The sequence below is a fragment of the Biomphalaria glabrata genome, chromosome 2, assembly GCF_947242115.1.
Source record: "Biomphalaria glabrata chromosome 2, xgBioGlab47.1, whole genome shotgun sequence".
NCBI classification, from domain to species: Eukaryota; Metazoa; Mollusca; class Gastropoda; family Planorbidae; genus Biomphalaria; species Biomphalaria glabrata.
The window spans coordinates 6,673,133-6,745,221 of record NC_074712.1 but is presented as its reverse complement, the minus strand read 5'-3'; the positions used below and the strand labels follow the sequence as shown (position 1 = coordinate 6,745,221).

General features: G+C 36.4%; 2 protein-coding genes across 3 annotated transcripts in view; both read right to left on the bottom strand.

The window, feature by feature from the left end:
• Positions 1-5,306, bottom strand: part of LOC129924384 (adhesion G protein-coupled receptor E2-like) — a 6,031-nt gene extending 725 nt beyond the window's left edge. Inside the window, exons 1-2 of the mRNA XM_056018596.1 lie at positions 4,750-5,306; positions 3,094-3,389 (exon numbers count right to left, since the gene is read on the bottom strand). Of these exons, the coding sequence (XP_055874571.1) occupies positions 3,094-3,389; positions 4,750-5,306 (853 nt within the window). The remainder of the gene's footprint in view (positions 1-3,093; positions 3,390-4,749) is intronic.
• Positions 5,307-42,589: 37,283 nt separating this feature from the next.
• On the bottom strand, positions 42,590-71,714 carry LOC106050197 (latrophilin receptor-like protein A). 2 transcript variants are annotated; one of them, XM_056018894.1, is made up of 8 exons: positions 71,592-71,714; positions 70,923-71,073; positions 66,302-66,475; positions 59,835-60,020; positions 55,343-55,598; positions 52,018-52,313; positions 47,082-47,304; positions 42,590-42,806 (listed from the first exon to the last, which is right to left on the bottom strand). In XM_056018894.1, the coding sequence occupies exons 5-8, from the start codon at positions 55,588-55,590 to the stop codon at positions 42,692-42,694; spliced, it is 882 nt and encodes a 293-aa protein (XP_055874869.1). In that variant the 5' UTR covers positions 55,591-55,598; positions 59,835-60,020; positions 66,302-66,475; positions 70,923-71,073; positions 71,592-71,714; the 3' UTR covers positions 42,590-42,691. The 2 variants fall into 2 exon arrangements, with proteins under 2 accessions (XP_055874869.1, XP_013060598.2); XM_013205144.2 differs by lacking the exons at positions 59,835-60,020; positions 66,302-66,475; positions 70,923-71,073; positions 71,592-71,714 and having other exon boundaries at positions 55,343-56,165.
• Between the last annotated feature and the right edge of the window lie 375 nt (positions 71,715-72,089).

Sequence of the window (72,089 nt, the reverse complement as noted above, 5' to 3'; positions counted from 1 at the left end):
CAAAGTTATCACAAACAATGGAGTAGCTACAGTGAGTCCTGGAAGGAAGAAAGAAGGAGACATTGATCAAAGTTATCACAAACAATGGAGCAGCTACAGTGAGTCCTGGAAGGAAGAAAGAAGGAGACGTTGATCAAAGTTATCACAAACAATGGAGCAGCTACAGTGAGTCCTGGAAGGAAGAAAGATGGAGACATTGATCAAAGTTATCACAAACAATGGAGTAGCTACAGTGAGTCCTGGAAGGAAGAAAGAAGGAGACGTTGATCAAAGTTATCACAAACAATGGAGCAGCTACAGTGAGTCCTGGAAGGAAGAAAGAAGGAGACGTTGATCAAAGTTATCACAAACAATGGAGCAGCTACAGTGAGTCCTGGAAGGAAGAAAGATGGAGACATTGATCAAAGTTATCACAAACAATGGAGTAGCTACAGTGAGTCCTGGAAGGAAGAAAGAAGGAGACGTTGATCAAAGTTATCACAAACAATGGAGTAGCTACAGTGAGTCCTGGAAGGAAGAAAGAAGGAGATGTTGATCAAAGTTATCACAAACAATGGAGTAGCTACAGTAAGTCCTGGAAGGAAGAAAGAAGGAGACATTGATCAAAGTTATTACAAACAATGGAGTAGCTACAGTGAGTCCTGGAAGGAAGAAAGAAGGAGACGTTGATCAAAGTTATCACAAACAATGGAGCAGCTACAGTGAGTCCTGGAAGGAAGAAAGAAGGAGACGTTGATCAAAGTTATCACAAACAATAGAGCAGCTACAGTGAGTCCTGGAAGGAAGAAAGAAGGAGACGTTGATCAAAGTTATCACAAACAATGGAGCAGCTACAGTGAGTCCTGGAAGGAAGAAAGAAGGAGACGTTGATCAAAGTTATCACAAACAATGGAGCAGCTACAGTGAGTCCTGGAAGGAAGAAAGATGGAGACATTGATCAAAGTTATCACAAACAATGGAGTAGCTACAGTGAGTCCTGGAAGGAAGAAAGAAGGAGACGTTGATCAAAGTTATCACAAACAATGGAGTAGCTACAGTGAGTCCTGGAAGGAAGAAAGAAGGAGATGTTGATCAAAGTTATCACAAACAATGGAGTAGCTACAGTGAGTCCTGGAAGGAAGAAAGAAGGAGACATTGATCAAAGTTATTACAAACAATGGAGTAGCTACAGTGAGTCCTGGAAGGAAGAAAGAAGGAGACGTTGATCAAAGTTATCACAAACAATGGAGCAGCTACAGTGAGTCCTTGAAGGAAGAAAGAAGGAGACATTGATCAAAGTTATCACAAACAATGGAGCAGCTACAGTGAGTCCTGGAAGGAAGAAAGAAGGAGACGTTGATCAAAGTTATCACAAACAATGGAGCAGCTACAGTGAGTCCTTGAAGGAAGAAAGAAGGAGACATTGATCAAAGTTATCACAAACAATGGAGCAGCTACAGTGAGTCCTGGAAGGAAGAAAGAAGGAGACGTTGATCAAAGTTATCACAAACAATGGAGCAGCTACAGTGAGTCCTGGAAGGAAGAAAGAAGGAGACGTTGATCAAAGTTATCACAAACAATGGAGTTTTAAACCCCCTACAGAGGTTTTTGCAGTTAAATCGCCCTTTTCTATAAAACAAAACAAAAAAAGGAAACGAAAATCCACAAATTCCAACAGCAGAGTTAAGGAAAATTTTGATTTTAAAACCCCCTCCAAAATTTACGATAAACCCCCTCTTCAATATAAAAAAAAGCAAATTACACACTAAAAGGTCTATGAGCGTAGCCAAAGGGGTTTTGAGTTTAATTCCCCCCCCCCTTTCCAGTTGGGGTTTGAAGCTAAAAAGTACCTATTCAATATAAAAAAAAGCAAATTACACACTATAAAATCTATGAGCGTAGTTTAAAACCCCTCAACAGATGATTTTGACGAAAAAAACTTTCCTTTTCGATATAAAATCTAAAGCGAAATACAGGCATGTAATTCCAGGAGCGTAGTCAATAAAGGTTACAAATTTCTACCAGTGGCTTGGGCCCCATTAATAAAGTGTGAATAGTCTTCTGCCGAAATTGAAAAACACTTAATGTGGCTCAACAAAGATGGCTAAGACAGATTTTAGGAGTCAGTCATAGAGATCGGGACTAAATCAAAGAAATCCTATGCCGAACTGGGAGTCGACCCCTTAGTAAGGTTGTGACAGAGCGTCGCATGAGGTTTTGCGGGACATGAATTACGCAAAATAAAAGTTGTGGAAACAGCTTGCCAGAAAATGCGCCGAACGGCGCGAGAGGGTCTAAGTCAGTAAGAATAGCACATTAGGTTTTTGAAATAAAACTTTTTAATAGCAGGTAAATGCTCTGTAGATACCTCAGAATATGCATTTTTTTGGCTTTCAAGACCAGAAATAGTGCTCGGCGGCGGGGCTTCGCCCCGCGCTGGGGGAGCACTGCGAGCTCCCCCAGACCCCTTTGCTAGCAAGGGCAGGTAGTCTACACGTTTCCCACTAACTCCGAGAAGAATCTATTCTAGGGCACATTAAACGTCTTCCGAAAGGGTCAGAATGTAATAAAGATTAATTATGTACACACACACACATATTTTTTTCCCAATCCCCCCCCCTCGAAAAAAAATCCTGGCTACGCCCATGACATATATATATATATATATATTTGGCGGGGGGGGGAGGAGAGAAAAAATCGCCGCTGAAAAAAAGTCTTGACTATGCCCATGATATAATATACATATATAAATATATTATATATATATATATATATATATATATATATATATATATATATATATATATATATATATACTCTAATTAATATTAATTTGTCTTATTTTACCATTCTATAATCTAATATCTAGGTTCATCAACTTATAGCAAAAATTTTTTTTTTCAAACTCTGACTTATGTCATTGTCTTTATTTTCCTTCCTTTTTTATACCATTTTACCGGTTCAACATTTCTCTGTATAGTTTTCTCCTTTTTATTCTTTTTCACTCTATTTTAGTGCTAAAAGAAATATGATTTTAAAAAAAGTTAACGAAGAGCATATTCTACGATTAAAATAATTAAATCTGTTTTATTATTTTTTTTTTATCTTACTTACCAATTAATAAAGGAGAGTCTATATAACACTGTTCATTACCATAACCGAATTCTCTTCCTTGTGATGTGAAATGGTTATATGTTAAAACTGCACTGACAACTAAGACAGGTAAAATGAATGAACCACTCAACCATTTCCAGGTACCATGAGTCATATCTCGTTGATTGTTCATTCCCATACTGACAGTAAAAACTCGAACCATGTTAAAACTGCAGATGAAGTTCCATGAGAAGTTCCACAACCACAGGAAGTGCGTCATAACACCAATGAGTTTACATAGAATACTGGGAGCAGAACTAGAAATAAAAATAAAGTTTCAGTAATTTGCATAATCTTAATACAAATATTTTATAATTTTTTTTTCATTTGAGAAATAAACATCTTTTTCCTGTTTTGAGATTATTTATTTTTAAGATATACATTTTCAACATGTATTTGCAAGTTGTCTAATCTCAAAGCAATCGCTATCAACCCATACCTCATTTAAAAAAAATATATATATTGATGTCAAAATAATTTGTATTGAACATTTTTCAAGAAGTATTGAATTAGGGATAATCACTAGTGCTTTCCAAATTATTATACTGGGGAGATTTGTTCTTTTTAACCAAAGTAACAATGTACATCTGTAATGTTCTTATCGAGTTAATTGTTATAGTAGGCCTGATAACCGACCTGCAACGTCACAACATGTGGGCAGTTTAGAACAATAGCTAGTTGGAACAGGTCTGTAAGACTTGGCTACGAGCTATTCGTCTAAATTGGTGGTGTATTTTTATGAACAATCTGCTTGCATAGTTAATTTTTTAAATTAAATGTTTTACTTTCAAAAAAGAAAAAAAGTAGCTATTGCATCAGAATTTTGAAAGGTCTAAAATTTCAAGATGTCTTAATTTCAAGATGTCTTATTTTAATTTGCTTTTCAAGTTTCTAAGCTCTAAATAGGATGGGTGGAAAGAAAGACCGCATATAACCAATAGCGGATATTCCCATTAGTCAAGTAATTACTGGTAAATTAATACTTTAGTATCAAGAAATAAAACAAAATACGTTTAAGTTTTGTCCCCTTAGATAGTTGTGCCTCTTTGTTCTCCCAAACCTTTTCTCGGATCAACTTTACATTTTCCACATTTATTTACTGTACCGGATTAACAATCAATGACTAGTTTTGTAATCATTCAATATTAGTAATAGATAAGCTCTTTTTTTTTAAGTTTGTAAATTTTGCATGCTTTATATTAGGAGGATCCTAGCAATGGAATCGAGATGCTACAGAAGGTTCCTTGGTATTACATTTAAAGACCGCATCCCAAACCAAGAGATTAGAGACAGGGTTACTGCAGTGATCGGAGCCCATGATGACCTGCTAACTATCGTAAAAAAAATAATCGCAAGCTAAAAATCTATGGCCATATTACAAGGTCTTCGGTGCTCGCAAAGACCTTCCTTCAGAGAACAGTATCAGGAAAAAAAGAAGAGACAGACAGAAAAAGCGATGGGAAGACAACGTACAAGAATGGACGGGCCTGTCATTGAAAGAGGTTCTAACTAAGGCAAAACACAGAGAGGAAAGGATAAAGACGGTCGACAAATCTAGAATGGTGGCCCAACAGATAAGGGATAGGTAAAGGTAAATATTGTTTAAATTAAACTTACGTGTAAGCGCTAATCATCAGAGAGACTTGTGCCGAGAGAAGACTAAAGCTGAGAAACATGTTGTTTACACCAGCATTTGTTCTCAAGACCGGAAACATGCAGTATGTCAACAAGGTCAGTAGTAGACATACAATTGAGATGAGAAAACAGAGCAAGGTTAAGATGTTTTCAACCATACAAAGAGTTTCCTTGCAATGGTCTGCAAGTCTCGCAGTGTCTTTCACTTCTTTTAATTTCCTATCCAACAGGGCAACGCACACATCAAGATTTTCATTTGTATCCACATTCACCATGATCAAATCTCTATTCTCTGTTATTTTTATCTTAGTGACTTTAAAGTCTATTGTTATTGTTACGTTAGGGGGAACTGCTTTCTCGTCAACAACCACCTGATATTGTGTTGTGTTCAAACGCACATAACTGCATGACGTTAGCTCGTTTATGTAAACTATATTCTTCATGTCACTCTCAAAACAAGTCACAATATCTACATTAGTAAAGTTTTCAGTGCACAGATTTTCAGTATCCACAAAAGTTGTAAAGTTAAAAATCGTCATAGTATTCTCAAAACATGTCAATCTCATTATAACAAAAGGTTTTAATGTTATATTTATATAGGTACCCTCTAAAAGTAATTCTTTTAGTAATATTTCAGTAATAAAATGTGATTCGAATTGCCTTCTTAGAAAGTTCGTTGCATTAATGATTTGGACAATCATTCTGACCGAAAATATATATGGAGTGTCTTCAAATTTAGAAATGTTCTTTGCAAGACCAACATGTACACAGTGTTGCATAATGCTATTATAGAAACTTTGTAGTTTGACTATCAGCTGAAAATATATCAAGTATAATAAAGCAACTTTTCTTGTTTGATGAAATGATCAATTATTTAAAAAAAACATAGTTAGTTGTTACATATAATAAAACATATTATTAATGTATTTTTAAAACAGGCTTTTGCTAGTCGGATCCGATAAGATATACAGGTTTCGATAATGTAAGCATAAATATCAGAAAAAAAAAGCAAAGTTCCCATTTCAGACCATGCAATGTGTAGAGCAGATGATGTTAAGGTCATCTGTTTATTTGGCCAATGGCTAACGGGTAGTTTGTCAAGAAAGATACTTTGGTGAAGAAAGGTACATTAGTGAAGAAAAAAACATTGGTGAAGAAAGATACTTTGGTGAAGAAAGATACTTTGGTGAAGAAAGATACTTTGGTGAAGAAAGATACTTTGGTGAAGAAAGATTCATTGGTGAAGAAAGATACATTGGTGAAGAAAGATACTTTGGTGAAGAAGGATACATTGCACCTCACATCGTAAGCTTTGATCACATGAAGCTTGTCAGCCTAGTAAGTTCGTATACATGAAAGGTAGTTCTACGTAATCACCTACCACCTGACTTTATTAATGCTTCTGGGAGAGAAAATTATACGTTATTTTCAAATGTAAATTCTTCTGAGCCACAAGCTACTGACAATGTAGTTGAAGGCTCTTTTATCTCACGGCCATTCAAATCCCATACTAAAAGATGAAATTTACATTGTTTGTAATGATATGACATATAATTACTTGAATAAAATGTCCAACTATTACACTTCAAATAAAATACAACATTAAAATAGACCCCCGAAGTAGTCCACCCAGGCAGGTAAAAAGGCAGATTTCAATATTTTCAGATAGAATAGCAGAATGAAAATCATTCAAAGGCAAAAGATATAGAAGAATGGAGAAAGAAAGTAGACCAGTCCAGCAGACCAAGGGATAGATGAAAGTGAAGGAGAAGTTCGATGTGATCCTGGCCTAACTGATGCCATATAATGATTATCTAATTGATCTAATTGTTCTGTAAAGGGTCAATCTCTTATTCAAAGCCTAAAGAAGAAAAATGTGAATTCCCGCTACGGGCAGCACAGCAATGCACACGATAATATGAAAAACTACTTATTAATTGTTGTTTTAAATTTTGTTCCGCTTATATGTATATTAAATTTTTTTTTCTATAAAAGTAAAAGTAAACCTTTTTTTGTAAATATACTAGTTAGACTGACAGAACTTACTACTGCAATACAATTTTTAAAAATATTAACAAAAAATCTAAAATCTTTGCATAAATGTGTTACAAATATGGTAAATGGTTGCGTCCGTTACTAAATTGCCTCCCGTGTTTGTTACTATTAATAGCGAATAGTTGTAAAAATGGTGTATTTTTATGAAAATACTGCTTGCATAGTTGATTTTAAAAATTTAAATTTTCACTTTCAAAAAATAAAAAGAGTAGCTGATGCATCAGAGCTTTGAATTGTCTAAAATATCATAATGTAGGATTTTCAATGTATTTTCTAATTTACGAGATCTAAACGGGACGGACAGAGGAACGGGTAGACCACTCAAATCTAATACAGTCTATTCCAATTTCTGGGGTCGTTAAAAATCTATTAACATCACCTGTGAGATAATGGTTTCCATAACTTGTGTAATAGAATTATTTCCACCGAATCTGTTTGTAATTATATTAACATCTTCTTTTTCTAATATAAATCCTAAGCTTGAAATGTAATTTTGACTGTCATATTTTGTATAATCGACGCAGTTATTCTTCTTCAGTTGTTTTCCTCTGGCACATTCTATCTCTAGTTGTCTACCCTAAAAAAGAAAAAAAAAACGTTAAAGATATTTTATCTCCAGAATAATTGAACGTTTTCATATGTACTGTGATAAGCATGCCTATGCTCTACATCAGCGGTTGTCAACCTTTTTTGCTCGGCGACCCCTTATTAAAATCACCCGCTCTGCCGCGACCCCCACCCACACAGCACTATAAGAATAGACAATAAAAATCCATATTTCTGATGGTTTTAGGCGACCCCTGGCAATCGTCAATCGACCTCCAAAAGGGTCGCGACCCACAGGCTGAGAACCCCTGCTCTACATAGTGTTTTCGTTGAATTTGAAGTTTAAATACTTTGATATAGATACTTTTATAGTATATAGTGTTTGAAAAACTCGATTTTTGACAATTGTTAAATATTTTAACTCTTTGTCTCATAATGACGATACCAACTTTGATTTTGATCTCATTAAATTAAATTATTGTTTGATTTTATAAACTGTGTTACCCACAAAGAGCTTGCATTCTGCTTTCATTCTAGACGTAAATAAAACACTTTGTGATAACAAACGACAAAGTTATTCAAGCTTAATCATAACAGGGTAAAAAATACTATTAAGCGAAATGAAGTAATCCGTCGGAACGTGGAAAAAAATTACGGAGAGAAAGAGTTAAACCAATATTGTGTTTATGTGTGTACCGTAGAAGATGGACTATCTAATACAATAAAATAAAATTGTAAGCAAACATGTCGACAATATTTACTACACTATATGTTTAAGTCAATTAACAAATTGATGGCTTCATAGCGACGTTATTGTTGAAAATACAAACAAACAAAACATAACCTCGTGCGTGGCCCCTACGGGTCCGACGTTAGTTAATCTGTTTGGGTAAAATTCTAGAATCGGATGATTTAATGAAAAGGTTATTAAAATTTGATAACGCTTTTTACAATTCCATACAATGTTAGTTTGAATATTCATCATGGGCTTAAAAAGCTGGACACAGGAAACTGACGAAATTAACGGTTTTAACGGTTTTTCGATAAATTTCATATTTTGTGTTTATATTTCGAAAAAATACAACTGGCCAACATGCCTCAAAGTAAAAGCCCTACCTTGACCGATAAAATATTTTGAAGTGGTTATCATCTTACAATTCTATTTGACGAGTTTCCTCTTAGCAAACTTCATGAAACGACTACAACAGCAAATGATGTATATGAAAAAGATAGTTTCTTTTTTGGGGGTGGAAAGTAAAAAAGAAATTATTTAACTCTTTTACTCCTAAATGACCTATCAACGTTGATTTGACCCCATTAAATTAAATTAATTTTTGGTTTTATAAACTTTAATTTGTGTTATATAAAATGAGCATGCATTCTTCTATTATTAGATACCTTATATAACATTTCCTAATTCCATAAAAAAAAACAAGTTATTGAAGCTTAATCCTAACAGGGTATAATAGTGAAACACAAATGAGCAAAATGAATAATTCTATCGGAACGTTAAAAAAATAATTACGGAGAGAAAGAGTTAAAAAATATAGGTGGTATCTGCACAGTTGGTGCTCCAAATATGCTAGTTTATTGGTCAGGATTTCAACGTTTGGCACAGAATAGTACATTAAAGTCAAATTTCCATTTCAAATCTTGCGATCTATAGGGCAGTTGATGTAAAGTTCATTTGTTTGTGTGGCCAACTGTAACGAGGGTGGCCAGAACACTGACCAACCGCTTTTACGTTTACTAATGCCAGGTACCTATTAGAGCTGGGTGGGTTCAAGACTCTGAAAAAAAAAACAGTTTGCTCAAGGATTTGAACCTGGTACACCTGGTTCGGAATCCAGGCGCTTTACCACTCAGCCACCTTGCCTTCTTGGTACTGAATGAGTCACCAAAGGTCATCGGAATTACTATGTGGTTTATCGACAAATGTGAGACATATGGCTGAGATGCGAAACAAACTTGGCTCGAGTAAGAATCCTGTGACTTGAAATTTCATCATACTTTCAATGTACCAGACATCATGTTCGTGATTTTCAGAATTCCATTCACTGTCAAAGTTGGAGTTGTTCCGAAGACAGAAAAAGGTTATTACACTTTTTAATAGCGATGCAGCAAAAAATGATTTCTTTTCAATGTCAGTTACACCAATTTTGACCAAGTCTTTGCAGTCAAATCCCAATTAGCGCTTTCTTTGTTCAATAATATAATTGTGCGAAACACGAGTTATCCAGCCTGTTAGTTATAAATTGTAAATACAGAAAAAAAAAAACTAGTTGCGTTGTGATCTCTCAAAGACTGCCCCGAGAATGAATTCCTGATCTGGTGAAACAGAAAAAAAGGTCACACTACATCCTACCCGCGACACTCTATCCATGCTTCGCCTTCCTTTTCAATTTCTCACTAAAGTATGCGACATGAAAATGGTGAATAATAAACAGAATAGTAAATAAATGTAATTTAAAAATAAAATTTCATTCATTTCTAATTTGATTGTAATCAAGATTACAAAAGGTATAATTAAACGAAAGCACAGTTAGTTTTGATTATGAACGAACAAATGTTACTATTTTCCGAAATGACTAAATTTTAAAAGAATTTTATTGAAACGAAAATAATCAACGTCAATTATCTAGATCTAGATTCAGTAGGCTTATTTATTAATGTTAGATCTAGATGAAGCCAGAGTACTGATAAATGAAAAAAAAAATGTGTCATCATAACCAAATAGATGTATACTATCAGCACATCGAACAATTAAGTATTGTTATAAACTTGGTGGTGGCACAGAGAGGGGTAGTGGTGTGTGTGTAGTCAGCCGACGCAAATCGCCCCAGCCCAGCGCTAGACGAGCGGTCAACCGTGACGAGTTACGACGGTCAGCCGAGACGAGTGTCAACACGGCGGTTCGGGAAGGATCGACGGCGGTCCGGGAAGGATCGACGTCGTGAACAGAGCTCAGGAGCGTCACGAGAGTTGTAGTCATCTGACCACCTAGAAACGTCGAGCGGCGTTCTGTCCGGTTCGAGAAGGCCAGTAGGGACCCTATATAAGAGCGGAGGCGACGCAGTCAAGACAGTCGAGAAAAGGGGCTCAATACAGCACGGTTCACGGCAGGGGTTCAGAGCCCGGTTCACTACAGTCCGGTCGACTACAGCACAGTTCAGCGGTGTGGTTCTGTACGGAGCATTACGACAGTTCAGTGCGGAGTACTATCAAGTACAGTTGAGACGAACGGCGTCTTGATCTTGGTCTGCGATCGAGTCCGACACAACGAGCCTAGTGTGTGAAGTCAGTCCTGAACTGTTGAACCCAGTGCAAGCCCGGAACGAGACGGAGAGGCCAGTGCAAGAGTTGATACGGCGGAACGGTGTTATCGGAGAGATATTTGTACAGTGTACGTGTTGCCAATTGTACAGTATTGGCTGTTATTTATTCAACTATTAAAGTGTTACGTTACTTTGGAGCCCAGAGTTGTCAAGTTCTTTAAGTTGGTGGTGTAAGGTGCAGTTTGCAGAGAGCCTGGATAGTGAGATTCGTAACAGTATCAACATGTGCCGTGCGCCTCAAAAGAAGTAGGCGCTTTACTCTTTTTCTCCAGATTCCTAATTGACATCGTTAATTCGACTAAATTAAACTTTTTTTTTGTTTTATAAACATTAATTTGTGTACTATAAAAAGAGCATGCATTCCCATTTAATTCTATACCAAATAAAATATTTTCTGAAAACAAAGATCTGGAAGTTTAATCATAACAGGAAAGTGAACAACAAATTAACAAAATGATGATATCCGTTGGATCATGGAAAGGGATTACGGAGATAAAGAGTTTAAAGTTGGCTGCCTTCGAAAAGTTTAAGAAATCTAGTTAAATTGATGTAATCCGTTATACAAGTTTTGTTTAGTTTTATTTTTTGTTTTGTAAAATATTAACCAAGTAGCGACATAAATAAAACATAAGTTTACATTTTCAATTCATAAATGTGTGCTTGTTAAAACATTATCAATGCGTAGGTTTTACTGAAAAACTAATGGAAATAGGAACTTAATACAAAATGGAGAAAAGTGTGATAACCCTCACCACTTGTTGCCCCGTGAGGCCCGCACCACTGGCACATTGCTAGCTACGCCTCTGTGATATGGTATTCCTAAGACACTTTCTTCGCGAAAGTCATCCTTGAGCATGGTGGTGAACATCATACTTAATAGTGTTGGAGAGAGCAGACAGTCTTGCTTCATACCATTTGACACAAACACAAAAATAACTGACTATATTCATGGAATATTGCAAGTACACATTTTAGTCATAGAAAAATTAATTGACATTCCCTTTCAAGACCCCCATAATGAGATGCTGCTTTAAATGCTCATTTTGTGTAAAATGAGGGGAAAAAATCGCATATTGTTTAAGTGTACATTAAAGTTTCTAAAACTTGCTGAAAAAAAACAAAAAAACTTGCCTTTTTTATTTTTTGGGGGGGGCTTTTATTCTTAACCGAACAATGGACCGATAGTGGCCTCTTATAGGTTGTGTGAGAACACATTCACTGTAATCTTTGCTCATATCTGCGATGTCTAATTTAGTAGACACTGACACTAATAATATTGAGCTTAAAAATTGTATTTGTAAAGATTATTATTGATTATATATATATATATACAGTCACTTTTTTTTAATGTGGAGAAAAATATTACTTTTCTTGTAATTTTGACGTTTATTATTAAATTTTTGGTAGTTTAAAATTAGACAATTCATCAATGAGTACCGGCACCTATTTAAAAACAACGCATTATATATATATATATATGTGTGTGTCTTACATCAGGAGCAAGCCATTTTGAAGTTTCTAAAAGTGGGTCTCCTTCTGCCTTCTGATTTTTTTCCGTTTCCAGGGACGTCCTTTTAAAATTCAACAGCATTGAAAAGATGAATAAAGGAAGTTCGTCTGCTGCCATAGTGGTACAGCTTTCAATGGAAACAGTTTTTGATGGTATCAGATATTTTTTCTGCAAAAGATATTCCTAATTAATTCAATTCAATCATATAAGCCAGTGATGCCCAAAGTACGGCCCGCGGGCCAGATCCGGCCCACGACGTAAGTCCATTCGGCCCGCCGAAATGTCGGCACAAGGTGTAGAAAATCCCCCCTTTTTCCCCCAAAAAAATTGTAAAAATGTATTTTTATTTACGTTAGGGGCTTAGGGCCCTCTATTGTTCTCCTGATGATAAGTTCCATGACATTTAACATTTGTGCGTTTATGAAATAGGTATCTGAGTGTAGAATGTACGTTTACTACCAGGAAAAGTGACACGGTTCTTTACTTTTTTTATGGAACATGATAATAAACCAACATATTTGTTTTATAAAGAAAGTGTCGCTATTCAAAAAAAAAAAACAACAACATTTAAACGACATTATGAAACAAATATGACGGCATTCTTGGTTTGAGCCGCAAAATAAAAGATTGTTAAACTAAGCTTAGAAATTGCAGGATTGATGGGAATATTTACCAAAAAGAGACAGGAAAAGTGACTCGGATGTAAAGCTAGCTACAATGTTGTTCATATTCTAAGCACAGAAATGAAGCACAATCTTACTGATATTTTAAGTAAAGAAATGAAGCCATTTTCTGAAGCGGGGAAAAAAAGATACATTTCAAATATTCCATTAATTAATGAAGAACAGGATCTACGGGTTTCAAGTTAATATCTTTTTTTTTAGGCCTACTTTTTGTTCATGTGGCCCGCTACACGAGTGTTGGAAATAAAAATGGCCCGCGGGTCGAATTAGGTTGGGTTTACAAGTTTACAAGTTTAATACGCTTTATTAAGTGAAGCAGATTTAAAAAAAAAATCTCTGTTTTCAAAATTTCTCTATTTAGGCTGCAAATTCATAGGCAAAACTTCCAAAAGCTGGGTGTCCCCCGTTCAGACATTGTGATCTATAGGGCAGATGATGTAAAGGTCATCTGTATCTGTGGCATATGGTTAACGAGGGTGTCATGTGGCCAGCACAACGACTAGTATTTAATAATGTCAGGTACCCATTTGAGCTGGGTATACTCAGAGGCGCCCAAAGATTACGTAATTAAAAGTCCCAGTCTTCACCAGGATTCGAACACTGGACTTTACTTTTCCCATCTTATGTCAGGTACCCATTAGAGTTGGGTGGACTCAGGAGCGACATAAAAATCCCGAATTTCAAAATCCAAGACTTTACCGAGATTCGAACTTAGGGCCCCAGGTTAGGAAGCCAAGTTGTCAACCACTCAACCATCACGTCCCTCAATATAAATTGTAATAAAGAATATTAAATGAAATAAGATATAAAAAGTCTTAAGACCCCTCTAGATCTAAGTTAATTAATCTTTTAATTATATTTAAAAGAAATGAGTTTTAGTGTGTTATGTTTGTGTGAAAATAATAAAAACTAGAAAAAAAGATGGTCTTTTAAAGATTCAATCACATTGAAAAGATGAATAAGGTTATACTTACAAAACTAATAGCGCAGAAAATATTTTCAAAATATACAACGTCCAAGCTGGAAAACCACTGGATCATAAACTGTTCATCTTTAATCTCTAGACAAGCCTTCACTAGGTCATGATCAAGCATGTCATAAAAATGTATGTTCACAAACGTATTCGAGTGGCTGAAAAAAAAGAAGAAAAAAGGGAAGTTAAAGACCTTACGATCTATAGGGCAGATGATCTTTAAGTCATCTGTTTCTTTGTTCAACGGCTATATATATATATATATATATATGTATTCGTCCTACGCATTTCATTTGTCAATCTAGTCATGCATGTTGATCAATTACCTATTTTCTGCTAAGTCATTGATTTTCCTGCCTGATTCAGGCAACCCACTCCATTCTCTAATGGCACTAGGGAAGAAAGAGCACTTGTGCGAATTTGTTATAGCGTATGGAATAAGAAATGTGCCTCTATCTTTTTCTTTCTGAATATATCATTAGAATTTGTTTTCCTATTTGTAAATTATGGTTCAATATTTTATGTATTATTGCTAATTTACTTTTTATTCTTCTGTCCTGAAGTGTCTTTAAGTTTAGTGTTTTCACTATTACAAATTTAATTACATGACCTAATTGATACTATTAGACTACAAATACGTTGTTTTTTTTTTAAGTCTGAATGTGACGGACGGACAGATCGTCAGACGGACATTTTACACAAACGTAATAGCGGCTATTCCATTTACGTGGGCCGCTAAAGGACAAACTATTCGAGTATAAAGAGATACTTATCAATGTAAAATACTCCATTGTTTACCTGAAGTCTTGTCTGTTCTCACATTTCACCATATCAAAATTTCCCTTGATACTGCTTTGTTTCGTCGTGCTGTTATAGGAGTAAGGCTGTCCAATTTTTAATTGTGTCTTTTTAAGCTTAGTCTGGAGAAGAACAAGAGAAACACAAACAAACAAAAAAAAAGGCAAAACATCCTTTGTGCAACTTGTTGAGAGCTTGTTTTTCTCTTAAACATTATGAATGTTAGATTTTAAAACATTTTTACCCCGCCCTTATTCCCCTTCTCCCCCGAGAAAAAATCCTGGTTAAGTGAATGTATAGACCTAGTACACATTTTCATATTCCAATGATAAACATTTATATCTAGACTTAGACGACAATGCTTACAATTTTCCTGAGCATTAATTTACTAAATTCTCGAAACAATAAAAACTTACATTCGGAAATTCCCGAACGCGATGATCATTTCAAGAACGCGATAGTCCTTTCAAAACAGATGTAGGATCTAGACCTAGATTTAGTCTCTAGCCAAATTTACATTTTATTATTTTTAATTTAAAAATTATAACAGTCAAACTAGAGTTTCCCCCATGTGACCAACGAGCAAGTAATTCTTTTCTCAGCGATATACATCAACTGTTACATTTCTGAGAAAATCGTTAGAGCCATTTTTGAGATCAGCTGTCCTTCCACCCTCCATGAAAGAGTGACTTGAATAAATGTATTGAAGAAAAAACATTTGGTAAAGTCAACTATTAAAAAGTACATTTCTTTATGTAGCGCTAAAAGGGATAAACAATTGACTGTCTCATAGATTGATATAAATTCAATAACAATACAAGATTACAAAAAAAGTTTGTGCTACTATACAAACTCAAATGTGGCCACCACGGATAATAAATATTTAATCCAAAATGTTACTTTGTTAGGAAATTTCTGCAACCTAGATATCTCGTAACAAATAGTGTAGATGGATCTAGCAACTTTTATGCATAGGCCATAAAAATACCGAGCATTACAGAAATTATGCTTATATTTTCCTAGATTTCATGCAGGAACTTTTAAATTACATGTTTAAATGTAACCATTTGAGAAGTTGCACTGCAAAAGTTTCACTAAAAATCTGCAATATTAAACAACTCAAGGGAATGTTGTTGTTTTTTACTGGAGGCAGCGCTTAACTTTAGGGAATATTTTTTTAAATCAATATGTACATGATATTAAGAGCTAATTGAAATTTAAAGCAACTCTACGGATTGACGACCAGACTTCTAAAAGCGCGTTTCTTCTCCAGCCGTCTTTGCCTCTTGTGAGATTCTATGACAGTTCGCGCTTTGCTCAGTTTCATCGGGGATACTGTCGCAGTTGGTTTTGGGGTTGAGTTTATTTGTAAAAATGTACACACATTGAGAGTGTCTCTTTCTTCTATAGATAGGTTTAATTAGCAACTCTTTATTCTTCTTATCTTATCTTATATAATACAGACGTTACTTCAAAAAAGAAGATGATTACGTCCTACGCGTCATGCATTTAGTCATGCATATTAACCAATGACTTAAATTCAGCCAAGTCACTGATTTTCCTGGCTAGCTCAGGCAACCCGTTCCATGCTCTAATAGCACTAGGGAAGAAGGAGTGTTTGTACAAATTTGTCCTAGCATATGGAACGAGGAATGTGCCTTTATCTTTGTGTTTTTCAGAGTATTTTTATTAAATTTTGTTTTTGTATTTGAAGATTATGGTTCAGTTTTTTATGTATGATTGCTACTTTACTTTTGAGTCTTCTGTCCTGAAGGCTTTAGTGATTTTACTAAAGGTGTTACTCTAGTCAAATGTGAATATTCGTTTGTTATGAATCTCACTGCTCTATTTTGTGTCTGTTCCAGTTTTTTAATGTTTTCTTGAGTTGAGGGGTCCCAAACGGAGGATGCATATTCTATTATTGGCTTAACCAAGGTTAAATAACATTCTAGATGCTATGACGTCATTTTCAGTAATTATATTTTGTGTAGCAAATTTTTTTTCCATGTCGCTTTGTCCTGATTTAGTGTGACGTCATTTGTAAACTTGGGGTTTCATGCCGTCTCCTTGTACTTGAGAGACAAGCCATACTTTTGGTGGTCCTGAATAATCTTTGGTTTATATCTATTATATAGTCTTATGCAAATTACTTTTAATCTATTCAGGGTAGGACTCTTTGACTCCTGCTGAGGGTGAGTAGTATGTTATATTGTAACGATATTCGCTATCAAACCAAGAGATTAGAAACAGGGTTAGTGCAGCGATTGGACCCCCGTGTTGACCTGCTAACTATCGTGAAAAAACGCAAGCTTAAAATCTATGGCCATATATCAATATCTTCGGGGCTCGCAAAAACCTTCCTTCAGGGAACAGTACCAGGGAAAAGAAGAAGAGGCAGACAGAGAAAGCGATGGGAGGACAATATAAAAGAATGACGGGCCTGCCATTGAAAGAGGTTCTAAGGCAAAAGACAGAGAGGAATGGAGAAAGACGGTCGACAAGTCTTGCATTGCGCCCCAACGGTCCAGCAGACTAATGGATAGCTAAAGTTAAAGGTAAATACATTTGCATACATAAGCACCGTGGAGAGGCGGAGGGTGAATCGTTGTTTGGGTTACATTGTTCCGACCTTAGAAATACCAAGGCGATGAAGTCAGATTTAAAGTTTGTTTTTTTTGTCCAAAACTCGCCTCAAGTAACCTAAGAATTTATCTTTCTGGTTCTGCAAGTAGCCAAGGACCATAGGCGCTCGCTGTAAGGATCCATCCAGTGAGAGTCAAATCGATCAGAATGAAGTGGCTGAGTGGTTAAGAGCTTGGTTTCAGAACCTGGGGTCCTGTGTTCGAATCTCGGTGAAAACAAGGATTTTGAAATCCTGGATTTTAAGGGCACCCTTGAGTCCACCCAGCTCTAATGGGTACCTGACTTTAGTTGGGGAAAGTAAAGGCGGTTGGTCGTTGTGCTGGCCACATAACACCCTGCTCATTAACCGTTGGCCAAAAAAACAGATGACCTTAACATCATCAGCCTTATAGATCGCAAAGTCTGAAAGAGAAACCATACCTTTTTAAAGAAATAGAAATTGTTATGTCAAAGTCTCACAAAAGAAGGCTTAGGTTGTAAACATTATGAGAAACACTGATGACGGAGAGGGGTTGGGGAAGAAATTTATAACGTCGATCGTCAGTTGACTTTTAACATTTGATTAAATAAAAAAATGGTGTTTAAAAGTATCAGAGAGCCTTTCAAATATTTAGATAAAAACCTAAAAAGTTGAAGAATACTCGTACTTTATGTATTATTTTTTCTTAAGGCGTTTGGGGGGGGGGGGGGGAATTAGTGATATTGATAATCGATCTCTCCGGTTAAAATTATGTGTATGGGCGGAATAGCATGACAAAGCGGGTCGTGCCTATTAGATGTAACAGATACTAAGCTTCAAGTGTTTTGAAGGGGAGTACGAAAGATAGGGGATGGGGTGGGGGGGGGGGCGGCTAGAGAAAAGTGATAAAGAGTTCAACAGGCCAGACGTGACGGTGTTCGGGAGGGCGATTAAACTGGCCGTTCCAAAGTCCTAACTAGAATGCACTGGCTAAAAGAGAGATTGTTAAAGATACGGGCAGATTTATGGAAAGTGAAAAACTAAATGGGGAGAGGGATGAGACGTGATACTTGAAATTTTATTTGGTTAGCTCAATACAACGTAATAGACACAAGAGTTAGTTGGCCAGGGGAATGTATGGGGGAGTTGTATATCATTATTTATATTGTACAAATTAAGACAGCATAATATATAGGCTGGGAATAAATAAATGAGCTATTACCCTATGGGTAATGCTATTCACATATAAGAAAAGACCAAGTTCCTGCCCAATTAGTAATTATTCAAAAAGGCTGTAAGCGTGTAGCAATATCTACCATTTGAAATTCTTTTGTACCCCTGGCCATCAAATCATTAAATAGAAACAATTTGATATAAACTTTTTTCGTATGTAAATTATGAGTGAGTCAGGTATGGATGTACATATGTTTTCATAGTTACTGTGTTCTGTTTGGTGTCATGCACAAATTGTAAGACTAATTTCCTCACGGACAATAAAGAATATTATTATAATTATTAAATATTAATTTATTGTCAACATTAAAATTTTTATGGAACTATCTTAGCTAGTTAATCAGGCTTTGATATGTACTCTAGACTAGATTGAGACGTTTTATATAGAGACTAGTCGACCGGCCTGAGGTGTCCGCAGTGGGCTCCGCACTTATGCGACCGTAGTGGGCCACGAGCTAATTCTAGATGTATAAATTCTTAAATTAAACCATTGTATTATTTCTTTTTATTTCTTTTTCCTAACAATAATCAATAAAAAGAAATTAACCAATCAGTTAATATTAACTATAGATCCACATGGAGAAGAAGCAAGGGTCCCGGATTGCAGTTGGCATAAATAAATTATAGCTTTTATATAGCGCTACTTTCATGCTTTTAGCATGCTCAGAGCGCTTTGGTCCAATCTCATTTGTGGACCACTCGGGGGAAGAGGGGGAATCTAGGAGAAGGTTTTCCGTGCTGCTCAATCCTCGAGCCCCCTTCATAGGTAGCCAAGTCAAGTACAAGCGTACTTAGCCTTTCGACCACGCTTTCCACATACTCAGAAGAAGTAGAAAGAAGGGTGAAAGTACATCTGTAAAATACCACAGAATATAGTTTACTGGGGGGTTAGGGTTAGGTTTTAACTTCTTCCACCTAAATGGTTTGGATCTGTCTTTGTACACCTGTAGGACGTAGTCAACAATTTTTTTAAATAAACGTCTTTATATTATAAGATAAGAAAAAAATCAAATGTTTTATTCTTTGAAAAATATTGATTATCAGTTTGATTCGCTTCTGGTCCTTTCTAAAGGCTTTGGCGCTTTAAAAAGTTTGTGGCTATAAATAAGAAAAAAAACCATAGTATACCTGATCAACATTGTTACAGATAATACAGTAGATATTGTTGTAAAATATTTCAGTAGAGTCGTCTTTTGTTTCTATAAATACATCAGGCGTTTGCTGATGTTGAGGCAAGTCTTCTTCACATAGTTCCAGTATAGTCATGTTTTCTTTATAATCAGGGAGACATGATCGCACAAGAAGAAACATATAACAGACTAGCCTCGGACTTAAGTCATCAGTCTGCGCTAATTCAGGCTTTGGTGTATTCGTTAAAACTCTAAAAGTTTCAGCAGCTTTTATATCAAGATTAAAGACCGGGATAGATACATCTGGGCAACAACGTCCGTGGATCTCACAGGCTGGTCTGTCGCAATAACAATTTGCACATAACAAACACTTCACAAAGAAACGGGCTTCAACGGCGTTTGAACCATTGCATCGTCTAGGACAGACACTTAATTGAAACTCTGTAGCTGAATGTTCTGTTTTATTCCAATCTACATAATCATAGCCACATGAAATAGCCACATAAAATAATATAATAACTAAAAAAGGTAAGCTTATGAAAAGCTTAGGCGACATGTTGTATTGTTGCATTTGTTTCACATTTCCCTTATTAAATACACATTTTTTAAAGTTGTGCGTTGATTTGGTATGACCCTCTGGCTCTCTTTTAAGCAGTAGTAAGACGATCTGATTTTGAAAAGCATTTCTGTGTGACTCGCAAATAAAGTGAAGGCTTACTTTCTAAAAAGTGTTATATTGCCTAGAAAGCAACTCGATACTGTTGACAGCTTAACAAAACTCGAAATCTAATAGTTTCAAACTGGACGTCATTGTCAGAAGTCCTATCTGGAACTTATCTGGTGGCTGTGTAGAAAAACGCTCGGCTCCAGAAGCCAACAAAGCTTATATCAACTCACTCTGTCTATCTGTCTGTCCCTCTGTCTGTTAAAGAGTATGTACACATTATTTCTCCCACACCAACTCTCGGATTAAGCTGAAAATTTGCAGAATTATTTCTATGAAATAACAACACAAGAATAAAACATTTGATGTTTTTCTTATCTTTTAACTTATAGACGTTTATTTAAAAGATTTGTTGACTTAAGCCCTCTGGAGGAGAGGGGTTTAAACTCCAAACCCCTTGTGGCTACGCCCACAGAATTTTGAGTGTGTAATTTGCATATTATTATATCGAAGAAGTGTTTTCAGCTTTAAATCACGCTGGAGGGGGTTTTAAAGTCAAAACCATCTTAAGGGGTTTTAGCCCTCGGGGGGGGGGTTAAACATAAACCTACTCGGCCCCTAAGATCAACGTAAATGCAAGTCCCCTTAACGTGGTAGACCACTTCACATATCTAGGAAGCATAGTATCGAATGACACCTCGATTTCAAGGAAGTTGTGTTATAGGTTTAGAATGCGATTGGTTTTATCGGGGATTGCCTTTGAGCGACGCGACTTTAAATAGCACTTTATTTGGACTGAATTAGTCTTGGATTGAAACGACAGTTGAAGACTCTCCTAGCTTAAGCAAGACGTGAAGTTTGTTTTTAACTGTTGACATCTGTTGACACCTTCTTTATGTATTAAAGTATATTTGAAGTTAAAAAGTCTTATCAAATCACTTCATAGACTTGTTGTATGTTGTGCGTATTATCGAACCGCAAAGTCCGACTGTGAGTTATTTATATTAACATCTACATTTACATCTAATAACAACACCACAACAGTTGATAACCGTGTGGCCATGGCCAGTAGTGCTTTTGGACGCCTCCAGGAGAGAGTTGGCGGAATCGATCGCTCCGCCTGCCTACACACACACAAAAATGTCTACCAAGCAGTGGTTCTCTCAACATTTCTATGTGGATCTGAGACATGGGTATTAAACAGATAACAACTAAGACTACCTGAACGCTTTCACCAAAGATGCCTGAGCTCTATCATGGACATATGGTGGTAAGACAACACTACAAACAACAATGTCCTCGCGAACGCCGGTATGGACAGTATAGACTAGAGTAGAGGGACTTCTTATGATCCGACAGTTACGCTTGGCAGGCCACGTACCCCGTATCGGGGACGAACGTTTTCTGGTGTGCTAAAAGGTGGTCGAGGTAACAGAGGTGCCCCACGGGAAACGCTTTAAAGACCAGCTTGTTCGCTTACCTGCCATAGCAGACATAGAAGATAGCACCTGGTTGTTTGCGGTCTCAGAACGAAACAGACAGCTAAAGGTCACTCACACAGGCCCTGGGATGCACATTTGAGGAAATTCGGTGCCGAGGACAGACGCAGACGGCGAAAAGAAAATCTTAATCGACCATAGACGGACAATAGTTATGCTAAAGTTTGTGGGAAAATATGTAGGTCAAAGCTGGGGATGCGTATCGATGGGAAATATTGCATTCTTCATTAATCTTCAGACTCGATGACAACCCTTATTATTATTATTATATTGGTATATTAGGTCTTGGCGGTAAAAAAGTAGATTTATAAGTAGAAGTATATTCAATATTGTATAAATAGTAGATCTACTGAGTCTGATCTAGAATAGCTATAGAATTTTTCTAGATCTAGATATAGATTATAGACTCTATATAGAATAATCTAGATAGTAGATGTTGGCCTATCCTAATTAATAAACTTTAGTTGTGTAGACCTAGACAATCTAGTCTCAAGATAGAATCTAGATTTCTAAATTAGATTCGATCTGAAATATAGATCTAGATCTAGAGTCTACTTAATGACAATGTCATTGATTCCGAAGATTAATGACGAGTGCAGTGTTTACTATATATTTGAATGTTTCACGAATCACATGTGCCCATGTGTTAATATGACTACGCCTACGGTATACGCAGAACCTTGAATGGCGTGAACGGTATATGCAAAACCTATTGCGCCTTGACGGCTGTAAGTTTGTCTGCTGTGCTGTAAATCTATTCCACTTCATTTATTAAAATAAATTAATTAATCTCATTTATAATATGAAACTCTAGATCTACTATATTACTAACGCATTTTAATAAATAAATTTAATTATACTAAATAAAAGATGTAATTTAGATCTATACCGTGTTAGCGAATAGCGTTACACAAAAAAAAAAAAACACAAAAAAACTGGGTTTTTCAAAAATCTGATACTTGGTGTGTAATAGTAGAAGAGCACCTACCTAAATAAATCGTAAATAGAGAGTAAATACCTATATTTATTGTAGTATATATAGGTGTGTGGTCTTATATAACTTTCCTAACTTCTTCAATAGAGAAATAACTTTTGTAATTTCTTTTACTGAAAATTTTGGCTATTCGCGTCTGACACATATATAACTTTTATGTGCAGCAACAAAGCCGATTAGTTTAAATCATGTCATGTAGTTAAATTCGTAATCTCTGACATTTTATGTCTCGGCAAACGATCTTTACACTTTGCAACTATTTGTGTGACTTAAAGAGGCCAATCCTTGATACAAAGCTGCGGTCACAGGTTGGCCATCTGTAATCACGAGACGCTGTCGCTCTTTCACCCTTCCTTCTACTACTGTGTATGTCATCTGCAATCCCTTCCTTTATACTCACTCGTCCTGTGGATCTAACCAGTGCCACGTATTCCCAGCTGTTAAGTTTGCAATAGATCTATTCTAGACTAACAACAAAAAAATAAATTTGTTCGATTAGAAATATTTGTACCAATTGTTTAGCACTATTTCATGATTTTAGCTTTCTCAATACGCTATGATCCTATCACTTGTCTGGACCAATTTCATGCTTTTAGTTTTCTCAATACGCTATGATCCTATCACTTGTCTGGACCAATTTCATGATTTTAGCTTTCTCAATACGCTATGATCCTATCACTTGTCTGGACCAATTTCATGCTTTTAGCTTTCTCAATACGCTATGATCCTGGACCAGGGACCAGTTTGAAAAACGGGAAAGAATGAGGGAAGAAGAAAAGGACTATTTGGGAGACTTTTATCTTAATCTCTTTTTAATAGCATTTATTTAAATAAAAGAACTAGGTGGGAGGCGGGGGTGGGGGGGAAAGACCTATATACAAACTCATGGCTAGTGAGGTGCTTATGAATGAAGATAGCAAATTGTATAGTTATTAATTTTTTGTTAGAAATTAACTTTGAAGAGTTGACAAAGGGGACTAATTCAGATAATAATACCACCATTTCAATTAAGCGAAATTCCCTGCCCCTGTTCGAGATACCAAACAAAATAATTATTTACAAATAGTGACGTTCAATGGGTGATAACCGTGTACCTTATAACAAGCCTTAAAGTAGAACGAAGTTACAAAGATATTCTCACCCGAAATGCTTCAATTGACAGAACTTATGAACTTGGATTGGCTACATAGAAAGGGGCTCGAGGTTCGACACCCTACTCGGGCAGAGTTGTGTTAACTGAGCGCCCAAAGGTCCACAAATGAGATTGGACCGTAGCGCTCTGAGCATTCTATAAGCATGAAAGTAGCTCTATATAAAAGCTATAATAATAATATGTCAACCTGCCCTCACAACCTTAGACCAGAACATTCGGTAGTGTACAAATTATAAATATACAGATCATGGGCGTAGCCAGGATTTTTTTTCGGAAGGGGGGTTGGGGGGATATATATATGTATGTATGTGTGTGTTTACATAATTAATTTTTATTACATTCACCCTTTATTCTTTCGGAAGACGTTTATTGTGCCCTAGAATACGTTCTTCCTGGAATTAGTGGAAAAATTGTAGACTCCCCGCCCTCTCCAGCAAAGGGTCTAGGGTCTAGATCAGAAAAATCTTGGAAGACAACAGTCACCCACTCCATCATATCTGTGTCAAGTCGTCAGGAAGTGGGCGACTTTTGTCAATCAAGACAAGAACAGGGCGGTACAACTCGTTCGTTCCTTATTGGCTTAGACTTAATTAACCCCTCTTGTTGATCAGGAAACATAAAAAGAACCAAGATGTCTATGTGCAATCACTGAATATACACTTTATGTTTTGTCTCTTCCATTTATGTGTATGTTTCTGTTGTGTTGTCATTACATGAGAAAAGAGTCCTTGCAATCGCAAGGAATTTCCATTTAGTCTTAGTTTTCTTACAATAAAAAAACATTAAAATGTTTTGGGTCTGGCATCTTGGCTGTAATTAATTAGTAAGTGTTATACTACGGTTTCTTTGGTATGCTTCTTCACAATACTCTATTTTGAAATATAATTATAATCACAGGACGAATTAGATAATTTCTTAGTATGTTTTAGTAAATTGCATTCAAAATATAGGTTTCTGTCTTATGTCAAAAAAAAACTATTAATGAAAAAATATAATTTCTGTTTCTTAATTCCCAAAAGAGGAAGAGACATTGAATTTGCTTTAGTGGCCTTGACCTATCCTTTACGAAGGTACAGCTGGAGCAGACGTCTGTTGCAGCAGACGTAGGACATGAAGATGTTTGTCCTTTGAAGTCCGTTGATGGGCTCGACGATAAATCTGGGAAATAAACGCAACAAAAACATTGAGCTATTTATTCTTTCTTCACAATTTAAGTACGATAACTGGGGATCAATCAACATTTCAAAAATAAAAATTGTTATTTCCCTTAGAATGAATATCATGATAAAGATATTTAAAAAAAAAAAAAAAAAAAAAACAACTAAACACACGCGACCGGAATTAGAGTGAAAACAAAACAAAACACATGACTTCTTAAGACTAAAAATATCTTTGTAGAGAGCTACGTGTTTCTAGAAACTTTCTACCCTATGCTATGTGCAATTGCATTTAAAAAAATTATATTGTAACTCTTTCAAAATGTACAATAGTAGTACATAAATATATATCTACCAGCTAGGCTCTAAATAAGTAAATATAATGTGAAGGTGGTGGTGGTGAAGTAGACTAAGAGATTAAATTAATGCATACCGAAATATTTTGCTGCCTTAAACTGTCTACGCTCATCAGAAAAAGAGAAAGTAATTCACAAACTCTTAAATGATGCTCTTATTTGGAAATATTTTGGTTAGTTTGTTCTTAAATACAAATACAAAATCAATATACTAATGTTCAAATCAGTTGTCTTAACTCATACAATAAAAGAATACTTTTAAAAATCTGCCGATAAAGCGAAGAAGAGTATACATATTCTATTTGTACACGTTTTTATTGAGGTTCCAAATTGTCCCTTGTATTTATTAGGGATGCACCGGATAGTACTTTTTGATAGTCGGGCGGAGCTGGATATGGGCGGATAGTAAAATATGATATTCAGCTGGAGCCTCAGGTGAATCCGAATACCTACATGACTTTTAAAAAGATCATGTTACAAATCATTTTGCAAATCTTCAAATAACATACCTTTATTCATAATTAATGTATTCTTGTTATTTTCATTTATCTTATTTACTTAAACTCTATTACTCAATGATAAATTAAAGTTTTACAGCATTTATTAACAAATAGATCTATCGCATCAAGCTTGTTTTTTTTTAAATGCCATCTCGGATCGTCTCTGGTCCTGACGTCTAGAGCTTGTTCGTGGCTGTTAGCTTACAGTTAGAATCTGAAGTGTTGTATATATTAATTAATTTGCAGCAAACGAAATCTTATTAAAAGCAGGAACATGCAAGTTCACATATTTATAGCTTCAACTTTAAATGGTGCCGAAGTATGCTGGCGTTCCAGTACCACCTCATCGTGGTCGGCGGGTGAACATCCCGCTCCTTAGAGGGGTGACCAAGGGTACTGGTTGCTCGCTACCGAGCTAGTGTAAATTGACATCAAAGGGGTTATGTTCAGCCACCTCAGGACAGCGTTGAATAAGAGACCTAGCGGGATATCCAAAAGCGAATAGCTTGGTCGGGATCTCCTGGGTCCCGGCTGATTTGTGGGTCTCTCTTTGAGCAAAGACTGAACTGACTGGCGCGGCCTTCACGGGCTGTGTCGGGTAGTCTAGTTGGCGTCCACCAGCTAAGCTCTAACTAGCCCGTCCCATGTGAGGTAGTAGAGGAACGCGCTTTCCCAATCGTAGTTCTAATACTGGGGATATCAAACAATCCTCACGAACCCACTCCTCCTGTAAGCGAGCTCTTGCCATACGGAGGTGGTGACCAGTGGTGCGGACTTCCCGCGCCCGAGTTATTGGACCCTCTTGCAGGCCCTCACACACTGCCCCCAAATTGAAAATAATTAAGGCCGCCAACTGTCTTCGCCTTCCATACAATTATGATCAGTACACAAATAACCAAGAAACCCGGGTACGAGCAGAACCAATCAAGCTCCGTTGATCGGGTAGCGGGAGGCAGGCCCAACTACACCAAATTCTCTACTACGCGTCCCTTGGTTCAAACTGGATCAAACAGTTATCTGAAAGGAAAACATGAACCCAGTTCCAGTACTCTCTAAGTGAGGTAAACACCCAAATCAAAGGGTAACCTCAGGGATTCGCCCCCTCGTGTGTACTTTTCGTGACCTATTTTAACGACATGTCCAGCTCACTCCGTTGTCGCAAACTGCTATAAGCGGATGTCCTCTGATCAACCGGGAAGAAAGCTGACCAAATACAGGCAGTACTGCAAGCCGACCTCCATACCATCTCTTCGTATTAAAGTTTTTCTGGATCTGATGAATGTGATAGCTTGAAGGGGCCTGGATCCAGGATGTGACGATTCCACAGGGCATACCCAAGGCTCTGTCCACCTTAAGCTTTTTACTGCAGAATAGTTTCATTTGGAGGATGGCGGAGAATGGACCATTGGCCAACCCCACCTTGTTACGGTTAAAGTCTTTAGATCCAGATGTTCTTTTATGTCAGTATTGGAGAAAATTGTTGTACCTGATACGAGTATCTCAATGAGTCGGGCAGATCAAGACAATGAACCTGCCGGTGCTTATGAGGGAAATTCAAAGCTCGACAATTGCATCCAGAAATGTTGCATGAACTGTACGTTCGGCGCATCACACAGAGAATTTAGATGCCAGAAAAACCAAAGACTAAGTATGGACATATGCATAGACAAATGTCAATCAATCCAGGATGAATCTGAGCTGGTAAGAGGAAGACAACTTCAACTTGAACTTGCAGATACATATCTCCTGGACGAGAGACTGTTAGCTGGGGATGACCGCGGCGCATTGGACTTCGTTTACAACGTGGCTGCATGTGAACCTAAAGCTCCCTTGAGAGGCGTTTGTCGGAAGAGTCTGCTGAAACAGCGTGTCCAATCAACGGCTGTATTGTCGAAAAAAAAACGCTCAACACTATCTCTCTATCTGTCAAACAATCAACGCCATTGTCTCAAGAACAGACTGGCCAGCTGGAAAAGTGATGGCCGCAAGGAACAGTGCAGATGACTTCGTGGGTAACACACACCTTGCGTCTGTGGCTCCCACCGATCGACCTCCACCTGAACTGACAGACCTCTATTGCTCTATTTCTTTTTCTGGACGAAAAGTGCAAAGAAGAGGGCAATGTTATAACCTTGCCATGCACACAGTCATCCAGGATAGTGCAAAAGGAGCTCACTATAAGAGACTAGACAGAGAAGGATGTTGACATGAGAAGAAGAGAAAAAGTTCCACTCAAGTCTAAAATCGATATGAAGATGATGTGCTCAAGGCAGACGTTGTTATCTGTATTTGTGATGTCCTCGTAAAAATAAACATAGATATATATCTTGTTGAGTTGCCTCCCTTTAGTTATATATATATATATATATATATATATAACTGGCAATCAAATCATTAAATAAGAACAATCTGGTATAAACTTTGTCACATGTAAATTATGAGTGAGTCTGGTGTGAATGTACATTTTGGTTTCTTATAGTTATAATGTTTTTTGTTTGGTGTAATGCACAAATTGTAAGACAACTTTCCATACGGACAATAAAGATTATTATTATGTTAGAAATGAACGAGTAGTCATTCTCTGGCACTGCCAGGGTCGAGTTTCGCTAAAGAGAAACAAAATTCATCGTAGTCCCTTTAACAGTTTCCACTGAGGAATTTTCTGGTGATGTGGCAGGTCTGCAGCAGTACCGCCCTCTGACAGGCAACGAATTAAATTCCAGGGAGAGTTTTTGCCTATAACCTGGGAGAGGTTTATCATCACAAATGTTTACACGGAAGAACGATTTCATAATGTCTATATTCATTTCTCTCGTCCATTTGATCCTTTTGGCTCCTCTTGTTCTACCACCAACAGCACCTCTCAATTGTGTGGGGTGCGAGTCAGGGAGTAGACCGACCTCTTGTGTTTGGTACATAGGGTTAGGGTTTACTGGACCATAGGGTTAGGGTTTGGAAAAAAATCGCCCCCTCCCACTCATAAGTTCTGGATCCGCTAGTGCTTGTATTTAGTCTAATAATTCTTTTCTTTATTATAATTTCTATTTTGGTCGATTGCTACAGAAAACAGAAAAGCTTCGCATAACCAGTAGAAGTGCAGTCAATGGTAAGCGTGACAGGTTTTTAATGTTATCCCTATTACGATTTGCCCAAGTGTTTTATATACAAACATCTTTACTGATCGTGTCTGGACCATCATACGAGTCTATTTGTTTCTACTAAATGTTTTTCTAATATATCTCTCGTCCCCCACCTCCACGCGCATATTCTATTTCTCTTTCTGACAAAGTTAACACTATCAAAAGGTAATGACGGCGCGGTCTAACATTTTATGCCATCACGTTGGAAAATCTTAGAAAAATGTGTTTCAAAACTGGGCATTTTAGACTAGATTTTATATTGACATTTCTATATAAACACAAAATGTATTGCTATGACCTATGAGCTAGTCAAAGCCTATGATTTCACAAAAATAAACGATGTGATTTGGCCACAACCATCCCCACATGGTACACATTGAACACCTCGCCACATAGATTTAATTGATAAATTATTTGTATTAACAACGGCACCGTAGGTCTCAAAAACGTTTCTGGCAGTCAAAATTTGGTTACCAACCATACTTCTAGCTGCATCAGATGTCAGTTTTGCCAATTTATACGCAGCTTAGTGTTAAACAGGAAAGACATTTTAATAATTCTTTTAAAAAACAAAGCTTAACTAAAGGGGAAGAACTCCGTCCTTAGAAATATATCTACCAATAATGTACAAGTTATTTTCCTTATTTAGTAGCTAACACAATTATTAATTTCCAATAATTAATGGACTGAGTTTTTTGGTTTATTGATTCATGTTTGTTAAGGTTCCATAAATAATTGTTTGAATAATTATTTAAGGTATCAACTTCATCGGAGAATGTATAAGGGAGAAATAGCGTGAATTATTTGCCCATACCTGTGAATTTTATTGACTCCAATCTTGTGTATGTCAATGAATAATTGTGTGAAGTTTCAGGTTGATCCTAGAATGGGTGTGGGAGAAATAACGTGTAAACAATTTTTACCGGACAGACAGACAGGTAGACAGGCAGACTGATAGACTGACAGAGTGAGATGATATAAGCTTCGTAAGAAACAAAAGGCATTTGGAGTGATTGCAACCATTACAAAAGGTATCTCTTTCCTACCAAATGTTTTCAAAACATTCGCTTAAGTGTCAATATCCAGGCTGCAAGTGCTAGCTTCTAGAGTCTATCCAGAGTCTCCTTGTGGATTCTGGATAGGTTGGTCCACTGGAGACTCAATTAAGACTGCTGCAGGAGAGATTCATACGATGCACATTGTGTATGTTGATGTGACGAAAGCCTTCAATACGGTCAACAAAAAATGGCTTTTCAAAATCTTAAGAAAAATTGGATTCCACCCCACCCCCTCCCAAAATACTTAAGTCCATTAAATGTTTTAATGACGAAAAAAATATACAGTATAATTTAATGGAGCCCATTTAGCAACTTTTGAGGTCAGCACCAATATCAAACACCTAGTATTGTAATTTTTTTCCCTGCCTGCTGCATAATTCTTACAGCGATATCAAGGAAGGTGTATTTCTTCATAAAAGATCCTCTAGAAAACAATGTAATATATCCAGATTGAGTGCATAACCAAAGTTATGAAGGAAGTAATCATGGAACTCCTCTACGCTGATGATGTGGCTACTGTTGCTGAATCTGCTATTCAGCTTAAAACCTTAGTCGACAGACAATCTACTGCATGCCAGAAATTTTGATTAAATATTAGTCAAAGCAAAACTTTCTTAGGGAATATTTCTTGCCAAACACCGCAAAATGTTGACCATTTTCGTTGTCTTTGTCCCATTATCTTCAATGATGTTCTGCTGGATAAAGACATCAACAACAGGATAGTCAAAGCAATAGACATCATGTCACGGGCTGCAGATAAAGGTGTTGTACAATATCTTGCTAAATACGAATTCCCCAGCCCATAGCGATTAAGGCGGATTTTTAAAATAAGATATCAAAATAAAATAACCAATGAAGAAGTGCTGGACAACAAGGGTGCCAGGTTATCCACGCTGTTATTGGCAGTAGATGTCCTGTTTGGCTAGGAAATTCTGTATGGTAATTTAATAGAAGGTAGGACAGCCACATGTCTCCCAGTATTCTAGTATACCGATGATAGCAATAGCGACATACAGATCTTCAAAATCAACACCAACAGTTGGGAAAAAGAGACACAAAGAGAGCGAGCATAAAGGAATTGTCATCATATGCAGATGGCATACACAACAGAAGTAGATAGAAGGGTGAAAGTGCAACAGCGCCTGGTTATTACAGATGAGGCATTAGGCGCCGCAAATAACATCCGCCTATTTATTGGAGCTGTTATCTTTATGCAGTGGGTGCCCTCGCACTGTGGCGTGAGGGGCAATGCCGTGGCTGATGCTCTAGCACGAGAAGGAGCGCTAGCCGTGCCCACTTTCGAGTCACCAAGTACGTTCCAACAGGCTACGACAGTTATACGAGAGTTGGTACATGAAAAGTGGTTGAAATCCTGGGATGACTCCAACACTGCCAGGGGAGTCTGGCAGCACATGCGCCGCCCAAATCGAGAGGACCCGTGGTGGAGGCTAAAAAGGTCGGAACAAACAACAATAGCGCAGTGGCGCACGGGACACTGCCCCATAGGTGCGTACTTCGCCCGGTTCCGGCCAAATTTTGATGCCCGTTGCCGACACTGCGGGGAATCAGAAGAGACGGTGGCACACGTCTTGCAAGAGTGTCCGCATCTCCGCGAGCTGCGGGAAGACGTATCCAGTGGTTCACTATGTTTGTATGGAAGCTATGAGGCACTACGCCAAACAGCAGAGTTCCATACCAGGGCACTACGGGAGACCTAGGTCTCCCTGCCTTGTCACCAATTGGAGTTCATCTCAGGTTATTACAGATGCCCAAGCTGAGACCGCTGCTGTGTTTCAAGGATTGACCTCTTTATTCACAAGAGGTATTGTCAAAGGACAAAGATTATCACTCGTTACGTAAAATGCCACAGACACAAAATAAAGAGCTAGGCCCGTGTCTAACAAAATATGAATCAATTAGAAAATTTATTGATTAGTCAATTAATGTTTGGTAATTCATTTGTTTTTGTTATATATAGAATAAGAGAAATAGCTTCTTCATTAATGACACATATAGATGTAAGTGTGGTGTTCTTCCCCTTTCTTTTTAAAAGGAATTTTATATTTTCCTTGTTTGCTTATGTTCCGGAAGATTAAAGTCGGGAATAGCGAAACTTGCTCTTTGTAGCATCCCCTTAGAATGTTGAACATGTCCTTCAAAGTGGCATACTTTATCAAGAGGTCCGAACACGACTCTGGCCCCCAACCCTCCCATAGAAGAAAAACTATACGGAGAACTGCCTGATCTGGAAACCACTGCGCGGTACATCTCAGATATAGGTTTACCTATCTGTTCCGATCCGACATGAAAAATGAAAACAAAGAAGAAGAAAGCATGTTTCAGTAATGTGGTACAATATTTCACAACACCTATTTTAAGATGTTTTATTGCGTTCAAACATTCTATTGTGCCATTCATGTGTTCTCCTCTTCAGTATATCACAAGAGAAAAAAAAAACCTAATGAAAGTATTACATAGCAAGTCTGACAGAACATTCACTTTAGCCAATTGTAAAATATTGCCAAGACTTTTGTTTTGTGAACATTTCTTTGTTATCATTTTATGTTCTTGTGTTTCAGCCAGACGTTATTCAAAACTGTTGATTTGTTTGGGAAGAAATGAAAAAATCTTTTGTATTGTTATAATGAGAGAATCATCTTTATTTGACTCTACATATTCGCGTCCCATTCCTTTTTCTTTATTATCGCCCCTATCATCACGAATGAAGAGATTATTGTTAGGGTCAGGGGATTGCATCGATTGGGCCCCACGAAGACCTGCTAACCAATGTCAAAAAAAGTTAACTCATACTCTATGTCCATATCACAGGGTCCTCGGGGCTCGCAAAGGTCATCTTTCAGGGAACAGTACCTGGAAGAAGAAGAAGAGGAGGACAGAGAAAGCGATGGAAAGACAACATCAAGGAATGGACAGGTCTGGTAGTGAATGAGCGCCTAAAGACAACAAGGAAAAACCTTCTCCCAGCAACGATCTACCCCTCACCGTCCACAACTGAGATTGGACCATAGCTCTCTGAGCAAGCTATAAGCATGAAAGCAGCGCTCTATAAAAAACTATAATTTGTTTAATTCTATCCAAGGCAAAGGACAGAGAGGAATGAAGAAAGACGGTTGACAGCATTCGATCATTGGTCTAGACTAACAACAATAGGTCTGCGCGATTACAAATGTTTTTACCAATTGTTTTGTTCAGCGCAGTTCTAAGCTTTTAGCTTTCTTAATTCGCAATGATCATATTACTTGTCTGGACTATTTGGCAGAGGGGACTAAAAAGGTATCTGGGTGATTTTTAAATTGCTTTATATAGAAAAAGGATGAACGACAGAAATTCAAACTCGAGGACTAAGGCCTCCCCAGCCTCCTCAAGCCCAATACCTTAACCACTCTGCCAGCGAAGCTCTTATGAACGTAGAATTTTAGCTTCAAACTTTGAAAGCCGCAACCTATAAAGAGAGCTATTTCAACTTATACCACCACATCAGTAATGTGCAAATTCTTTTTTCTTATTGAGCATTGTAGAACGGGAAATAAATTGTCTATGACAGTTCAAAGTGTGTAGACATTTTTTTGATGCACCCTGATATTTTAGATTATTAAAATTGGAAACATAACTTCAAATGAACAGAATTTCTTTATTAGACATTAAAGGCATTAAGAATTCACCGCGTCGGTTTTACCATATGGCCTTCCAGTGTTGTTTTTTTTAGAGGCCCGTGAACGGGGAAAAGAAGCTATTAGTTTTGTGTGGCCTGTCTGTCCGTCTGTTAGTCCGTCTGTACGTCCCGTTTAGATATTAGAAACAAGAAGAGAAAATGAAAATCATATTTTAGATCATTCAAAGTCCTGATGCAACGGCTACTTTTTTCTTTTCTAAAAGCGAAAAATCTAATTTTTTCAATTAATTATGCAAACAGTTTTTCATAAAAATTCACCATTTTTACAACGATTCACTATTAATAGTAACAAACACTGGAGGCTTTTTAGTAAGGTAGATGACGATCTACCATTTATTTACACATTTATGCAAATGGTTTTAGATTTTTAAATTGTATTGTAATTGTAATGCTTAGTTATGTAAGTTCTGTCATAGTAAATACTACATTTACAAAAAAAATGTAAACTTTATTTTTAAAGAGTAAAAATCTATTTACTATGCAAAAAAGTTGGGCATAATTTAAAACAACAATTATTAAGTAGTTTTTCATATTATTGCTTGAACTGCAGAATGTACAGACAGTGTAGAACATAAAACTAAAGGATTTCTTTTTTTTACGGTAATGTATTATTCTTGAGGCTTTGAATAAGAGATTGACCTTTTACAAAATCATTAGATCTATTAGATACTCATGATAAGACATCAGTAACGCAAAGTTCACATCTAACTTCACATTAACTTTCACCTATCATTTAGTCTTTATCTTATCTTATATCTTATATATCTTTGGGGCACCACACAGGATCTTTCAACCTTCTTTCTCCATTCTTCTCTGTCATTTGCCTTTGATAGAATTTCATTATGATATTCTTTCTGAAAATATTGAAACCTGCCTTTTTACCTGCCGGGTTGAACAACTTCTGATAAATTTAATACCGATATTTTTATGAAAATATTGAAACCCTCAGTTTTTCCTGCCTGGGTGGATCAAATCGGAGGCCGATTTTGAGTTTGTGTTTCCACACAAACTGTCTTTGTAACCTTGTTTTTTTAACTTTTATTGCTGACACCCATTTAGACAATTTGTGCATATTCTTTTTCGGAACATATTTCCCGAGCTATATCAACATAAAGAAATCCTCTGAAGCCTCACTGTGCACTGTTCAGGAGACCAATATATTTATATTTATGGAACAATTTTTTTTTCCATGGAGACATTGGGTGAGTGCTGCATGCTTCCCCAAAGGGTTCCTGGGCAGAGCCACGGGGGAAAATGTTTTACTGTATTTTCGACCTTTAGAAACGCATTCTCCAGGAGCATGCGATGCAATATTTTGCTTAGTAAGAAGATTCAAGTCACATGACAAAATTAAATAATGAAGAGCTTCGAGTCGACACTTAATGAGAACGGTATTTTAAGCGGTCGAGCATGCAGAGTTGAAATGGGCTAAATCGTCTTTAGTTCCTCTTTGTTTTCATGAAAATGTCTTGTAGTAGTTCTTTTCTGTTCACGTCTTGTAACGGTCCTGTTCTGTTCACGTCTTGTAATGGTCCTGTTCTGTTCACGTCTTGTAATGGTCCTGTTCTGTTCACGTCTTGTAATGGACCTGTTCTGTTAACGTCTTGTAATGGTCCTGTTCTGTTCACGTCTTGTAATGGTCCTGTTCTGTTCACGTCTTGTAATGGTCCTGTTCTGTTCACGTCTTGTAATGGACCTGTTCTGTTAACGTCTTGTAATGGTCCTGTTCTGTTCACGTCTTGTAATGGTCCTGTTCTGTTAACGTCTTGTAATGGTCCTGTTCTGTTCATATCTTGTAATGGTCCTGTTCTGTTCACGTCTTGTAATGGTCCTGTTCTGTTCACGTCTTGTAATGGACCTGTTCTGTTCATATCTTGTAATGGACCTTTTCTGTTCACGTCTTGTAATGGTCCTGTTCTGTTCACGTCTTGTAATGGTCCTGTTCTGTTCACGTCTTGTAGTGGTCCTGTTCTGTTAACGTCTTGTAATGGTCCTGTTCTGTTCACGTCTTGTAATAGTCTTGTTCTTTTCATGTCTTGTAATGGTTCTGTTCTGTTCACGCGAAAGTCGAAAGATGCCAACAGATCGATGGCACGTCGCTCGGGAGTAATGTGTCTGTAATACCGCAAGATATTAGTATTGCGTTGGCGATAACACACGAAAATGCCTCCTCACAATGAAATGTTTGAATCGATTATGTTTCGAGCGTCACTCGCGAATAAAAAAACAAAAACATGGAGATCTAAATCTATTCAACGTGCATAAGCATTTCTTGCATCGAGCTGATGTCACTGAATATTTAATAAGTTGTCTGCTTTTACAAAAGAAGATTTATTTCCACTTGGGTGTCACCCCTTGATGGTTGTCACCCGGTGCGGACCACACCCCCTCACCCCCTAGTGACGCCACTGCTTTATTCAGATTTCAATATTCGTATTTACTTTGTTGTTATTTTTTTTGTTGTCTTTTTTTTTTGTCTGTAAATCTCACTGCTTTTTTGGGGATCTGTTTTAGTTTCTTTATCTTTTCTTGAGTTGAGGAGTCCCAAACAGAGGACGTATAGTCTAGTTCTGGTCAAACTAAATAAGATAGCATTTTAATTTTATGTTCTTGTAGATTTTTTGGTTTAGTATAGTAAGCTCAAATACTTTGTTTGATTTTTTAAAATAAATTCTTCAATATATAAATTCCATGCTATTTTCTCTTTGTAATTTATTATAACACCTTTGGATTTAAATGTGGACTTTTTGAAGTAGTAAACTTAGTCTTGGAATTTTTGTAAGTGGTTTACCATGAATACCTTTGTTTTTGATAGTGGTACGCACGAATAACAGTCAGTGACATTTTTCTGGTTGCCAAGGCATGGTGTAAAAGGGTTAAATAGTGTAATGTTGAAGAATGCGAATGTCGTGGAATGCTGGGTTCGTGCTTCCTGGAGTAGACACGTGACAAACATATATACTACAAATTGACTAAAGTCCGTTTCAGCACACAAATACAAAGTTTATTTGACAACAATAAAAATAATACTGCACTCCTTGTTAGTGCTACAAGTCAAGAAAATCCTATCCGGTATAACAGCGGTATCAAAAATATCCAATACTTGAAACTCTCTAGAGTATATTACAAATCACGTCCGCATCTCAGCGGGTAACACTGTACAGAATAATCCAGAATAATATAAAAATACATGACTCAAAAAGACCATTGGCATCAACTGCCCAAAAGACTCTATCTAACTGAAATTACTACTCGGACCAAAATATACTACTTGATCACCCGGTCCAAAGAATACCACTTGACTGACTTGACTGAACTAAAAGTAAACTTTATTCATTCTACTTCCTGTTTTCTACACCAGGAATTCCACGTGTCTTTTAAACTATTAACATGACGTGAACATTAAATCAGTCAATGTCAACTGAGACTGTGACACATTGTCCTATTCGATTTCTCTTTCTGTAATTCGTTTAAATATCTTAGTAAAATGTCACTTTCTTGTGTGTGACCTTGTGCTATGATTTTTTTTTAGGTCATAAAACATTAAGTGACTTCTGCTGTACTGGCCAGTTTGTCCAGTGGCACTTCGTGGTCTCTAATTATATGACCAAGGCTATTAATTATGTACTCTAGATATATATAGCTTACTAAGACATACACATAATAAAACAATTTCAGTTTTAATAATAAGGAGTTTAGTTAGAAACAGAAAATATATATAAATACACAAATAAAGCCGTATTCTAATAGCCCTAAAAAAAAAAAGAATGAAAAATCAAATTAGTAGGACAGGTAAAGGTCATAACAATCAAATGACCGCCATCACTGAGGCACACTACTGTCTCGTCTCAAAACAACGTTTTTCTTCTAAATTATACTCCGCCCTAATCTGACCATCACAGTATTACATATAAAAAAGAAACACACAGAGGAATGGAGGTACATGTAACTAGAGACTAAGATGTACATGTAACTAGAGACTAAGATGTACATGTAACTAGAGACTAAGATGTACATGTAACTAGAGACTAAGATGTACATGTAACTAGAGACTAAGATGTACATGTAACTAGAGACTAAGATGTACATGTAACTAGAGACTAAGATGTACATGTAACTAGAGACTAAGATGTACATGTAACTAGAGACTAAGATGTACATGTAACTAGAGACTAAGATGTACATGTAACTAGAGACTAAGATGTACATGTAACTAGAGACTAAGATGTACATGTAACTAGAGACTAAGATGTACATGTAACTAGAGACTAAGATGTACATGTAACTAGAGACTAAGATGTACATGTAACTAGAGACTAAGATGTACTTGTAACTAGAGACTAAGATGTACATGTAACTAGAGACTAAGATGTACATGTAACTAGAGACTAAGATGTACTTGTAACTAGAGACTAAGATGTACATGTAACTAGAGACTAAGATGTACATGTAACTAGAGACTAAGATGTACATGTAACTAGAGACTATGATGTACATGTAACTAGAGACTAAGTAGATATCTAGTATTTACAGAAACCAACTGATTAATAACATAAATAAATACAATTTGCGTAACCCAATAAACACTAGTCGACCCACGGCGAAGCATACGCCGATATTTTGCAGGGCCGAACTTAGGCCACTGCAATCTATGGGACCGCAGTGGGCCCCGCACATTCATACGACCCGCGCTAATTATTAAATGAAACCATTTTAAAACGTATAACAGATTACACGAGGCCGCCTGATTTACCAGAAGCTCCCGGAAATCTCCTGAAATTGCAAAATATACAAAAAAAGTCCTGGAAATCTCCGGAAATTATTAAAATCTTTTGAAAACTCATACAAATCTCCTGTCATTCACATGGAAAACGCCAATCTTACGCGCGATTAAAAAAAGGGCATTATGCAATACCAGTAACTGTGGAATCTGGTGAAAGAACCCTCTCGCGCCTCAAACTAACTGAGAATTACTTGAGGTCAATAATTCTCGTGATCTATGTAGGACATTGAATTTTCATGATATACTGTATGACTTCGCTACACGCAAGGCTCGTAAAGTAATTCTGTAGTAAGTAAAGATTGAATAAAATGCAAAGACGAATTTATTTTCTAATACAAACTGTTACAAGCAGATGAGACTCTTAATCATACACCAAATAGAGCCGTATACACAGTATATAATGAGGACTTTAATCTTGATATACTTACTTAGTACTTACTTAGGTCCTCCCGCGCCGTTCGGCGCATTGGGCGGCAAGCTGTCTCCATAATGATCTGTCACTGGCAATGTCTGAAGCCTCTTCCCATCTGGTGTCCACTGTTCTGAGGTCCTCCATGAAGGTGTGTCGCCAGGTAATACGAGGACGTCCCTGTTTGCGCTTTCCTCGTTTTGGCTTCCATGTTATCGCAACTCTTGGTGTGCGTAATTCATTTTGACGTAGAACATGTCCCGCAAACCTCATGCGACGCTCAGTCACAACCTCACTAAGTGTTCGACTCCCAGTTCGGCAAAGGATTTCCTTGTTTGAGATCCGGTCTGTGTAACTGACTCCCAAAATCCGTCTCAGCCATCTCTGTTGAGCCACATTTAGTCTTTTCTCAATTTTGACAGATGACTTCCATGTCTCACATGCATATGTAGCAGTTGGAATGACGATTGTGTTGAGAAGGTGTATTTTTGTCTCGAGTCCAATGGCTTGGCTAGTCCAAATAGGCTGCAGCCTTTGGAAAATGCTCCCTGCCTTTCCTATTCGGCACGCTACATCATGGTAAGCATCTCCATCATTTGTTATGATGCTGCCAAGGTACGTGAACTTGTCCAGCTCTTCAAGCTTTGACTCGCCAAGTCTGACGGGGACACCCTTTGCCTTATATCCCACTCGCATAATTTTAGTCTTATCCAAGTTTATGCGGAGGCCAATTTTGGGTGCCTCTCTGTCTAGGCTCTCCGTCATTTCTTGAATGCATTTATTTGTAGCCCCGAGTAGTGCAACATCATCAGCAAAGTCCAAGTCCGTCAATTGGAGTTGTTCATGCCATGGAATACCAAAGGCAGTCTGGTTCATTGCTCTCCTCATTATGTAGTCGATGGCTAGGAGGAAAAGGAAGGGAGATAAGATGCACCCCTGTCTAACACCTGTCTCGATTGTAAAAAACTCTGTTGTTCCCTCTTCTGTTTTAATGCAGCAACTAGACTGACTGTAAAGGTGTCGTAGGATCTGGACGAATTTTTCTGGTATACCGTATTCTCTAACTATTTTCCATAGTGATTCTCGGTGGACACTATCAAACGCTTTTTTGAAGTCCACGAAACTGATCGTTAGCCGTTGTTGGTACTCAAGACTTTGTTCTATGATATTTCGTAAAACGAAAATCTGCTCTGTACATGATCTGCCTCTTCGGAAACCTGCTTGTTCTTCTCTGAGCCTTTCATCTACAGACTGTTGAAGCCGTCTCAACAAAACAGTGCTGAAAACTTTGCCTGGGACAGAGAGGAGAGTAATGCCCCTCCAGTTGTTACAGTCTGCCAAGTTGCCCTTTTTTGGAAGCTTTACAATCACTCCCTTTTGCCAGTCCTCTGGGACTTTTGAAGTTCGCCAACAGAGATTTAAAAGATCAGTCATTCTGTTAACAATGCACTGTCCCCCATATTTTAGCATTTCTGCTGATATCATGTCTAGTCCTGGTGCTTTGTTATTCTTTAGCACTGCAATGGCCATGGTAACCTCCTCAGCAGTTATTGGGTCTGTCTTGACCTTGAGATCATTGTCTGGAGAGGGGTCCTTGAATATGTAAGTTAGGTCTGGCGACAGTTGGTTAAGGGTCTCTTTAAAGTGCTCTACCCATCTTGCATCCTGTTCTTCTTTCGTTAACAAAGTTTTGCCTTGCTTGTCTTTTATTGGTGCCCCATGTCCACTCTTTGCTCCAGTGAGATCTCGGACAATACGATGGAGGGTTTTTGCGTCATTTCTGCTTGCAGCTGCTTGTGCCTCTTGTCCCTTCTGCTCAATCCAGTCCCGTTTATCTTGCCGACAGCTTCTCTTTACTTTCAGATCTGCTTCCCTATAGGCTTCTTCCGCTAGGCTGCGATCCTGTGTTTCATTTTTCTGATCTCGTCTACGTTTGGCCTCTTTCCTCTCATCTATCAATTTCCATGTTCTGTCTTGTATCCACCGTTCCTTGTATGAACCTCGCCTCCTTCCGATAACTTCTTCTAATCTTGATATAACATATAATAATATGTCTATTAGATCTTTGTTTACATTACTCCATTTTTAAAATTCTCTCTAACTCTTTCAACACGCATTCGCACCATTCCGCATTCACGCTATGCTGCGCACGTAACTCAAAATCTTACTTTTCACTTATTATCCGTATCCCTACCCAAACTTGGCTCCGTGAAATCCGTTTCGCACAGGGCCCCACAATGGTTGAGTCCGGCTCTGCTATTTAGTGACAGGTGAATACGGATTAGATTACTTGTTCTCCCCCCACCCCATCCTTTTCTTTTAGCCTCTAAAGTTACGTGGGGTAAAAATAAATCAAAGAGTGATCTTTCCATGACTTTTTGGTCACAATGGTTAAGTCCGGCCCTACTATTTAGTGACGCTGAATTCTACTTGTTCTCCCCCCCCCCCCTACTTCCTATTTTTTTTCTTGGGGTAACTCTAGACCGACTTACAGAAATAAAAGAGTGATCTTTCCTTTACTCCATGGTGTCCAAACTGTTGTGCCATGAAGAGAATTATATATTGAGATGTTATCATCTTCAAACAGTTACAACACTATAACTTTAGTTTCTGAACGTAGGCTGAAGTTATGGAAAGCCTACAACAATATTCATCCTGCTGCTCAAATAAAGCAATCGCGAAGTATATTGTTAAATACAGCTAAAGATTTGCCATCATTTGATGGCCCGGGTGGGGGGGGGCTTGACCTCTATAGGAGCCCCTGCATTTTGACAATCGAAATCATATGATAATGGTGTAATATTTATTATTTAATGTAAAAAAATTCGAAAACTCATTTGGAGAACCCCTAAAGTGAGTCCTGGGAGATTTTTTTATATTCTCCCTACCCCCCCCCTACCATAGCTACGCCACTGGCTAACTACATTTAAAATTCAAAATCAGAATGTATCCTATATTATCTCCTAATAACTCGAATGTGGTTGATGAGATCTCCAAACTAGATTTTCTCTCTCTTATTGTTCAATGACAAACAAAATGTAAAAAAATGTTTAGATAATTATTTTTTGTTTCAATATTGTTTTCTTGACCGCATCTGGCTAGTGTACAAATAAAAGCAAATGAAAATGCAAACAGGACAATATTTTGTGTGTGTGTATCGGTGGAGGTAAGGTACATTACAATTCACGGGTTAAAAGTAATAACAAAAGGATGGGTGTTCTGGCCAAAATATAAATCCTTTTAAAAATTGTCACGGAAGGGATTTAGATTTCACAGCACTTTAGGATGGTGACAGACAGAATGCGAAAAATAATTAGTGATTTTATCTGTTTCAGGATGGATAAAAATGTCTCTCAATGTAAAAAAAAATCAGTGTTGAAGAATTTCGTTAATTTCAGTCATAGTTATTCTATCTCTTAAGATCATTACTGTTATTATTATTCCAATCATGCCTTGACTAATTTGAACAAAAAAAAATCATAATTCATTCATAAAAGTTTAGATCGTAAGGTAAATACACAAATGATAATTCAGACACAAGAGTATTATAATTTGGTTATTTTTGGGAGGAATAGCTGTGTTTTTTTTTTCTTTACTTTTCAAATACACGGTTTCATTTGTTTACTAATGACAGTATATGGCTGTTTATTTTTTAAACTTCCGGTTGTTTCCAGAGAGAAGAATAAAGAGAGAGAACTCTCCTGTTGAACACAAAGGTCTGAAATATGGCCAGTCCTTGAAGTCCGTTTAGCAAAAGTGCAATGAATCTGTTGGATACAAGTTAATAATACAGTGCATAAGTCATATTACATCAACTATAAATAATTTACTTTTTAATTAATAAATTTACTTGCTGCTTAAAATATGTTCTGTTAATTATTTGGATTTTGATAATTAGTTAGGATTTATGAGGGACATGTATGACTATGCATGGCGACTATCAAGACTAGAATGTTAGATTTAAGCATCAAGATACCACAATCGTAACCTGACGTTAAACTTTTCGTCTCACCAGAGGCGCGGTGACTGAGCGGGAGCTGGAGGTCGCGGGTTCAAATCCTGGTGAGGACTGGATTTTTTTTTTACTTTTATATTTTTAATTAGAGCGCCACTGAGTCCACCCGGCTCAAATGGGTACCTGATATTAGTTGGGGAAAAGTAAAGGCGGTTGGTCGTTGTGCTGGCCACATGACATCCTCGTTGACCCCTAAGCCACAGAAACATAGGACCATTACATCATCTGCCCTGTAGACCACAAGGTCTAAAATGGGAACTTTACTTTTTTTTAATAGAGCACCCAGGTCTCATAGCAAAAAAAAAAAAAAAAAAAGCTGCTCTTTGCTGAAAACATCTGTTCCTGTACACACCGAGCAGGAGTCTTAGCTTGATATCAACTAAATTGCTGAGGCTGCTGCTCGTTCGGCCTGACTATCAACCTTGAAAGTCTAAGATAATATATGAATCCATCATAAATAAATATTGACTTTTACTCACATAGCCCCCCTTCCGGTCCCCAACCGTAGAACCAACATTAGCTCATGTTGAAATGGTGTTTTTTTTAATTATTTACTTAAATATATTTCCATTATGTGACCAATTTTGGACAAAATTTATTTATTACAATCTTTTTGGCTAATTATCTTATTTAAAATTAATACAGCACCGTAATTAGTATTAAGTCCCAAGCTTTTGGCAATGGAATACAAGGAAACATTAGTCTAGAGATATCTTGAAATATAATTTTGTAATTATATACTTATATGCATTTGGCTAATAATCTTTTTTAAAAAACTTACTACAGCACCGTAATTAAGGGTCCAAGCTAATATGGATGCATATGCTCAGATTTCCCTTTAGTAAAGGTTTCAAAGAAAAGTCAAAGTAACTCTTAGCTTGAGTTGTACTTGAGTCCAAAGATAAAGTATATTATCCAGTATAATATGGCTATACTTTGGCCCATATATATTTCCATATGTTAAATATGCATCCAACCCAAAGTAATTTAAGTAATAAATTATTCTTTTTTCATTAATGATTTCTTATCTTATCTTATCTTATCTTATCTTATATAATACATGCGCTACTTCAAAAAAGAAGATGATTACGTCCTACGCGTCATGAATTTAGTCATGCATATTAACCAATGACTTAAATTCTGCCAAGTCACTGGTTTTCCTGGCTAGCTCAGGCAACCCATTCCATGCTCTAATGGCACTAGGGAAGAAGGAGTATTTGTACAAATTTGTCCTAGCATATGGGATGAGGAATGTGCCTTTATTTTTGTGTCTTTCAGAGTATTTTATTAAAGTTTGTTTTTATTTGAAGATTATGGTTCAGTGTTTTATGTATAATTGCTACTTTACTTTTGAGTCTTCTGTCCTGAAGGCTTTCTAAATTTAGTGATTTTACTAATGGTGTTACTCTAGTCAAATGTGAATATTCCTTTGCTATGAATCTCACTGCTCTATTTTGTGTTTGTTCCAGTTTCTTAATGTTTTCTTGAGTTGAGGGGTCCCAAACGGAGGATGCATATTCTATTATTGGCCTAACCAAGGTTAAATAACATTTTAGTTTTATGTTCTTATTTGATTTATTGAAATTTCTTTTAATAAACCGTAATGCTTTGTTTGATTTTTTTATAGTTTCATCAATATGTGGATTCCATGACAGTTTTTCATTTATTATAACACCTAGGTATTTTGCTTTTTTAGTCTGTGTTACTGGTTCGCCATGAATAAGATAAGTGGAATTAATTTGTTTTAGTTTTTTTTTTGTTACTCTTAACAACTGACATTTTTCTGGGTGGAAAGACATGCTCCAATTTGATTCCCACTTCCGTAATTCATCTAATTCTCTTTGTAAAATATCTGTGTCTTGTGTTGTTTTTATTGTTCTATATATTATGCAATCGTCTGCAAATAATCTGACTTTTGTTCCTGAAGTAATGCAATTTGGTAAATCATTTCATTTATGTAAATTAAAAATAGTAGTGGACCTAAGACTGTTCCTTGAGGTACACCTGAGTTTACTGTTATCGGTGTTGATTTAGAGCCATTTATTATTACAGTTTGTTCTCTCCCTATCAGAAAATCTTTAATCCACTGATGCAGTGGACAATAAAAAAGACAAAATATTTCAATTTTTTAAGCAAACTATGGTGGTGAACTTTGTCAAAAGCCTTGGAAAAATCTAGTAAGATAGCATCTATTTGTTCACTATTATCTAAACCTTTTGAAAAATCATCAATTAGTCCTATTAGTTGTGTTTCACATGATCTATATTTCCTAAAGCCATGTTGGTATGGGGTGAGGACATTATGTTTGTCTTAGTGGTTTATGATGTTCCTACATATTATGTGTTCTAGGATTTTACATGTGATGCTGGTAAGTGATACTGGTCTGTAGTTTCCTGGGTCAGATTTTTCTCCTTTTTTAAATAGGGGGGTGACATTAGCTTCTTTCCAATCCTTTGGTACTCTGCCCTGGTTAAGCGATGCCTGAAAGAGTATTTTGAACACTGGGGCTAGCTCATTGCTTAGTTCTTTGAGTAATCTAGCTGGAATACCATCAGCTCCAGACGCTTTATTTGGTTTGGTGTTGGCTAATAGTTTTTGAATTCCATTTTCTTGTACTACTAAATCTTCTATGTTGTCTACTTGGTTTAAATTAAGTAGGCCTAATATGTCTTTGTCTCCTGGGGCTGAGAAAGCTGATGCAAAGTATTTGTTTAGGATGTTTGCTTTAGTTTCATTATCATTATGTATTATGTTATGTTCATATTTTAATGACGCTATGCCTGTTGTTTCCATTTTCTTAGACTTAATGTATGACCATAGGTTTTTGTTGTTATCTTTAGATATTACATTGTTTATGTATTCACTCTGCAGCTGTCTGCTTACTTTTTGGGTTAGGTGTTTAATTTTTATATACTTTTTGTAAACTCTTTCTGACTTGGTTTCTTTAAATTTTCTATATAGGTTTTCCTTCTGTTTACAAAGCTTCTTTAGTCTATTATTAAACCAGCATTTATTTATTTTGTTTGATGTGTATCTAGTTGGTATATGATTTTCTATAATGCTTTTAAGATAGTTTTTAATGAAATTCCAGAGGTCATCGACTGGTTGGCTAATGTCTTTTTCTAATAAGAATGTTTGTTGAAAGTTTAATGCAGCTTGGTGTAGTTGTGTTAGGTTACATTTATTCCAGAGTAAGATTTTTCTTTTGGGTTTTGTATTGGCTACTGCTTTTATCTGACTGTGTATTTTTATGATCTCATGGTCTGATAGACCAGGGATAATATCATAATCAACTACTAGTCCAGGTCTCTTGGTTAAGAAGAGATCTAATGTGTTGTTTAATCTAGTTGGCTTTTTAATGATTTGATCTAAACTTAGGTTGTGTAAAGTTTCTATGAAAAGCTCATTTATGTCCTTAAGGTTTTGGTGTTTATCTATGGTTAGTGTTTTCCAATTTATATCAGGTAGGTTGAAATCACCCATAATCCAAAAAACTGCATTTTTATTTGTCTCTTTAAGTGTAGTAATCTAATTACATAGTTCCTGCATGTATTCTAAACTAGAATTTGGTGGTCTGTAAATGCTGCCTATTATTAGGGATGTTGAGGTGGTATTAATTTTACAAAATGTAGATTCTATATTTTTTGAGTTAGGTAAGGTAATTTCTCCTGCAATAAGAGTGTTTTTTATTGCTAAGAGAACTCCTTCATGATTATCAGCCCTATCTTTTCTAAAAATAAAAAAAAATGTGGTGGAACTGACGGTTATAAAATGGAGTTAAGGCGAATAAGTATTAAAGAGTGTTTACAAAATATAACTTAATCTTTATCTAACTGAAACATTCTTTAACATTTTATAATTTTTATGTGAACCTCAAGGTATTTAGATTTTTTAAAAGTATAACTATAGTACAAATGATATAAAGTCAGCATCAGGTGAAAAAAAAATTATACACTTAACGTTTCAAAAACTGTGACCTTTAACCTACAGTTAAATAAATCTTTATATCTCTTTATAAATGAATTACCCTAATATTTCACTATCCAAGAACTCTGCAAGGACCGCCACAATCCAAAACATGCCAGTCACTGTTGATAGTTTGATATAAATTGTCGTATTGAAGTCTGGTGTGGTGCTGGACAAGGAAGCCGTCCGAAGCCGTTGGACACTGTAAATTTTGTAAACCGTTACAAGATAGAAGATGACGTTGATCAAGGTTATAGCGAACAGCGGAGCAGCTACAGTGATTCCTGGAATAAACACATTTTTTATTATTATTAACGATCTTGTAAACTAGGACTTAAGGAGATGAAGTCAAAAACATGTAAACAAAGATACTAATAGAAGCGCATATATATATATATATATATATATATATATATATATATATATATATTTAAACCTGTTACATTAAATGTTCTTATCTGAATTATCGGCATTACAGGATATATACTATGATATAATAATAATATTAATAATAATGATAATGGCTGCCGGAAGCAATGGCGTGTTTTCCTTCTTTCTGGCTTAGTGCACTTTTTAGCGAGATCAAGGAAGTATTTGTACTCTAGACTTGAAGAATACTCAAGTACTGCTACATGGTTGTATATATTCCATTTAAAAAAAAACAAATTACACACTCAAAATGCTTTGATCATAGTCATAGGTGGTTTTGAGTTTAAATCCTTCTTCAGCGGGGTTTGAAGGTAAAAAAAAATACCTTTTCAATATAAAAAAAAAAATTACACACTCAAAATTCTATGAGCGTTGCTAATCCAAGGGGGGTTTGATTTTAAACCCCCCTCATTCAGAGTTTTTTTTTCAAAGTTTAAAATCCCCCTAATGGTTTTGAGTTTAAATACCCCCATACAGAGAGTTTGGAGGTTGAAAACCTATCTCTTCAATTTTATTCTAAAGCAAACTGCAGTCACCAAATTCTATGAGCGTAGCTAAGGGGGTTTTGAATAAAAAAATTTAAAAAACTCCACAGATTTTTTCGTTTATGAGAGTAACAAAAGGGGTTTTGAGTTTAAACCCCCCTTCAGCGAGGTTTGAAGCTAAAAAAATACCTTTTCAATATAAAAAAAAAACAAATTACACACTCCAAATTCTATGAGCGTAGCCAATTAAGCCATTATCTCTACCTACAATAACACCGACAACAACAGCATGGTCATATGGTTTTCAGACCTTGTGGTCTATAGGGCAGATGATGTAAAGTTCATCTGATTCTGTGGCCTACGGTTAACGAGGGTGTCATGTGGGCAGCACAACGACCAATCGCCTTTACTTTTCCAAAACTAACTTTAGGTACCCATTAGAGCTGGATGGACTCAGAGGCGCACGAAGATGTAGAAATTAAAAATCCCAGTCTTCACCAGTATTCGAACCCCAGACCCCGGTTCAGTAGCCAAGCGCTTTACCACTTAGCTACCGCGCCTCCTATTTAGGGTGAATATATTCATTAGACAAGAAACTCCATTTTTGCTGCGTCACTTCCATGTTTGCTAGATCTAGATCTTAAAAGCTTCCGTACACAATTGAGAAGTGTTGTTGGTGGTAGAACAAGAGGAGCCAAAAGGATCAAAAGGACGAGAGAAATGAATATAGACATTATCAAATCGTTCCTCCGTATAAATAACTGTGATGATCAACCTTTTCCAGGTTATAGGCAAACCTCTTCTAGGAGTTTAACAAAATATATCCTAATCTAAGCCTTACAGAGCAGAATGTTGTAGACAGACGGTCTGTAATAATAATTAAATGCTATTTGACCCCTATAGAAATTGACGTGATAAGACCAGAAGTAGGTCATGAGCTTCAGATACAAGAGCTCATCTCAGATATAAATAACACACCCACTCATCCGACCAACGAAAACGTTTGTAGACCTGCCAACCAACAAGAGAATGATTTAACATCGGCAATAAGCAATGAGCTACACTCAAAATTTTGTACTCTCATGGACATCTACATAAACACCAATCTTAACTCTAGGCCTCGTATCCCTAAGCTAAATGTCAAGAAAGAGACAAACACTTATATTAATGAAATAAATAAAGTTTTAGTCAACTATTTTGAAACACCAAGAAATTTGTCAGAGACACCTCGCTACATACTGCGCCGCTATGGTTGTCTTGACAAAAGACCTTCGAACTAGGCCCAATTAATTAGGGACCAAAAAAACATATGCCAGCATGGAAAAAGCGCCTTGAAGATTAATCAGCTGAGGAGCCAAATGGATACAATAGGACAATATCTTGGAAACAACCAAACCGCGAACATTCTTAACAAAATGAGTCCATATTAAGAGCAGCTGGAATCAAACTGACGTTTGAAAGATACGCTGAGACAGAAAGCTAAACTAAAGGGAGCTAGGTTAAAGCGCTACAACGAAATCACCAAAAGAAAGGAGCATAACGCTTTATTTCATCACACGAGAAAACAGTTCTTCCGTAAACTAGCTGATAATGATGCTGACAAAATTCAAAACATTGATAGCACTAAACACGGCTCCTTTACCGACTATTGGGCAGCCCTTTGGTCTGACCCTCTACATTACAACGTACAGGCTGACTGGATCGACGAAATCCAAACTAAAAACAACCTAATACCAGAAATGCCTGATGAGGATTTCACAGCTGAGGAAGTCTCAGCAGCTATATCAAAAACCCTCAACTGGACTTCTCCTGGACCGGACAATATACACAACTTTTGGCTGAAAGAACTTACAGCCGTACATGCACCACTAGCATCAAGTTTTAACGAGCTAATATCAGAACCGTCTTCAATGCTGTTAGAACTCACTGAAGGGAGAACATCTCTCCTCCCCAAAACAGGGGATCCGAACCAACCATCAAACTATCGCCCTATCACTTGTCTGTCAGTGGTGTATAAACTATTAACTTCACTTTTAAAAAGTAAAATGTATAAATTTTGTTCTGCCCATAAGCTACTAGCAGAGGAACAACAAGGTTGCATTGAAGAGTCGGTGGGCTGTAAAGTATAGCTAACTATAGATGGTATTATATTGCATCAAGCTAGTAGAAGAAAGAGAAATTTACACATGTGTTACATCGACTACAAAAAAGCTTTCGATTCAGTTCCGCATGATTGGCTATTAAAAACCCTGGATATTCCTAGAATCAACCCAAGAATAAAACAACTATTGAAAGTCTGTATGAATAATTGGAAGATAAACCTGCACCTTAATCGTGATAAACTAGGTTTTGTGCACATAAAAAGAGGTATATACCAGGGTGACTCACTATCTCCAATCTGGTTCTGCCTAGCGATTAATCCTCTATCTACATTACTCCAAGACTCTACAAACGGTTTTAGGGTTGACACTAAATGCACTAAATGTGTGTCCCACTTATTATACATGGATGATCTAAAGCTATATGCAGAAACCGAGCAAAAATTACACCCCTTAATCAAAACGGTAAAATGCTTTAGTGACGATATATGTATGTCTTTTGGCATGGATAAGTGTGGCATCATAAGCATTAAAAAGGGCAAGGCAACCAACACCAACAGTGAATTTAAAGGCATCGAGGAGTTTAACTCAGCTTCTCTTTATAAATATCTTGGAATAAACCAGAATGCCAAGATAAACCATAAGAAATTAAAAAAAGGACTTTCTTGGTAAATATAAACAAAGAGTTAATAAAATCCTCAACACCAAACTGTCTGGCAGTAATCTCATCACTGCAATAAACAGCTGGGCCGTCCCAGTGCTCCTTTACACGTTCGGTGTGATCAAATGGACTGACACCGACCTACATGACGTTGACAGACTCACTAGAACCAAATTTCGATGCCTTCACCCCAAGTCCTCCACCATAAGGTTATACCTGCCCAGAAAGGATGGGGGTCGTGGATTGCAAAACATCTTCAAATTGTGTAAGATGCAAGTTATAAAAAATACGATCAAAACTGCTCGCCTCCAGCAACCAATGTGGGCGAGTCGATTAAACACATTATGTCAGGATGTCCAGCCCTATCAGAATCAGCCTACCTAGTTAATACACCAACACCTGGCTTTGATGTACAATTTGATCGGTAAGGACACTCCTCCTTTTTATAAATACTCTCCACAAGAGGTTCTCGAGTCTACTGAACATCTGCTGTACTGGGATAGGCCTATTCTGACCGACAAAACGGTAGATTTCAATCGCTCGGATCTGCTGTTCATCGATAAAAAAGAAAAAACCGCTACCATTATCGATATCGCCGTACCACTGTGTCATAATTTAAGAAAAACTGAGATAGAAAAGCAAAGAAAATATGGGAACCTAGGCTTGGAGATTAAGCGTCTATGGAAATTGTCCAAAATAAAAATATACCCCATTGTTATATCAACCGAGGGGATAATAACAATTGACGTCACAGACACTTTCAAGGCCCTTAACATTCCTAGAAACATCTTCGATGCCTGTCAGAGGGCGGTAATGCTGCAGACCTGACACATCACCAGAAAATTCCTCAGTGGAAGCTGTTAAAGGGACTACGATGAATTTTGTTTCTCTTTAGCGAAACTCGAAACTCTTTATTGCAGTTTGGAGGTCATCTCTTTTACGCTGCCTTCCTTTACGCTTAGCAGAAATGATCGTCTTTGGCGTGCAGTCATCCCCAAGGCGGGTAAGATGTCCGACCCAGCGCAAATGTCAAATAGAAAGTGGTGTTTTTATACGTTTCTACAAGGACCCCAGAAGAATACTGTGGTCTTACCAGCGCATGTCCGTTATTGGATGAGTTCGGATGAAGGACATATGTTTGAGGAGCATCCAGATCTCAAAGCCATTTAAATGTGTGTTGTGTTGTATGATAGTACAGAAAGATCTTTTTTTTATATGATGCAATGAGATGAATTATGAAATGACGAGAAGTTACTTTGTTTTTGTTTAAACATATAATATAAATATGTTAATTATCTATGCATATGTATTTGTATTACTTACCAATTAACAAAGGAGAGTCTAAATAGCATTGAACATTTCCATATCCGAATTCTCTCCCTTTTGACATGAGGAAGCTATATGTTAGAACTGCACTGACATCGATGACAGGTAAAACCAAGGACCCAGTCAACCATTTCCAGGTATCACAAGTCATATTACGTTCATTGTTCATTCTCACGCTGGCAGTGAAAACGCGAAACATGTGAAAGCTACAGATGAAGTTCCATGAGAAGTTCCACAGCCACAAGAAATGAACCAGAACGCCAATGAATGCACACCAAAACCTGTAAACAGAGCTAGGAAAGCAGAAACAACAATGTCTGAGTTCAAATTAATGTGGTGTATATATATATATTTGGGGGGTCATCTCTTTTACGCTGTAAGCTTAGCAGAAATGATCGTCTTTGGCGTGCAGTCATCCCCCAAGGCGGGTAAGATGTCCAACCCAGTGCAAATGTCAAATAGAAAGTGGTGTTTTTATACGGTTCTACAAGGACTCCATAAGAATACTGTGGTCCTACCAGCGCATGTGCATTATTGGATGAGTTCAGATATATATAGATATAGATATAGATATATAGATATATTTATATATATAGACACAGAAAACTAATAGCGGCTATTCCCCTTCGTGAGGGCCGCTAAAAATCGTTCAATAAATGGCCCAAGTTTTAGCGATCCCTCGCCCCCCCCCCAATGTATTTGTCAGCTAGTGATTCCTAGTTTCTTTTCTTCTTATTTCCTTCTCTTTCTCTTTTCCCAATGTTATATTCTCTCTCTTCTCTCTCTCTCTCCTCCCCATTTCCCTATCTCTTTCTTTCTCTTCTCCATATTTCCTTCTCTCTCTCTTCTATCTCCTTTTCTCTATTTCTCTCTTCTTCCTATTTCACTATTTCCTATTTTGAAGAAAGTACGACATTTAAATATTCAAAACACACAGGTCAGGGATTGACAGTGGACACCAGTAATGGAGTAATATATATATATCCTTTACTCTTAAGCAATCAGTTCTTCTATGTATGTATACATATTTATACATATATTGTTATAACCCCACCATGCACACCGTAATCCAAGATAGTCCAGAAGGTGCGCACTATTAGTGTGTTGGCATTAGAGAAGAAGGGAACTATTTCCGCCCAAGTCTAGAGCCGAAATGAAGAAGCTGTGTTCAAGACAGATGTCCTATGTCTTTATGTCTCCGTGTAAATAAACATTTATATCTAATTGAGTTGCCTCACTTAAGTTATTACAATATATATCAATTTTATTTCGAAAACGGCTCTAACGATTTTCTTTTCAATTGCAAGGTACGCGATTCTTATTTCTTCCCACATAGACCTTTGACTTGATTTGGAAAGGCCCGCTTCCTAATGCGCCTCGACACATACACGCTCCCATATTTTGGAACCGTTAATGTCGGTAACACTTTTACTTATCCCTCCCCCCATCCCACCCTCGCCAACAAAAAAAAAAGTTAGACCTTCATGCACATCCCCATTTTTAGTTAGACCACTTCTAAAAGGAAGCGGAAGTGACTTAAGGCATATTACAAAAGTAAACTTATAATAATAATAATAATAATAATTTTTTTTTTATAAAGCGCTGTTAACAAACAAAATGTAAGCTCAAGGCGCTGTAATAACATTACAAACACAAACACGACAATAGAAATCAAAAACTAATCTAAAAAATTTTTAAACAAGTAGGTCTTAATGTTCTTCTTAAAAGTGGTATAGCATGTTGTCTGTCTGAGATCAATGGGGAGTGAGTTCCAAACCTTTGGTCCGTGCACTGAAAAAGCCCGCAGACCGTAGCTTTTGAGGGAGAAACGTGGCACCACGTTGAGTACTTAGGGAAAAAAGAAAAAAAATGCTTTAAAGGTAAGGGATTTGTGATATTTTGTTTCATATGTTGTATATGTATGGTGCGCCCTTTAGGGGAATATCTATACTATAAAGTAGAAAGTAAGGCGTATGTATGTATGTATGTATGTATGTATGTATGTATGTATGTATGTATGTATGTATGTGTATGTATGTATGTATGTATGTATGTATGTATGTATGTATGTATGTATGTGACAAATAGAAATAAAAACCGTTTGACCAATCTTGATAAAACTTGGCAGAAATGTTCCTTGGGTACTATCTTAGACCGTAGTGTATGTATTGTAGCCCTAAAACTAACTTAAGACCCTCAAAAAAAAAAGTTGCCCAACTCTATTAAACTATTAGTATTTAATAAATCTAGTCAAAAATAAAATACAAAGTTTGATAAAGCTTCCGTTTTTTTTTGTTTTTTTTTGCGAAAGGCAATCAGGTTTCGAATCTGTCAAAAAGTGTTTTTAGTGAGCACCTAGGAGGTGGAACCTGTGTACGAAATTTGATACGCACGATAGTTTAACAGATCTCTCGTTGAATGTGTCAGTCAGTGAGCGGTCAGATCCACTTAAATTATAAATTGGAGATTTTCACAAGAACTTCAACAATGAGAAAGACTAAATTTAACTTTACAATTGCCATAAAGAATTATAAGCTACAAACAGGAAGAGGTAAAAATATTTTGCTTGGTTGAATAGCGCGAATAACTACTCGACCTTTAAAGAAATGATGAACACTTTTTTAGTTGTTTTTTTTTGTTTGTATACCGGATACACTTATGAGCTTACTATTTTTTGAAGCCATGTATGCAATTATCCGTTAGATCTATAGTTCATTTAAATAAAGAAAAAGATATCCACTTTTGTTGATACCATTTGCAATCCATCGATTTCAAGTTTCACTATAATTAATAATTAGTCACTAGTATAAACGAATATTCACATTTGACTAGAGTAACACCTTTAGTAAAGTCACTAGATTTAGAAAGCCTTCAGGATAGAAGACTCAAAAGTAAAGTAGCAATTATACATAAAATACTGAACCATAATCTTCTAATACAAAAACAAAACCTAATAAGATACTCAGAAAGACACAAAGATAAAGGCACATTTCTCGTTCCATATGCTAGGACAAATCTTTACAAATGTTCCTTCTTCCCTAGTGCTATTAGAGTATGGAATGGGTTTCCTGAACTAGCTAGGAAAACCAGTGACTTGGCAGAATTTAAGTCATTGGTAAATATGCATGACTAAATGCATGACTCGTAGGACGTAATCATCTTCTTTTTTGAAGTAACGTCAGTATCGTATAAGATAAGATACTTTCCTATTTATTGTCAATTAAAACTGATAGTTTATTCCTAAAAAAAAAAATTAATTTAATATTAATCAAATAATTAGCTCTACGTAGAAAGTATATATATAAAAGGAAATTCGGCTTACGTGTAAGCACTGATAATCAGAGAGACTTGTGCCAAGAGAAGACTGAAGCTGAGAAACATGTTGTTTACACCAGCCTTTGTTCTCAAGACAGGAAACATGCAGTATGTCAACAAGGTCAGTAGAAGACAAACCATGGAAATAATGAAACATATCCACGTCAGGAAGTTTTCAACCAAACACAGAGTCTCCTTGCAATGTTCGTCTTTAGGTCTCTTAATGTCTGGATCTCTTTCTTTCAATACCTTCATTTTCCTGTCTAACAGATTAATGCACACATCAAGAGTTCTATCTTCATTAACTTTCAGCATAACTAAATCTTCATTGTCTGTGATCTGCAACTTAGTGTCGTTGAAGTCGATAGTTATAGTCACATTGGGCGGTAACGTCTGATCATCAATGCTCACTTGGTAAAAAGATTGGTCAAAACTTACATGCTTACAAATCATTACTTGGCTTACAGACACTTTATGTTTGCATCCTCTTTCAAGTTTCCCTACATTTGTATTTTTCATTTTATTAGAAGTCACATTAGAATTGTAAGTTGAAACAAATATTTGATCAATTGTACGTTCAGGTTGTAAATATTTTACATAATAAAAAGGTTGAAGCTTAACATCAGGTTCATCACACAATCTCAAAATTAAATCCTTTTGTACTATTTCTAACAAAATTGCTGATTCAAAGTCTGTTATTTCCCAATCTTCATATATTTTAAGTATTATATAAACCAGAAAGAAAAGAGAATTGTTTCCAGACTTTGAGAGGCTCGACCCTGCATCTATTTGAATGAAATACTCAGCTCTTCGGTTAGTAACATTTTCCAATCTTTCTATCAGCTGAAATTGTATAAAGAACAAGAAAATTTTTATAAAAAAAAGAAAAAGCTTATATTAAGCGTAGCAGTATCAATTTGTTAGCATCAGTCGTGTAATTAAATTTTTAAAATATCTAGACTAACAATAAAAAAATATATATATACAAATAAAAAAAGGGACAAATGACCAGAATTCTAACTCATGGAACAAGCGCTCTCATGCTTCTCAAGCCAACAAGGTAGCCATTCTGCTAGTTGAGAGCTTATGAACATTGAAAATTGTATGGTTATCTATTATGTCTATTGTCTCGTCATGTGTTCGATTTACTCAACAAAATAAATAATAAACAAAAGTTAATAAATCATTTTTTTTTTAAATTGATGCTTGTGTTGTCAGGTAAAAAAAAAATTGTGCAAGAAATCTGCTTGATGCGAGTTGGTTATCCTATGCTTTGAGATTTAATAGGCCTAGCTGTCTATTTAGACTTAGATCTCAATAATAAGGTGTACTTGATGTTCCTGCAGTTAAAAATTACTGTTTGACGCAAATGAATTGATTAAAACCATAAAATATTGACCTAACTCACTAATCAGATTCCCACTAGAAACAGAAATTAAACACCTCCACGTGGCTCACAAAACAATTCAGAACAACCCCATACATAATACTGAATAGAAACTTTTGGCAAACAATGTTTAACATTTTATAATACTGCTATTTTCAGTTGCAAATATTTACTCCCATGACTTCTACCACCATCTTACTTTACCCTCTTCAAATGCAGACTGACTAAATAGTTGTTGAAAAGTTGTACAAATTTTAATTAAACTTTTTAGTTAGTAACTAATAAAAAAATAATTAAACTACAATTGTAACTAAACTTTTTTTTCTAGCTAAACAATGGTCTTAAATTATTTTTTTTTTAGTTAAACTAAAAGTTTCTAATTTTTTAGTTAACTTTTGCCCATCATTACATGTAAGACACAAGCCATGAACAGTCCAGAGATGAATGTTGGCATGTTGCGTACCAGCGCGCTGTTAGACAAAATGCACGATAGTCTAGAGATGAATGTTGTCATGGTTCGTACCTGCGCCTGTTAGACACAAGCCATGAACAGTCTAAAGATGAATGCTGACATGGTGCGTAAAAGCGCACTGTTAGACACAAGCCATGAACAGTCTAGAAATGTATGTTGACATGGTGCGTAACAGCGCACTGTTAGACACAAGCAATGAACTGTCTAGAAATGTTTGTTGACATGGTGAATAACAGCGCACTGTTAGACACAAGCAATGAACTGTCTAGAAATTATGTTGACATGGTGCGTAACAGCGCACTGTTAGAAACAAGCCATGAACTGTCCAGAGATGAATGTTGACATTTTATATTCATATGGCTCCTTATGTCTTGTAAGAAATGGATGCGCTCATGTGAGTCACTGGTATAGGTTTCGTCTTGAGACGGGACAGAATCTGGTGTGTCCTATCAAACCAATTCTAGAGCGGCAGAGTTTGCCACAGTTCGTGCATGTATATGCATCTGTACTAGGGTTAGCTGACAGGCAGCTTTCTTCTTCTTTCTCTTGACTGATATATATATATATATATATATATATATATATATATATATATATATATATATATATATATATATCATGGGCGTAGCCGGGGGGGGGGGGGTTGGGGGTTTAGTGACTGATCTTTTGCTTTAATTATGTTTATTTTAGTTGAAATTTTAATACTAAACCATCACTTACCCTAGCACAGCCAAGGGGTTTTGAGTTTAAAACTCCCTACCAAGGGGTTTTGAGTTTAAAACTCCCTACCAAGGGATTTTGAGTTGGAAACCCCCTACTAGGGGGTTTTGATGGGTTTTGAGTTTGAAATCCCCTACCAAGGGGTTTTAAGTTTGAAACCCACTACCAAGGGGTTTTGAGTTGGAAACCCCCTACTAGGGGTTGTTTAGGGGTTTTGAGTTTGAAATCCCCTACCAAGGGGTTTTGATTCTAAAACCCCATACCAGGGTGTTTTGAGTTTAAAACCCCTACCAGGGGTTTAGAGTTTAAAACCCCTACCAGGGTTTTGAGTTTAAAACCCCCTACCAGGGGGTTTTGAGTTTCAAAAACCCCTACCAGGGGGTTTTGAGTTTGAAACCCACTTCCAAGGGGTTTTGACTTTTAAACCCCCTACCAGGGGATTTGCAATTCAATCCCCCTCTTCTATAAAACAAAAAAAATACAAACGACTATCCCAAAATTCCAAGAGCACATCTAAGGAAGATTTTGATTTTAAACCCCTCTCCAAAATTTACGATAAACCCCTCTTCAATATAAAAAAGCAAATTACGCACTCAAAATGCTATGAGCATAGCCAAATGGGTTTTTAGTTTAAATCCCCCGCCAGCGGGGTTTAAAGCTAAAAAATAAATCTTCAAAATAAAAAAATAAAAAAAATTCGCAATCAAAATGCTTTGAGCGTAGCTAAGCCTATTGGGTGTTTTGAGTTTAAATTTCCCTTCAGAGGGGTTTGATGATAAAAAATACTTCTTCAATATAAAAAAAAAGCAAAATACACTGTAAAATTCTTTGAGCGTAGCCAAGCCAATGGGGAATGGGGTGAGTTTCAACCCCCTCTCCTCCAGATGGCTTTTTTAAAAGTTTAAATCCCCTCAAGATAGTTTTGAGTTTAAAATCCCCCTACAGAGCGTTTTAAGGTTGAAAGTCTCTCTCTTCAATGTTATTTCTAAAGCAAACTACAGTCACCAAAGTCTATGACCGTAGCTAAATGTGGTTTTGAATTAAAAAAAAAAAAAACAGCTCCAGATATATATTATAGTTTAACCCCCCCCCCTCCCCCAACGGTGATTTTTTTGACAATAAAACTTCCCTTTTCGATATAACATCTAAAGCAAAATAGTCACCTAATTCCAAGATCGAAGTCAAGAGAAGTTACACATGTCTACCAGTGGCTGGGCTCCATTAATAAAGTGCAATGAAATTGAAAAGCACTAAATGTGGCTCTACAAAGATTGCTAAGACGGATTTTAGGAGTCAGTTATAGAGATCGGGTCTAAATCATGGAAATCCTAATCCGAAGTGAGACTGGACCCTTTAGTAAGGTTGTGACAGAGCGTCGCATGAGGTTTGCGGGACATGTTCTCCGACAAAATGAATTTCGCATAATAGGAGTTGCGATGACATCCTAGTACAACTTGGCGCCACACTTTCATGGAGGTCCTCATAGCAGGTGGGAAGAGGCTTCAGACGTTGCCAATGACAGATTTTTGTGGAAGCAGCTTGCAAGCAAATGCGCCGAACGGCGCGGGAGGGTCTAAGTCAGTAAGAATAGCACATTAGGTTTTTGAAATAAAACTTTTTGATAGCAAAATAATGCACTGTGGGTACCTCAAAATATGCGCTTAATTAGCCCCAGAAAAAAAATCCTGGCTACACCCATGATATATATATATATATATATATATATATATATATATATTCGCAAGGGTCAATTAATAATATACGTTAAAATGTAAAAAAAAAGTAATTTAAAAAAAAAAAAGGTTCCGGTACGCCGTACCGGTACGTACCGTCACAAAAAGGCCCTGTATGTATGTAGTTAAAATTTATTTTGCATATTAATTTATGAAACAAAATTTATTAGAAGAAGGGCTACATCACCTGAGAGAGTATAATCTTCAAGACTTCGTCTGTTCTCGTTTCATCAATATTTAGATTATTATTTTCATCTTTGAAATAAAGGCCGAAGTACGATATATATTCGAAGCAATTATAAAATGGATTTCCCAAGCACATATAGTCTTCCATCATTTTTCCTGGACCACATTGGAGCTGAAATGTTATGCCCTGTCAAATAAGAATTTTAAAAATTTCTTTAATTTTAATGCAAATAAAATATTGTTATATATTTGGTGATGACACGGATAGTGGTGATTGTGAGGGGGTGTGACCAGCTGACACAAATTATTTGGAACAGAGCTGAGCGAGTGATAACGCGGTGCGCGACAAAATGTTATAGAAGACCTTTAAACATCCAGATCCGTATAACGGTTTCGGAGGTTTCTTGAACAACGAATTAGTCAGTCAGTTAGCACTAGCAGATCTAGAATTTTTGAGTCGAGGGAGCGATTTATTTTCAAACCGTAAGCCTAACGACTAGTAAACCTTAAGCCTATGTATAAATGCAAACATTTATATAAGAAATTTTTGTTAAAGTAGTCTATATTAAAATTAGAGCAGTGTTTCTCAACCTTCATAAAGTCATATTGGTGGCCCTTCTCTTAACTATTACGTGGTCTGGGGGAGTGCTTTAAGCTCCCCCGGCAGGAGCCCCGAAGCGATGCGATTTCGAGCACTCTTCACTGTAGAAACGCATTGTCCTGACATCTAAAGCTCATTATTTATTCTATAAAAAAAGACAGGTCAAGTTAAGTAAAATAAAGTACGTGGGGGCAATTGCCGATACTGAAGTCTGAGTGACAATCGGGATACAAGTAGTGTAAGTAGACCTATATCTTTATTATGAGTATTTATCGTAAGATTAATTTTCTTGTAACATGATACCTTTTGCAGTAGGTTTGTTTTGGTCAGAAAAAGAAGCCAACAGAACGCACTTTTGATATTTGACCGTTTTGATGTGTATGAACCTTTTGAATAATTCGTATACTTTACAAAATTCTAATATGATTTTATAGGGCCCTAACTACAGTGTAAATACAACTGATTTGTTTCTTGAAAAGCAAAGATGACTTACAGATGTAGATTAAGGCTTTAAGGGTCGCTGCCGAAAAAAAAAATGCAATTCAAAAATATTTGAAAAGTTTATTTATAAATCATTAATTTTGTTCCTAGCCATCGACTACATGAGGAGAGCAATGAACCAGACTGCCTTTGGTATTCCATGGCGTGAACAACTCCGGTTGACGGACTTGGACTTTGCTGATGATGTTGCACTACTCGGGGCTACAAATAAATGCATTCAAGAAATGACGGAGAGCCTAGACAAAGAGGCACCCAAAATTGGCCTCCGCATAAACTTGGATAAGACTAAAATTATGCGAGTGGGATATAAGGCAAAGGGTGTCCCCGTCAGACTTGGCGAGTCAAAGCTTGAAGAGCTGGATAAGTTCACGTACCTTGGCAGCATCATAACAAATGATGGAGATGCCTACCATGATGTAGCGTGCCGAATAGGAAAGGCAGGGAGCATCTTCCAGAGGTTGCAGTCTATTTTGACTAGCCTAGCAATTGGACTCGAGACAAAAATACACATTCTCAACACAATCGTCATTCCAACTGCTACATATGTATTTGAGACATGGAAGACATCTGTCAAAATTGAGAAAAGACTAAATGTGGCTCAACAAAAATGGCTGAGACGGATTTTGGGAGTCAGTTACACAGATCGAGTCTCAAACAAGGAAATCCTTTGCCGAACTGGGAGTCGAACACTTAGTGAGGTTGTGACAGAGCGTCGCGGGACATGTGTTTTATTTATGGGGCTCAGTGTATTTCCAATATTAATATTGATTTTCAGCAACGCCAATTAGCATATCTTTTTCTTTTAATATCGAAAATATGTACTTACAAAATGCATAGTGTTTGATATTAATTTTCTTTTTAATCACACATGTGTATATCAGTATGTACCACCATCGCAATGAGTGGGATTGGTGAATTAATTATTATTTTTTTTTTTTTTGTAGAATAGGTGGACAACCTTTTGTTTTCAATGTTCTTCTAATTCATAGCGCCTAAGACATATTTCCTTACATTAAGTATAGAGATGGGAATCGAACCCAACTTTTAAAGTTCAGGTTCTCTTCGGTCAGATTTAAGTTCGGGTTCGGTTCGATGACGAGTAAAGTTCAGATTCGGTTCGGTTCGGTTAGATCTAAAGATTGGGTTCGGTTCGATGTTGTGAAATTAGGTAATAGCAAAATAAGGTACATGTAATAATGTTGAATTCAAGTATTAATTAGATAAAACATCGATGTGAAACCTTGTTCGGCCGGTGGGCCATTTTAGTTTCCAACTCTGATATCGCGGGCCACATAACAGAAAAGATACGAAAAACACTTCATAAAAAATAAAGCATTTTTATTAGAAACACGTGAATATAATTTTTAAAAAGCGTCTCTTTCAGACCTTACAATCTATAGGGCAGATGATGTAAACGTAATTTATTTCTGTGGTCCACGGTTAACGAGGGTGTCATGTAACTATCACAAAGACCAACCACATTTTCCCCCAACTAATGTATATATGCTTTCTTTTTAGTACTCGTGTGTTAGATCCATTTAGAATGGTTGAGAGAACCACTGATTGGTAGACACTGATTTTTGTTTTCCGGGAGGAGCGATTCATTCCGCCAACTCACTTCTTGAGAAGTCCAAAGCATTACTGGCCAGACGGTTATCAACTTCCCTTGAATATAATACGCCAATCCATACCATGCTTCCTAGATATGTGAAGTGGTCTACCATGTTAAGGAAATGTCCATTTATGGGGATCTTTGGGGCTGAATAGGTTTTATTGCATGAATTCTAGATATGCCTTCTGTTATTTTTTTTAGGTCAGACGGTTATCAACTTCCCTTGAAAATAATATGTCAATCGATACCATGCTTCCTAGATATGTGAAGTGGTCTACCACGTTAAGGGAAAGTCCATTTATGGGGATCTTTGGGGCTGAATAGGTTTTATTGGATGAATTCTGGACATGCCTTCTGTTATTTATTTTTAGGTTTATAGATCAAACAAAAAGAAGCGGCAACGTTTACTGCTCGGATTTTTTTGTCCAATAATAGTTTGATGAATCCTTCTTTAGAAAACTAACGCTATGTTTCTAAGTCGTTCTGGCTTTTTTTTTTTTGTTAAAAGTTGTCACAAACCGCTGTGAGCCCATACCCGTTTGTGTGTGTGTAATAGAACAACAGCAGTCCACTACGGGCCTGGCTAAGGAATGTTCACCTAACTGACCCCTTACCCGCCATCACAAAAATCCGTTTAACCTAGACATATTGCATCACTTGATGTTTCGTACTAAAAAGACTTAATAAATATACTAATTGCGATACTAATGTCTGAACGTAACCATTAGTGAAAAAGTTACAGCGCAAAGACTTTCCTCCAAGCCGAAAATAGCAAAATACTTTTAGGCATAAGATGCAATGTATGTCACTCGAAATGAGCTTCCTTTTTTTATTCTAGACTGTATCCTATCTTATGAAATACAGACGTTACTTAAAAAAAGAAGATGATTACGTCCAACGCGTGTTCTGTATGGGGACTTAGGAAGACTTCCTATTCAAGGAGACAAAGACATATTACTTAAATTGAACCAAGTAGACAACATAGAAGATATAGTAGTACAAGAAAATGGAATCCAAAAACTATTAGCCAACACCAAACCAAATAAAGCTTCGGGACCTGATGGATTACTCAAAGAACTAAGCAATGAGCTAGCCCGTTCAAAATACTCTTTCAGGCATCGCTTAACCAGGGCAGAGTACCAAAGGACTGGAAAGAAGCTAATGTCACCCCCCCCCTTATTTAAAAAAGGAGAAAAATCTGACCCAGGAAACTACAGACCAGTATTACTTACCAGCATCACGTGTAAAATCCTAGAACACATAATATGTAGCAACATCATAAACCACTTAGACAAACATAATGTCCTCACCCCATACCAACATGGCTTTAGGAAATATAGATCATGCGAAACACAACCAATAGGACTAATTGATAATTTTTCAAATGGTTTAGATAAAAGTAAGCAAATAGATGCTATCTTACTAGATTTTTCCAAGGCTTTTGACAAAGTTCACCACTATAGTTTGCTTAAAAAATTAAAATATTTCGGCATTAATGGTCCATTGCATCAGTGGATTAAAGATTTTCTGATAGGAAGTTAACAAACTGTAATAATAAATGGCTCTAAATCAACACCTATAACAGTTAATTCAGGTGTACCTCAAGGAACAGTCTTAGGTCCACTACTATTTTTAATTTACATAAATGATTTACCAAATTGCATTACTTCAGGAACAAAAGTCAGATTATTTGCAGACGATTGCATAATATATAGAACAATAAAAACAACACAAGACACAGATATTTTACAAATAGAATTAGATGAATTACAGAAATGGGAATCAAATTGGAGCATGTCTTTCCACCCAGAAAATGTCAGTTGTTAAGAGTAACAAAAAAACTAAAACAAATTAATTCCACTTAACTTATTCATGGCAAACCAGTAACACAGACTAAAAACGCAAAATACCTAGGTGTTATAATAAAAGAAAAACTGTCATGGAATCCACATATTGATGAAACTATAGAAAAATCAAACAAAGCATTAGGGTTTATTTTTAAAAAATTATATAAATCAAATTGGTTAGGCCAATAATAGAATATGCATCCTCCGTTTGGGACCCCTCAACTCAAGAAAACATTAAGAAACTGGAACAGACACAAAATAGAGCAGTGATATTCATAACAAACGAATATTCACATTTGACTAGAGTAACACCTTTAGTAAAGTCACTAGATTTAGAAAGCCTTCAGGATAGAAGACTCAAAAGTAAAGTAGCAATTATACATAAAACACTGAACCATAATCTTCTAATACAAAAACAAAACCTAATAAGATACTCAGAAAGACACAAAGATAAAGGCACATTTCTCGTTCCATATGCTAGGACGAATTTGTACAAATACTCCTTCTTCCCTAGCGCTATTAGAGCATGGAATGGGTTGCCTGAGCTAGCCAGGAAAACCAGTGACTTGGAATTTAAGTCATTGGTTAATATGCATGACTAAATGCGTGACTCGTAGGACGTTATCATCTTTTTTTTTGAAATAACGTCTGTATTATATAAGATAAGAAGATAATCGCCATGTACATTGACATTTAGAACTATAAGAACATGAAACCAACACTTCGAACTGGGAGTCTTTACCCGATCGCTCATTTTTTGTTATTACAAAAATGATTCCAAAATTAATAAACATCTTTCCTCTACTAATTTTTCAACCGAGCGAGGATCGGTCACCTGTGGCACTATATATACATATATATTTTGCTCGCTTAAGAGTATGGGATTAATTAGAATTGTTAGTAAATAAAAAAAAAAAAGAAACAAACAAACGAATTCTTAGTTATTTAAATTAATTTGTAAAGTAAATATTTGTTTTCTTTTTTTTTTCCTTCTCATTTTATATATTTCTGACGTTTTGGCTTTACTGGCTGAGGAAGCGCCGTGGCTGAGCGGTAAAGCGCACGGCTTCCGAACCGGGGGTTTGAATCCTGGTGAAGACGAATATTGTTAATTTCGGGATCTTTGGGGCGCCTCTGAGTCCACCCAGCTCTAATGGGTTGTGCTGGCCATATAACACCTTCGTTAACAGTGGGCTACAGAAAACAGATGACCTTTACATTATCTGCCCCATAGATCTCGAGGTCTGAAAGGAGAACTTTTACTTGATCGTCATGTTAAGACTCTATTTGGGTCTTATGGCTGTATATGTGTATCTGACATTTGGGCCTTATGGCTGTGTATGTGTATCTGACATTTGGGCCTTATGGCTGTGTATGTGTATCTGACATTTGGGCCTTATAGCTGTGTATGTGTATCTGACATTTGGGCCTTATGGCTGTGTATGTGTATCTGACATTTGGGCCTTATGGCTGTGTATGTGTATCTGACATTTGGGCCTTATGGCTGTGTATGTGTATCTGACATTTGGGCCTTATGGCTGTGTATGTGTATCTGACATTTGGGCCTTATGGCTGTGTATGTGTATCTGACATTTGGGCCTTATGGCTGTGTATGTGTATCTGACATTTGGGCCTTATGGCTGTGTATGTGTATCTGACGTTTGGGCCTTATGGCTGTGTATGTGTATCTGACATTTGGGCCTTATGGCTGTGTATGTGCATCTGACGTTTGGGCCTTATGGCTGTATATGTGCATCTGACATTTGGGCCTTATGGCTGTATATGTGTATCTGACATTTGGGCCTTATGGCTGTATATGTGTATCTGACATTTGGGCCTTATGGCTGTATATGTGTATCTGACATTTGGGCCTTATGGCTGTATATGTGTATCTCGTACGTACTTACGTTTGGTGCAAGCCACTCTGTTACATCCCGCTCTTTTTCTATCAGTACGTCTGCAGTACTTGTTGGTCTAGCGTTGAAATTTAGCAGCAACGAAAAGAAGAAACGAGGTAAGTTCCAGTCGTACGGGTGTACAGTACATCCTCCACAACTCATATATGCGGCTGGGTAGCCCTTCTAAATATATTCATACAAAGTAGTAGAAAGGCGTATGTATGGGTCTATGTCTCTCAGAAATGAAAACCATTTGACCAATCTTAATAAAAATTAGAATTAATGTTCTTTGAATACTAACTGTAACCGTAGCCCGTAGCGTATGTAACATAGTCTTAAAACAAGCTTAAGATTCTCAAATAAAAAGTAGCCCAACTCTATGAAAGTATTTCAATTTTCATGGATCGAGGTCATTATAGCCATGCTTACATGAGACAAGATAGAAAGTATCTAGATCTAGATCTAAGAACTAAAGTTTGCAAAGATAGCTTTTTTACTTTGACGCATGAAAATACAAAATATAGTCCAATCATTTCATTATTTAATAAAATTAACCTTCATATTTGTCTTTCAAAAGCATTTGTACGTAAATTTGTTCTTTTAATTTGCGAATTAAGACGTCTTGGCCTACTTTATATCCCATTCAAGACCGAAAAGTTACCCATGCGCAGAACTAAAAATCTCTCGAACCCTAGATTTACTACATCTAATTCAGGTCTAATATGATAGTTTTTTTTTTTTTTACTTTAACACATGAACATGAAAATATAGTCTATTGTGTTGATTATGTTTGTATATATGATTGTAAACAGCAGTTGATACAACCTGGGTTATAAGATTCAAGGAATTCTATGTTTATTTATTAATTTTACTATTTTTTCATTGGTCCATTGGTTGGGACAGAGTGACAGCGCTTGAGTTTTGTTATTGTTGTTAGAGGCCTGAGTTATGAAGCCTAGTCGTACGATATGAGTAATATAGAAGTCAGTTTTATAATTATGTGTATTTTCATTTAGTTAACGTTTGATGCGTTGTCTTTAACTACAGATACCCTGATTACTTTTATTAAAGTTATATTTTTTGTTATTAATTCATCTCTGGCGTCTTTTGAGTTATTGAAAGAAGTAGGCCTATTAGTACATTATATGTCAAGTATAATCTCAGTATGTTTAGTAAGGAGTTCACAACAATCATAATTTAATAAAATCAACCTTCAGATTTGTGTTTTAAAAACATTTTTACATAAGTTTGTTAGTTATTACTGCGAAATGTGACTTTATCCGCGTTGACATACATTTTAATATTCATGTGTTTTGATAATATAATATGCTTGTGTAAACACATTATGATTGGATCTTCTTCTTCTAGCCAGCTTTTTGCTGCTGAGCTGTCAGCTCTTTTGCAGACTGTGCCAAGGAGAAATAGTGTGCTGTTTTCTTCAGTTGTTCAGCACTACCATTTAGGGTGTTGGTTATGTTGGGCTGTAGTGGAAGTAGGGTCTGCCTAAGGTGGATTGGGGGGGGGGGGTGAATTGAAAGAGGATATGGTTTACGGTTTCATTAGGGTGGGCGCAGTGTCTAAAAGGTTGAGTTGTTTGAAATTTATTTTATTGAGATGGTAATTTAACAGAGGTATGTGCCCCGTCCCTTTGAACGAAGAAATATGAAGGATATTAAATATACTAACATACAGTAATTAATAAGGTTATTGACTCTTTGAATTCACTCTTATAATATATAGATCTACATCTATTATAATAGTATTTCGACTCTAAATCTAGATCTTCAAAGAGCGTGTCTGCAAAGCATCCACACAATCCTGATGCAGTCCCAGCTGCGATGGGCAGGTCACGTCTACGGAATGGAAGACCACCGCATCCCTAAACGATTCTTGTATGGCCAACTAAGCGAAGGAAAGCGCTCGCAAGGTGGGCAAAGAAAGCGCTTCAGGGACACCCTCAAAGCTTCTCTGAAGGCGTTCAGCATAGACCCAGGCACCTGGGAGACAGAGGCACATGACAGAGCATCATGGCGTGGCGTTGAGAAAACTGGCGCACAGGTTGCTGAGGAAAAAAGAACAACGCTGGCAGAAGAAAAACGCCAGAAAAGAAAAGCAAGACAAACGACACTAGCTCCAGCTGGAATAACCTGCCCAGTGTGCGGCCGATCATTCCGGGCTCACATAGGTCTCACCAGCCACATGAGGAGGCAGAAAACCCCAGTGCAAAGCCCTCAGCCCCCTGGATGACAAAGTGGTCATCATCGAACCACGATGGACGAACTATATATTATATATATATATATAATAGTATTTCGACTCCAAATTTAGATCTATATATACATTGCCTACAATCTAATTTTTTTATATTAAAAGATGGATTTAGGTCGATTAGCTATCTTAACAGCTCCATTCATATTATTTTTACATTCACATTCGCTTTACTTCTAACATTATTATTCTGTTTGTTTTCTATATCAGTGACGCTTAACATAAACTATTGTAAAGAAAAACAATAGCGTGAATGCTTATAAAAAAATACAATACCTCATTTATACAACCTATATAGCGATTTGTTTTCTCTTAACAACTTATGAATTATTTTTAATTATTTTATTAGCGGCCTCCAAAAGGGGAAAAGACGCTATTAGTTATAATATAGATTACTTTTAAGTTTTCTATCCTGAAAGCTTTCTAAATTTAGTGATTTTACTAATGGTGTTACTCTAGTCAAATGTGAATATTCGTTTGTTATAAATCTTACTACACTATTCGTATGTAGTAGTACATCTAGTTCTAGATCTTATGAGTTAGAAATCTGCAGTTTAGATCTAGTTGTAGATGTCTATATAATGAAAGTGGCAATAAATAATGATAATATAAATAAATAAATATATATCTCTATATTATAAAGTAGAATGTGAGGGGTATGTATGTATGTATGTTACTTATAGACATCAAAACCGCTTGACCAATCTTGATAAAACTAGGCAGGAATGTTCCTTGGGTACCAACTTAGACCTTAGTGAATGTATTGTAGCCCTAAAACAAACGTAAGACCCTCAAAAAAAATAAAGTTGTCCGACTCTATTACAGCTATAGTATTTTATGGATCTAGGCCATGTCTACAATGTTGACATGAGAAAAGATAGAAAGGATTTAGACCTAGATCTAATTTTAAGAAATACACTTTGCGCAGATAGTTTTTTACTTTGACACATGAAAAGACAAAAGAAGATCCATTGATTTCATTATATAATTAAATTAACCTTCAATTTTGTGTTTCAAAAGCATTTTTTACATAAATTAGTTCCTGATATCTGTGACTACAGATTTCCTGACGAACATTCTTTCATTAGACAATACCGTAATGAATCGCGTACTAAAAATTAATTCGTTTAATTGTTTACTTAATAATCCCATCCCTAGATCTAAAACTCTAATTCAACTCTAAGATGATAAAACTTCTCTTCGCACAGATAGTTTTATACTTAAACACATAAATATATTAATTAAAGTCCATTCATTTCATATTTTGATCAAATAAACATTCAAATTTGGTTTTCTAAAGCTACATTCATCTACGAAAGCTGCGAAGCCGAGTTAAAGGCCTAGATCTATATTCATTCATGAATCGCGTACTAAACATTATTTCGTTTAATTGTTCACTTTATAATCCCATTCATTTAACAAAGCTATCGCTCTTTTCGTTTTTAATAGATAAGAATGTATCGACTTCCTTCGGGTAAACCCATTTTCTCAAAACTAATTTTATTTTCGTAGCGAAACAGAAATAACGTGAAAGGATCATTAGCTACGTTTAACATACATCTAAATCCAATCCACTAGATTATCCAAAAGCATTTTTTACATAAATTAGTTCCTGATATCTACAGATTTCCTGGCGAACATTCTTTCATTAGACATTACCAAATGGTTACACATTAACACATCTCTCTTCTGAGGTCTGAGCCTATTCCTAGGCCTAGGTCTAAAACTCTTACTGAACTCTAAGATGATAAAACTTCTTTTCGCAAAGATAGCTTTATGCTTTAACACATAAACATACTAATTATTGTCCATTCATTTCATATTTTAATCAAATTAACATTCAAATTTGTTTTTCTAAAGCATTTTTAATACATTCGTTCACTGTTCGCTAAAGCTGCGTAGCCGTGTTGAGATAGGCCTATTTAAATTCATTCATGAAAAAAGGTCACGCATGCGCAGCACAGAACTCTAGATTAGTGTAGATTTAGATCTACGTCTACCTCAAGATCTACTTTATACTTTATACACATGAACATACAAAATTTAGTCTATTCATCTCAAATTTTAATCAAATATATGTAGGCCTACAAGCAAATGTTTTAATTTGAAAAAAAAAATGGATTTAATTAAGCCTATTAGCTATTTTGATTTGATAGCTTCATTCACACTATTTTTACATTGACACATTCGCTTTACTTATTACAGTAGGCCTATTATTTCGTTTAATTGTTTACAAAACACTCTCAGTGACTATATCGACAGTAATGCGCAAATAAAGACCCGCGGGTCGCGGGTAACATATGTCTAGTATATATATATATATATATATTCATAATCGAAATATACTAGTTTTGATATTTACCAAGGCGATGGCACAAAAAATATTGTCGAAAATTTCATTTTCAAGAGTTGACTTGATCATAAACTGTTCATCATTTAATTCGAGACACGCCTTCACAACATCAGGATCAATGAGCTCGTAATCATCTGATTTTCGAACAACCGGTGCTTTTCTAAAACCAAAACATGAAAAGTGTTGAAAATAGTTGAATTGAAAACGGACAAACATAAAGTGGATTTTAGATCTATCTATGAATTTATCTTTGTCTCTCTCTCGCTTTCCATATATATATATCAGTTCGAGCAAGCATAACCATTGTCCCCCGGTGGTTGCTTAAGAATTTCTTTTGCCGTCTACTTCTGTAGATCTATCTATCTATCTATCTATCTATCTATCTATCTATCTATCTATCTATCTATCTATCTATCTATCTATCTTTATATCTATGTATATCTATCTATCTATCTTTATATCTATGTCTATCTATCTATCTATCTATCTTTATATCTATGTATATCTATCTATCTATCTATCTATCTATCTATCTATCTATCTATCTTTATATCTATGTATATCTATCTATCTATTTATCTATCTATCTATCTATCTATCTATCTATCTATCTATCTATCTATCTATCTATCTATCTATCTATCTATTGTTATGCTCCAATCAGAACTATGCTATCACATGCGAGTTCCCACAAACGTTTATTGACAAGGGAAAATGGTTGTCGTGTCTTCTCTCTATGCGTCTCTATCTTCCTTCCTTCCTAGCGTCCCTTAACATCTCGTATTTCCTGTCTTTTTCTATCTACTCTTTTTGTCTCGAGATTAATACACAAAATTACTCTAAACCCATATCATAACAACTTGCCCTCCCCCTCCATCTGAATAAAAAAATCCCACTTTTTTCCGTCTAAGTCACCGTCCATTACAATTACATTAGGGCTTTTTAGCGCATAACAACATCTTATGGGAACGCAGGACCACAACATACATCTAGTCAGCTTTATGATGAATCTTTAGAATAGTCAAGAGTGGATGTGAAAGTTTCACTACACAGTTCCAGTCCTTTTATCCTTGTCTTGATCGTATTGTCACATCTTTTAATTTATGAAACACAGTTTATCATATCTTCAAATAGTTCAGGTCTTGAAATACAGTTTATCATATCTTCAAATAGCTC

Bases quoted from the DNA above. Each gene is read 5' to 3' on its own strand.
- LOC106050197 (XM_013205144.2), bottom strand. From the start codon at position 55,854: ATGAAAAATACAAATGTAGGGAAACTTGAAAGAGGATGCAAACATAAA. The intron at 47,305-52,017 runs GTAAGTAATACA...TGTTTATTCCAG, and splicing joins AGACTCTCCTTTGTTAATTG to GAATCACTGTAGCTGCTCCG. The intron at 42,807-47,081 runs GTAATTCATTTA...TGTATCCAACAG, and splicing joins TTGGATAGTGAAATATTAGG to ATTCATTGCACTTTTGCTAA.